We start from the raw sequence: 72,089 nt of genomic DNA on the forward strand, positions 1-72,089 counted from the left end.
CACATGGGAGGTTAGTTCAGAAGGTTCAGACACTTGGTATCCATGGTGGGGTTGTAAACTGGATTCGAAATTGGCTGTGTGGGAGAAGATAGAGAGTGGTAGAGTAGACTGGAGGTCTGTGACTAGTGATGTGCCTCAGGGATCTGTACTGGGACCATTGTTGTTTGTTGTCTATATCAATGATTTGGATGATAACGTGGTGAATTGGATCAGCAAGTTTGCTGATGACACTAAGATTGGAGGTGTTGTGGACAGCGAGGAAGGCTTTCAAAGCTTGCAGAGAGATCTAGACCAACTGGAAAAATGGGCCAGAAAATGGCCGATGGAATTTAATGCGGAAAAGTGTGAGGTGTTACATTTTGGAAGGTCAAACCAAGGTAGGACATACACAGTAAATGGTAGGGCACTGAGGAGTGCGGAGGAACAAAGGGATCTGGGAGTTCAGATACATAATTCCCTGAAAGTGGCGTCACAGGTAGACAAGGTTGTAAAGAAAGCTTTTGGCATACTGGCCTTCATAAATCGAAGTATTGAGTATAGGAGTTGGGATGTTATGGTGAGGTTGTATAAGACATTGGTGAGGCCAACTTTGGAGTATTGTGTGCAGTTCTGGTCGTCTAACTACAGGAAGGATATCAGTAAGATTGAGAGAGTGCAGAGAAGATTTACTAGGATGTTGCCGGGTCTTAAGGAGTTGAGTAACAGGGAAAGATTAAACAGGTTAGGACTTTATTCCTTGGAGCGTAGAAGAATGAGGGGAGATATGATAGAAGTTTACAAAATTATGAGGGGTATAGACAGAGTAAATGCGTGTAGGCTCTTTCCACTTAGATTAGGAGAAATAAACACAAGAGTACATGGCTTTAGGGTGAAAGGGGAAAGGCTTAAGGGGAACATTAGGGGGAACTTCTTCACTCAGAGAGTGGTGAGAGTGTGGAACGAGCTACCATGTGACGTGGTAAATGCGGGCTCACTCTTACGTTTTAAGAATAAATTAGATAGATACATGGATGGGAGAGGTCTGGAGGGTTATGGACTAGGTGCAGGTCAATGGGGCTAGCGGAATAATATTTTGGCACAGACTAGAAGGGCCGAATGGCCTGTTTTCTGTGCTGTAGTGTTCTATGGTTCTATGGTTCTAGAGGGTGGGGAAAAGGATGTTTTACCCACCGGCCGCAACAGTGGCTTTTCACACCGTATCGCCCAAATCCTGCTTCATTAATTATGCAGCCACAGGAAACACGCTGTCTCGCTGGAGGACCGCCTCTGAATCGCCCGCCACGACGTTATCTCACCGTTTCCTCACTCTGGGTGCCATATCTAAACTGCAGCCGTCCACATAGTTCTCAATTCTTGAAGCCCTGGACTGCTCCAGTGAAGACATGGCCCTGAAAGCCAAGAAGAGTTCAGTGACCCATCACCGGAATGCCTTTGTAGACCCGCTGGGATGTCCTCTACCCCTGCCGTGGCTGCAGGAGGTCCAGCAATCTCATCATTCCGGCTTGGGAGGCGGTGGCAGTGGTGATCAGTGCCAATGCTGCATGGAAGAGGTTGTCCATCCAGTTCAGAAAGAGGATGAATGATCTCTTCCATGCCGCCAGGGTAAGGCAACCATTTTACACACTCACAAGCCCATCACACATTCACTGCCAGCTCAAGGGACATCACCACTCACTCCCTCACACACACCCTCACATGTCCATCTGGCGTGATCTCTGTTGGAGACTGCATCCTCAGCCCTCACCATCTTGAGGCCACTTGCACAGATCAATATATGCCCCAACACACACCCTTGGATACCCCCACTTCCCCAGGATAGCCTCCACCTTGCACCCCCTTCCCTTGCCTGAGGCTACTTCTCCCCCTTCCCCAAGCAACCCTGCAGCTGTTGAAAAGCCACTCCCACCTTATGGCAGGATCATTGTGTACTAAAGTAAGGAAGTGATGTTACACTTGTATAGAACACTGGTTCAGCTAGTCATGGGTGCCACCCCTTAGGACGGATGCGAAGGTATTAGAGAAAGTGAAGAAAAGATTCACAAAAATGGTTCCAAGGATGAGGAACTTCATCTGTTTGGAGACATACCCATGTGATCCAGTGACCATGGGGAGAGAAACTCAAACAGAAATCCAATGAATTTTTGGGTGCCAGTTTCAGAATATTTCAATAAAGGTCAACTGCTGTTTAACAGCCAGGTAGGATGTTGGTGTGAATTCAGTTTCTGTTAAAAAGGAAGGGAACAGAACTGCTGGGACTCTTGGGGATTTAAGGAAGAGAGTCGCCAAGATGTGTCTGACTGGTGATGTTTGGATCTGAAAAGTTCGAGCTGAGTGGAAAGATTGTTGAAGTACACTGGAAGCTAATCTTGGTGTGGCAGGGAGGAGGGAGCCTGCAGGGGAGCTGGGATGGACTGTGCAATTGTTCTTGTAATGCTACATATCTGCCAGAAGCGAGGTATTGCATAGAAGTGTTTCAGAAGATGTATTTCAGTTGTGTTAATGCATAAGTATATATTTTTTAGTTTGATGGATTAGTTGCCTGTTAAGAAATGTTTGATCTAGGTTGATTTTCGTTTGTTTGTTAAAGTAGACATGTTAAATGTGAAATCTTGTCATTTGGTCCTTTCTGTCCGTTGCTGGGAAATTAATTTCTTTTTAAAAGTTATCAGTCTCTACAGGGATTGTAACAACATTAACATGCATAATATTAAGTATAATATAGGGGAGTAGAATTGTTGTAGTTTTAGTGAAGGGGAAACACTGAGATATTTATACAGTGGTATAGGGCCGTCTATGTTATTATTTTATAGCTGGAATGCAGTGAACTGGATTTCATTCCTCTCATTATAGATGAAGCTTAATTTCCTTTTGCCATCCTGACCCTGCTGAGCCCCTGACCCAGTTTCCACATTTGAGAGAGCATTACCTATGCAGGGTGGGCTCCACCACACAAATGGACCATGTTGCTTCTGATGAGGAGGAGGGGGCTGGTGTTGCATTCCAGTGGGATACCTGCTGCAGCACTGTGAAGAGGCGAGGCTGATCTTGATGGGAGCAGAAAAATTTTGCAGACCGGGGAAAATTTTTACTGAAAACCTTGCACGAGGCATTCAGGGGATGGAGATTGGGGCCTTTAATGAGGTAGAGACAGGCACTGGAAGGCTCTCTTGCTCCAGTAAATGAACTAGCCAGCCTGTTGCCATGGTGCCAGAGATTACCGCCACTTCTCTCCTAGTGGTTCCTTATTCAGAAACATCAATGTCAGAGAGCAGGTAATTGGATGGGACATTGGGCCCCATCTCTTTGGCATAATTTACATGCAGTGGCTGTGTTGAAGGAAATACCAGCAGTATTCTCTGCTGAGGTGGAAGAAGCATAATCTAGGTCAATTTTGCTTGTTTTTCCTCACAAGATCCACACTAGAGACTGTTAGCAAGCATGAAAGTGCTTAGGATTGACGTAAATCCAATGACATGATCAGGGGATTTGTTGCAAGATGGGGGACACAGACTGGTACACCAGGTATGCAGTGCAATGGGTGGGATATGACTATGGTGTCCTTAGGAATCTATAGGGACACCTCTGGGCAGAATTTTCCATGCCCGCTGGCATCGGGCATGTTTGGCAGTGTTTTGGACAATATGGCGAAAAGGCCAAAAATTGGTTTCAAGACGTCGTGAAAGCAGTTTGCAATCATCCACTCTGCCCATCAATGGCCGGCCACTTTTCCTACCATCAGACATCAGGAATCTCATTGTAACACATCTACATATCATTATAAGGACAGCATGCTGGAATCAAACCTCCGCGCTGGATCGGGAAAACATGTCAGTGCAGAACACGTCTTGACAAGTGTGATGTGCAGAAGTCGGGACTTACCGCCAGGGCCTTGCTCACATCGCGGACATCCAAGGGTCAGAAGATGCTGGAACTCGACACCAACAGGACCCTGGAGGAATGTCCATGGCATGCTGGGTAGATTCTCATGGACATGGCTCTGTCACAAAGTAGCTCACAGAAGTTGGAAAGGCACTGTTGATACTCACAACTGATGATGGTCGAGAGGGTGGGAGAGGCTATGATTGACTGGGAGAGGAAGATGTTTCGGGGGAGAGTGAGATTGGGGAGGGAGAGAAAGTATCGGTGGATGAGGTTGGGAGGGGTGAATTAAGGTGTTGGAGGGGTGAGGTGGGAATATTGAAGGTGTTGGGGAGTGAGGTTGGTGGGGGGGAATGAAGGTGACGGGGGAGGTGTGGTTGGGAAGGAGGAGGGAGTATGGGGGAGGGGGTAACGGGGGAGAAAATGGCAACTGGGGAGGTAGATGTAAGGGGGTGGAAGATGTAAGGCAAAGAGTTCTAAGCGAGGAAGTAGTGCGGAGAGGGGAAGGAGTCCGCAGGGGAGGAAGGAATGCGGAGAGGCGAGGGAGTAAGGGTGGAGGAAGAAGTAAGAGTGGAGGAAAGAGGTGGGAAGGGAGAAGGAATATAGCTGCAGGAAGAAGTGAGGGTGTCTGAGGGAATCAGGAAGGGGGAAGGAGTACGGCTGGTGTAAGAAGTAAGGCTGGAGGAAGGGGTAAGACTGGAGGAAGGAGTTGGGAGGGGGGAAGAACGAAGGGTGGCAGAAGAAGTAAGGGTGTCTCAGGGAGTCAGGAAAGTGGGGTGCTAAGTAGGAGGGGAGTCCAGTGGGGGGCTGGGTGGGAGGATTAAGTGGGGGAGGGGAAGGCATTCCAAGGGGGGAACAAGTTTGGCAGGGGGAGGAGGGGTCCAGAGCTGGGAAGGGGTCCAGAGAGGGGAAGAGATTCCGGGGGTAAGGGGAAGTGTTCGGGGCGGGTGGGAAAAGGGGTTGGAGGGGGGAAGGGGCTCAGAGGGGGGGAAGAGGTTCCCGGGGTGGGGGGAAGGGGCCTGGAGGTGAGGGTGTCCAGGTGAACATGCAAAGGAGGGGCCTGATAAGTCCATGTCTGCCTCCTGGGGAGCGAACTGAGGGTGGGCGTGGTATGGAGGAAGGGTGAGAATGACCAAGGGCAGAATGAGGCAGTAGGGTGGGAGGTGAGGGTTTGCCGGTAGTGATAAATGGTTCGGTGAGTGTGGTTGGTGGGGTCTCAGAAGCAGACATGGACCCTGAGGGTGGGAAGGAGCAGGTCAGGGAGATGAATGTGGATTGGGGTGGGATTTTCGGGAAGGAAGGGAACGTGCACATTCACCAGGACATCCCTGAAGGATAAGGGTTGTAGCTGGTAGGTCACAGAAAGGAGGTGAAAGGTGATGCCAGGGATGTCAACTGTGATGGGGGAAAGGGAATGGGTGACTGGGGGGATGTAAAGGACTGAGGAGCAAAAGTGAAACTGAAGGAGTACCATGCTGTCCAAATTGAAAGTGAAATGAGAGTCGTTGTGGGCGAGGTCAGGTGCTGCATGAGAGTGTGATCATTGGGTGAGCGGAGAGGCAGGTCAGCTCAGGTGGACAACTAAAAACAAGCCCCAGCAAGCAGTATTCAAAATACTCAGGATGTTGAGGTGAGTATGATAGATGAAGGATCCGCGTGCGTGGGAGAGTGCTTGCACAAGACTCCGAAGGCCCTGTCATACACACTTCTCGCTCCAGAATCACGAGTTGGCTAGCTGTCTCCTCTGCAGTGACAGAGGATGAGGTTGAGGGGCTCACAGGCAAAGGGGACTCGGAGGGAGAGGACAGCCTCTGAAATTCCTGAGAAGATGACCCAAGGGTGTCCAGCTGCTGCTCTCCCTCCCTTCGTGTGTCCAGGGGCCCAGCCTGACTCCTTAAGGGGAAGGAGCACCTGGAGGGACATCGAGGTGCAACATTTCCCTCTCGCGTTGCCTTGGCAGGAACACACCCATGGCTCCTATGATGGAGTGCAGGTCTACACACATCTCCATATTCTGCTGGACCAGGGTCTCCATGGCGCCTGCCATCCTCCCCATGGAGGGCTCCATACATGCACATGTGGGCACCACTTCATCAGAGAGCCCGCGGACGCACTCTTCCAACTCATATGTCACTCTGTTGAGGGCTTCCAACAGCTCTGTGTGATGTTCCCCCGCCTTCTGCTGACTCTCCAGGATGAGTTGGAAGGCCAAATCTCAAGGCTCATCATCTGTCTCAGACCTCACAGATGTCTCTTCTCCAGCAGTGCTGGGGAGCTCGCACAAACCTGCCTCCTGCTGCTGTGGACATGTGTCGGTGTGGTGACCACCAGATTGTGAACCCGAGCCTGCTCTAGATCTGGATCCCACTGAGGTGTGTGCCTCTGCGCTAGTGGAGGGTGCGGGTAAGCGCTGTGAGAGTTAGTGGTGATGTCCTTTGATGTATGAGATCCCTGTGGATGTGTGATGGGTTTGTGAGTGTGAGAATTGAGCGTGATGTGAAGAGTGAATTGCCCTGGTGGAATGGATGAGACCATTCATGCTGTAGTGGCATTGGGTGGCTGTCCTCTTTTTCAGGACATTGCCACTGACCACCGCTGCCACTGTCTCCCATGCTGGATTGGTGATGCCGCTGCACCTCCTGCGGCCAGAGCGGGGGTAGAGGACGTCATGGTGGGCCTCCATGGCGTCCAAAAGGTACTCGACGGATGCATCACTAACAGGGAGCTGCAGCCTTTTTGCCTTTCGGGGCCATGTCTTCCATGCAGCAGCCGTGGGCTGGAAACACTGAGAGGTGTGCACACGGCTGCACTTTAAATATGGCGCCTGCCAAGATGAAGCGGTGAGGTGAAGGTGCAGTGGGTGAGTGACAGCCTGCCCACCATGTAAACAGCATGTTTCTTGGGAATGCATAATTAACGCGGCAGGTTTGGAATGATGCAGTGTGAAAAGCCGTCATTGTGGCTGGCGGATAAAACACCATTTTACCTGCCCGGTCCTGCACTTAGTGCAAATCTGGGACGATTCCCCCCAATGGCCTGAATTGCAGAATCAGGACAATTCCTGGCTCCACAAACCCAACCTGGGAAAAAGTGCCCTGAAAGTTCGGGTTTTCGATCCCAGGTGTCGGGGGTGGGGGTGGGGGGGAGGTGGCCTGAAGGTGTTCGGAGGCAGTTGGGTGTAGAGGTCTTGGTACTTGTCAAAGCTTGAAAGAAAGACATAAAGCAAAAACACCCTTTCAGCCCTCACCCCTCCAAACTCTCCCCATGTACCATCCATGCCAACCCATGCCATATCTTGCCCCTCCAATCAGCCCCATGGCACCTCTACCATTCGTGCCTTCTACCCATCCTGCATGCCCCCTCATACTCTCCATGTCAACCTATGCCCCTCTACTGACACCCCATGACCCTCATACCCTCCATGTTAAACCATACCCCCTATTCATCCCCATAGTCCTATATAGCCCCTATGTCATCTCAGTGCCAACTCATGACAACCCATGCCTCCCACCCAACACCCTTTGCCCTTATACCTTCCATGCCAACTCACCCAGTATTCACAATGTGCAGACCTCAAAACCCATGCTGAGATTAAATAACTTTCTTAATGCCTATTGATAAATTCACTATTTTTTCAAAAAATCTCACCTTGATAAAAACCCATTCACTATATTTAACTTATTTTAATTCCTTATAAAAACAAGCATTTGTATTCATAGTCCCACTTCAAAGAATTTACCAGCACTTGGAGCTGTCAATCAAACTGTGAACTGACAGGCACCCCACTATGATAATTATAGGTTGTAACATTGGTCTTGAAGTACTAATCCTATAATAGTAACCCTCAGGCTTGTGTCAATAGATGGAGTGAAATAGTAAGCACTGAATTTCAACACTGCAAACAGTTTTTTTACAAATATTTCAAGGATGGCAGATTTAAATTCTTTGACAGCTTTCCTTTGACAACTTTCTTTGAAAGTTGCAATGAGCTTGACAGTTCCAATGAATGTATGCACTTTTTACACACATTCCTGTCCATTATTAACAATCCCAAAGCAGCTCATGGAAGGTGGAGGGTGATCATTGAGAGTCTGCCCACAACGGATGATCATCGAGGAGTGGAGAGGGAGGTTGAGTTGTGCTTGGGAGGGGAAGATGTATCAGGGGGCGGGAGAGAAAGGCCTAGGTTTGACTGGGAGAGGAAGACGTGTCAAGGGGTGAGGTAGGGAGGGGGGTGGGGTTAAAGGTGTGTAAGGGGGGTGTAAGGTAGGGAGGGGTAGAGTGAAGGTGTTTGAGGGAGGTTGGGTGGGGGAGGGACTATGGAGAAGGAGAGGGTAACTGGATGGTGGTCAAAAGGAGTTGCAAGGGGGGAAAGAGTTCTAAGGGGGCAAAGAGTTCCAAGGGAGGAAAGAATTCGGAAGGGGGTGGATGTCCAGGTGAATGTGCAAGAGAGGGGTCTGTTGAGTCCATGACCACCTCTTGGGGAGTGAACTGAGGGTGGGTGTGGCACGAGGGAATGGTGAGAATGACTGAGGGCAGAGTGAGATGGGAGGTTGGGAGGGTGAGAGTTCCACGCTATTGGCAGAAGGGATGGCGAAGATGGTTAGTGGGGATTTGGAGGCAGACACAGACCCTGGGGGGGTTGGGGAGGTTAATTTGGATGGGTGTGGGATTTACAGGAAGGACGGGAACATGCACCTTCACCTCGACATCCCCGAAAGAAAAGAGATGAGGCTGGTAGGTCACAGAGGGGAAGTGGAAGGTGATGGCAGGGGGGTCGACAATGATGGGGAAAAGGAAATGGGTGACTGGGAGAGGGGAAAAGACAGGGTAGTGAAAGACAAATTGTAGCACTACCATGCTGCTTAAATCAAAAGTGAAATGAGAGTCAGGGTGGGTGAGAACATGTGCTGCATGGGAGTGTGATCAGTGGGTGGGCGGAGATGCAGGTCAGCTCAGATGAACAACTGAAAGTGAATCCCAGCAGGCAGCATTGAAAATGTTCAGGATATTGAGATGAGTGTGACATGGGAAAGATCCGCATGCGTGGGAGAGTGCTTGCATAAGGCTCTGATGGGACCTGCCACACACACACACACACACACCCACCCACCCACACACACACACACACACACACACACACAAACCTCTCCCTACAGAATCACCCAAGGGCTGGCTAAGTGCAGCCGAACTGCTAGTGGGGGTGGGGGTTTGCAGGATGAGGACTCGCAAAGCCTGTCAATGAAGCTGAAAGACTACATTACACAGTATTCAGTGAAGGCAAATATATTTCCAGACAAAACATGTTCACCCGTGCAACTAACTGTGATCAGAATTTCTTAACCTTTGATCACCTTAGACTTCAGGTTGCTGCTCTGACATCCACAGCAGGGGTGGACACAGCCTATGCAATGGTTGGTCCTGTTGTCTCAGACGCGTACAGTATGGGTCCTCTGGACATCCGCGGCCTTGGGGCTTGCTCTCCTCTGGAAAGCCTTGGCTTGCTTTGGCTGTCCTCCTGTGGGCCAGCTGTTCCCTCTGCGGTGACAGAGGATGAGGTTGAGGGGGGTCACGGGTACAGGGGACTCAGAGGGAGAGGACAGCCTCTGAGATTCCTGAGCAGGTGACCCAGCGGTGTCCAGCTGCCGCTCCTCCTCCCTTTGGGTGACCAACGGTCCCGGCCTGACTCCTTGAGGGGAAGGAGCACCTGGAGGGACGTCGAGGTGCCCCGTTCCCCTCTCGTGTCACCACTGCAGATCTGCCCACATCTTCACGTTCTGGTGGACCAAGGTCTCCATGGTGACAACCATCCTCCCCATGGAGACCTCCATATGCGCACATGTGGGCACCACTTCATCGGAAAGCAAGGCGGGCGCACTCCTCCGACTTGTGTGCCACTCTGCTGAGGGCTTCCAACAGCTCTATGTGATGTTCCCCTGCCTTCTGCTGACTCTCCAGGGTGGGTTGGAAGGCCAAACCCATGGGCTTGTCATCTGGCTCGAACCTCACGGTTGCCTCTTCCCCAGCAGTCCTCTGAGTGCTGAGGAGCTCAGCTGAACCTGCCTCCTCCTGCTGCGGACACGTGTCCGTGTGGTGACCACCAGATTGTGAACCCGAGCCTGCTCTAGATCTCGGTCCCAATGAGGTGTGTGTCTCTGAGTTGGTGGAGGGTCTGGGTAAGTGCAGGTCTTCCAGGCTGCTTATTCCCAGCTCTTCAATTGAGGAGGTGTCTTCTTGGCTGGAGGTGAGGACGTGGATGGAGCTGAGGGACTGGCTGGCTGAGGGCATCAGTCACTTGGCAGAGTTCCCTGTGAACCAGATAATTAGTGCATGGCAACAGAGTCAAAAACAGCAGAAAGAACACTCACATTTGCATTGGCAGAGGGATGATGTGGTACAGGATCCTCACGAGGGTGTTCACCACCGACCTCATCATCGCCTCAGGCACGGTCCACGTCCTCACCAGTCAGCATGATGGCACGCTCCTCAGAGTGAGTGAGGGTCTAATGTGGGCCACTCCAACTCCAGTCTAGGACCTCTCCCTGCTGTTGTAAGCCAGCTTTTCCTGCATGAAAACAGATGGAGAGAGTGTGAGCAGGACACATGGCACTGTGTGGAATGTTTGTGTGGTGAGCGGAGCCATGGACGAGATGAGGGTGCAAGCTCCAGAGGATATGAGCCTGATGGAGAGGTGAAGGTGTGTGTGAGAGTTAATGATGTTGTCCTATAAGGTGTGAGAGCCCTGTGGATATGTGATGGGTTTGTGAGTGTGTGAGTTGAGAGGTGATGAGAAGAGTGACTTACCCTAACAGAATGGATGAAATCATTCATCAATCAATCATGTAGCAGCACTGGGTGGCTGTCCTCTTTTACAGGGCATGGGTGCTGACCACTGCTGCCACCACCTCCCATGTTGGGTTAGTGATGCTGTTACCCCTCCTGTGGCCAGAGTGGAGTAGAGGACATCACCGTGAGCCTCCACAGTGTCCAAAAGGTGCTTGAGGGATGAGTCATTAAACCGGGGGACTTCAGCCTTCTTACCTTTTGGAGCCATGTCTTCCGTACAGCAGTCATGGACTGGAAGCACTGAGAGGTGTGCGTGCAGCTGCACTTTAAATATGGTACCCACTGTGAGGAAGCGGTGAGATGATGGCGTGGTGAGCAAATGAGAGTCCACCTGCCATCAAAATGGTGTGTTTCCCTGGAATGCATAATTAATGTGGTGGGTTTGGGTCAATATGGTGTGCGAAGCTGCCCTTGTGGCCGATGGCCACCTGCTTTTTTTCCCACCTACTACTGCACTTAGTGCAAATCTGGGATGATTCCACCTTCAGTTCTTTTCTGTATTTATCAATGTCTTAGTTGAAGTAATAATTGTACATCCAAATTTACTGAAGACAATAAGTTATGTAATTATTATGGATGGGAATTGAAAGTTACAAGAGAACATTAATAGATTGTCAGCAGAGACTTTAGCAGTTGAAGTTCAGTGTGGGAAGGTGTGCGATCATCTACATAGGACCTAAGAAAGATAGATCAGTATATTTTCAAAGTGATGAGTTTGTGTGGTGTTGGATACTTTTCGGTAGGTTTTAATTAAGTCTTCATAGTCTTAAGTAGGTTAACTGTATGTATTTAGTGACTACAAGAACCATTGTAAGATTTTAAGGTGACATATAAAACCCTTCTAATTAAAATCTCCAAATTCCAAATTCTTAATTTCTAACACTAGGGTCCTAAGTGGCATCTGACCCAACAAGGTATGAATAACTAGTATTTATGAATCAAGTAGAATTTATTGGCCAGAATATTACGCTGGGTGTGTGGGCGCATGCCCAACATACCTGAACGTGAAATGATGCACGATGATGTCAGGCTTGTGCCCCAACATCATCACGCAGTCTCGTGATGTTTTGTTTGATGGGCGCGCGCCAGAGTCAGCTCCATGCCGGCCGATAATTGAAAGGCCTAATAAGGCCATTAACGAGGTAATTAACTTGAAATTTACGCTGCACGTCCAACCCAATGGTTGGTGGGCAGGCGAAAATGCCAAGCAGCCCCTTTACATTTTTTAGGAAACCTCATCCACGAGCAGGATGAGGTTTCCTAAAGCTAATACACATTAAATAAAAACTTTATTTTGGAATTAAAGACATGTCCCATCTCATGTCACAGAGTCACATGAGGGGAAGTGTTTTACTAAATTTTTACTGTCTTTATTAATTTTTTAAAAATGCGTTTTAATTTCCCTGAGGCAGCTCTGTGCCTCATGGAGATTGAAGCGCTCTTTCATGTGCATGTGTGAACTGCACACCAGGCCTGGCTTTCCCTCCTCCCCCCGCCCTCACAGGCAGCGCTGAGTGCTATCACTCGTGATGCATGCTGCACAGGCCTTAATTGGCCCGCCTGCATGATGTCGTGGTGCGGTATTGATCGTGGGCAGTGGTTGGCTTCCCGACCGCCCCTGCCCGCCCCCACTGAACCCGCCCGACGAGGGAAAAATTCTGCCCATTAAGCAAGAGTTTACTTAAACTTAACAAACAACAGCGAAGACAACTTACAAGTCCCTGATTCAAGTCAAGTTCCTAGGATTCCTTGAGCATTGCCAGCACAAGCAATGTCATTCTCTTCTTCTGTCTTTGAAGTTATGTTGAACTATATTCAGAAGAATCATACCCCAGAAGCCATGGTTAAACTGTGTCAACAAAGATTCCAATTTTCCAAATTTTATCTTCATTCCTCATTCTTCAGGAATCCCTGATTTGGAAATAGTCCAAATTCACCTCTTTCATTGACTTAGGGTGTGGGTCATCTGGTGTCACCCCACCTCTGTAACTAGAGTCATGCAGACTAAAGACAAATGCCCATCGCTTGTTTTCTGGGCCCCCAGAATTCATATTCTATTGTGAACAAATGATACATTTCTTTTAGATGCAGAGCCATTAAGAACAAATGTTCATAACACTTCCTACCATAACGTCAAAACAGAAGGAAAAGCTTCCCTGCAATACAGATATTCTACCTTAAATATAGTTAATCAATTAAATCAATGCATGAGTTTTGTTTAAAGATAGTGTCATCCTAAGTTCAAGTTACTTTTCAGACATTTCTTCAAACATAGAGCTGCTGAATCCAGACTCTTAGGCAACTTAAAAATCATAAAACCATTAAGATGTCAGGAAGCACTTCTTCACACAAAGGCAATAGAAATCTGGAATTCTCTGTTGCAAAAAAGCCGCTGAGGATCCGTCAATTGAAAATTTCAAAACTAAGATTTATATTAGCAGAGGGTAATAACAGATGGAATAAGATATGTCAAATGGAGTTGAGATGCAGGTCAGCCATGATCTTATTGAATGGCTGAACGCAGGAGATGGGGTTAAATGATTACTCCCTGTTCCTATGTTCCTTTTGGAAGATTAAGCTTAAATCTGGTTACATAGAGGAGGTACTTAGGAGGTGTTTGGTCAGTGGAACTGGACACAAACAAGTAGAGGAGAATTGGGAGACTGAGCAGCCACACTATCTGACGCTGTTTAGGATCTAGATATTAGCCATGTAGGTTTATTGGAGAATTGTTAACCCCAAAATTAAGGTGCTGGTGTTGTAAGTGACAGCTTCTATTCAGAAGTTCAGTGGTTTACACACTATGTTAATGCAGAATCTAATAGCTTCTATGCCAATTTGGGCTTTCTATAACGCAAAGCATGTCTGCCCTGTCACTCAAATTTCGCTTGAAAATCTCACTTACAGGAGCAGCTCAGCCCAATTTCACTATTCATGACTCTGTCTGAGGTTTCAGCAAATAAAGTGTGACACAATTCACATTGAGGATTTCACATTTCAGGTTTTTATTCCATTTTATAATAGAATGTTGTACAAGGTATGGGCAAAAGCATTTTGTTCCCTAAAGATCAACTCTGGGTTCTTTATTCTTTTAAATTTTTCTCATTAAAAGTAAAACAGAGCAGCGGTAGGCTCCTCAACATTCTCAGCAGCTGTCATATTGTAAGTTTGGACGCCAATTGTTTTCTGAATCCAGTCAAGGTATTTCTTCGATATGAGAGTGTAAACCCCAGGCTTTTTGGGATTTGCACATCCATGGCCGAATGACACAATCCCTTTGTACATATTTTTGCAAATTAAAGGACCACCTGAATCGCCCTGGAAGAAGAAATATTAAAAAAAAGAGAATCATTAAGTAGAATTGGCTAAATGTGAGCTTGTTCAGATTGAATATTGAACTGTGCTTAGTTTTAATGTACATGTTAAGACTTACAAAGATTTCAGAATGTTCATACTGGGAAAAGAAACATGGGCCAGGATTTCACAGCCCCACCGCAGCATGTCTCCCTGTGGCAGATTTGGTGAGCCATTTAAACCTCCATTCAGTTTGGCAGGACTGTAATATCCCACCAGGCTGGAGGGACTGTAATAGCCATTAAAATTAATCTGGCCGGTCCAGGAAATATAATTCATAATCCCTCACATATCCTGCTATTAAAAATGTTATCCAGGCCCTAATCAACCCATTCTTAAATTTGCTGCTACAATTACCACCCAACAGTCCATTCTACTCTTTGCTAATGTAGTTAAGCATAAATAATCTTTTGACCACCAAAAGAATGCTTCTAGATATAGGAAAAAAGTTTTTATTTACAAAATCAGAGCTCAGTGGAAGATCTTCCTCCATGATCTAGGCTATCCTGAATCCCTTCTTTCTATTCATATCCTAAACATGATTTGCTTCCACAATTACATGTCCCTGCATTGGGACTTGCTGGAGTATCAGGAGCTTCTGCCAGCCTATACTGTCATTTTCCCAATGGTTGTAAGAGGCTCAAGGATACTTGTCATTTTATCAAATCATAGAAACTTACAACATAGAAGAAAACCATTCGACCCAGCATCACTTTGGAAAAGTAATCACGCTTAGTCCCACATCTCCGATTTTTGTCGATAATCCTGTAACTTCCTCATCCTCACGTACCTGTCCAACTCCCTTTTCAAATTATTTATGGAATCAGCTTCCACTCCCTTTTCAGGTAAAGCATTCCAAATCCTGACAACCTTCTGAGTGAAAGCAATTTTCCTCAACTCTCCTCTAGATCTATCGGGCCTGATTTTAAATTTACGGCTATCGCCTATTGATCTACTTTCTCTACCTGAAGCATGAAACTCATCATCATCTTGAAAACCTGTCTTTGGCCACCTCTGAACCTTCTATATTCCAAGGAGAATAGTCTAATCTTTCCAGCCCCTTGGTATAACTGAAATCCTCCATGCCTGGTAACATTCAGATAAACTCCTATATCTCTTCTAGTGCCTTTGTATCTTCCCTGAAGTGTGATGCCTGGCATTGTCCACAATATTCAAGCTGAGGCCTAATCAGTGATTTATAAAGATTTCACATGATCTTTTCACTTGTATATTTGATTCCCCTGTTTAGAAAACAAGCCAATATGCTTTTTAAATTACCTTATCAACTTTCTGTACCACCTTTAAGGATCTGTGTATATGGACACAAAGGTCTCTCTGCGTATTTACATTTTTAAAAATCATATCTTTTAGAGTCAGTACACTATCTTTCCATATTAGCCCTCCCAATGTGGAATCAGAGGTTCAGAGAATGATTACAGCACAGAACGGGCCCATTTGTCCTATCATGTCTGTGCCAGCTCTTGGCATGTCCCACTCCTGTGCCTTTTCCATGTGGCCCTGCATTTTTTTTCTCCTGAGATAATTATCTAATTTCCTTCTGAAAACCACGATTGAATCTGCCTTCACTACACTCTCAAGCAGTGTATTCCAGACACTGACCACTGATCACTTCACATTACTCAGCATTGGACTCCATCTGCCATACTTCTGCTCATTTCACAAACCTGCCTATATCCTCCTGAAGTTTACAACTATCCTCATCAATACCTACAACATTGTGAAAGTTTGTATCTTTTGCAAACTTTATAATGCTGTTCTCTACACCTAAGCCTAGGTCGTTTAGAAAAATTTAAAAGAATAAAGAACCCAGAGTTGATCTTTAGGGAACAATACCGCAAGACACTTCTCAGTCTGAATAACATCCATCCTTTACTCCCTGTCACTGAATCAAGTCTTGCCCCTTATTACCACGGGCCTCAACTTCTTAACAAGCCTCCAGTGTTGAATGCCTTCTGAAAGAGAAGCCTTTCTCCTTGGCTTAGCTTGCTATGTTGCTTTTTAGTGGAAGGTGTCACTTAGTATTAGCTTGAATGCTGAGTCAGGACCATAGCAACCAGCCTAAAATCTGGGCTCTGTTATATAAGGTCACAAACATTTCCTCTGGCTCCCTCAGCAAAACATTAATAAATAATTTTTAAAGGACATTTTTGCTGTTTATCACTTACAGGCTTTTAATAAATTACTTTGAATGAAGTTACAAGCATTCTGGATCACTGGGCCTTCGTTACATTGCTCGGAACCCAATACTTTTACTTGTGGGCACTATTTATTGCACCCAAAACTTGGAGATTTGTGTTACTATAGTGATGGGAAGCCAATTTGATGCAGGGCATAGATATAAAGTTCAGGAAAAAACAAGAAATATAGGGAGGATGGTTCTTCCATGATCAGGGTGTCTTATGTTTCTAAGACTGTGGACCACCCATGAGGTATTGGTTTATCTTTTTTTCAATTCATTCTCGGGATGTGGGTGTTGCTTCCAAGGCTGGCATTTATTGCCCATGCCTAGTTGCCCTGAGAAGGTGGTGATGGTGGGCCACCTCCTTGAAGCACTTCTTTGGTACAACTGAGTGGCTTCCAGGCCACTTCAAGGGCAGTTAAGAGTTAACATTGATGATGTGAGATTGGAGTTGCATATAGTGCAGACTGGGTAAGGACAGCTGATTTCCTTCTGTAAAAGAAATCATTGAACCAGTTGGGATTTTAGAGACAATCCAAAAGCTTCCTTGTTATTTTCATTGATTTTAATGAACACAATACACTTACCAAGCATGTGTCTTTTCTGCCTTTGCTGTCACCAGCACAGATCATGTCCTCGGTTATGACAGGTTTACGATTGTAATAATCCTTACTGTTGCATGTTTTGCGATCTATGACATTTAGCTTCACTCCTTGAAGTGTGTCAGATGGAGATCTGGAACCTACAGTTGTTGCTCCCCATCCTGCCGCTTTGCAGGAAGTTCCGGGTTTCACATCCGCACCCTTATCCTTTGGTAGTTTGAGCAGTTTCACATATTTGTTGATCTTTGCTTCACTGAACAGCTGTGGTACAATAAGAATACATTAATATTTTTGCTCCTCAAAACATGAAGATCTTACAGTATTGATCTATTCCAAAGGAGGACTGTAATTTTCTCCTTGTAAGGAACCTGCCTCAAAAATTCCTCCCCTCTTGGATTGAATACTCTGACTTCGATCAGGCAACAGTTCCATGGGCACTGACCACCCTCTGCTATGGCTCTCCAGATGTTGTTCATCATGTATGGACCGTGATGGTGATTGTTGTTATCTGGGACAGAATCATTCCAGATTTGCACAAAGTGCGTTAGCTGGTGGTAAAAAGGATGCTTTACCCGTTGGGCGCAAAGATAGGTTTTCGGGGTGTATCATCCCATTCCTGGCGCATCCCGCCTCATTAATAATGCATTCACGGGAAACACGCTGGGTCGCTGGCGGGGCAAGCTCTGATTTGCCTGCCCTCCCATCAGCTCAGGCATTCAGTAATCCAGGCGCCATATTTAAACGACGCCCCTGCACAGAGCTAACACTCTCTAAGGGATCGGAAGCTGCTGCAAAGTCATGGCTGCCAAAGGGAGGAAACATGCTGCCCCCAAATTTAGTGATGCCTCCCTCGAGCGCCTACTGGATGCAGTGGAGACCTGCCAAAAAGATTTCTACCCCATCTCTGGGTGAAGGCCAGCAAGCAAAGTGACCAATCCAGCATGGGAGGCGGTGGCAGTGGTGGTCAGCGCCAATGCCCTGCAAAAGAGGACAGCCACCCAGTGCTGCAAGAGGATGAATGATCTCCTCCGTTCCACCAGGGTAAGTCACTCTTCTCATCACTCTTAACTCACACACACACAAACCCATCACACATCCACAGTGACCTTACTCACTGGACATCATCATTCCTTCTCTCATACAGACTTTCATCTGCCCTGCGGATCGTGTCCTCGTCCGGTCTATGGCACCACTCACCACCCACACATGCCAGGCATCCTTCTGATCTGGCCTGGCAGGCATCCCACTTATACTCTCTCCATCTGTCTTCATGCAGGACAAGCTGGCACACAACAAAAGGGAGAGGTCGCAGACTGGTGGAGGAATGCCTAATATCAAGGTCCTCACAGAATTTGAAAATAGAGTCATGCAGCTGGCCGGCGACGATCTGGACCATTTCTATGCTGATGGTGAGATTGGTGGTGCTCAACGAAGTATGGATCCAGCAGTGCCACATCCATCAGATAACCATGCTGTGAGCGAATTCCCCTGCCATCACTAATTATCACTTTTTGCTTTCGCAGGCACACCTGGGAGGCAGCCGAGGGGGGCCCAAGCCAGGTCCTTGACTCAAGCCCCTAAGACACCTCAAAAATAGAATCTGATGATACATTCATTGAAGACCCATCATAGCATTCAGCCACAACCCCGACCAGCGCAATGACACACACCTCAGTGGGACCTGGTTTTTCTAGAGGCATCTTGGGGTCACAACCTTGTAAGCATATTGCACTGTCTGATCCATAGCGTTCGATGGCAGGGACTTCCCAGGTGTCTGGCACTCGGAGGAATGCTGGAGACCAGAAATCTGCTGAGTTGGAGTCAGATGAGGAGCCTCTGGACTCGGTCATACCTCAGTTGCTGGAGCTGCAAAGGCAAGCTCGGGAACATCAGGAAGGGATGTCCGCTCCATTCCTCAGATTGCAGTATGAGGTGATAGCGCCGGCATGGCAACACACTGAGGTCAATACTGATATGATGGTGGCTGCCATGGGGACCTTGGTCCAGGACATTGGTCCTGCACTGCTGCTGAACTCCATCGCTGATGCCATAGTTGGCCTCCAGCAGTGTGGACGCAAGAGGGGTGCGGGGCAGCTTGATCTCACTCCAGCTTCCCCTTCTCCTCAATGAGTCAGCCAGGGGCCCTCAGGCACTCATAGGAGGAAGATCAGCAGGAGCACACCCTGGGGCCATCCACCCAGGGAGGTGTGTTCAGCCCATCCGAATCCCCTCTCCCTGTTACCCCAGCAGCTCCAGCCCCACAGACTGAGGAGGGTGCTGCTGCCCACACAGCAGGACCCTGAAAGCAGGCTGGGACCCTCCAGGTCTCAGCCCTCCAGAGGACACCCTGCCAAGGTCATCACAGACAGGGCGTAGCAGTCAGCAGGCTGCCTCCACCTCCACTGAAGATGTCAGGGGAGCACCACAATGCAGGGGCAGAATTAGGAAGGTTAAAAAGATGCAATTGCACAGCCTGGAGCACAGTTGTTACTCATTTGTGCTTTTAATGTTCACTCTTGTCAATAAACTCCCAAGGATGTCTCCCTGCCCATGGCTCCTTGTTCTGATGAGCAGTGTTCATGTCACTCAGATGTGAAACCTTGGTTCCTGCACAAGATAAAGGCAGGTGTCTCAGTCCAGGGCCTCTTCCCTGTGCAGTGTGTGACCTTCTGACCAAACTGATGGTCCAGATTCACATTCACTGGACACATTAGTGATGCCTGCACCTCAATGATGCTTGTCATTGCTGCCAGAATGTCGTGGGCAGGCGTCACCGAGTTCCATCATTCTCTCTGTGTGATCTCAGCACCTTTGAGGTGAGGCTGGCCCCCACCTCTTCAGCATCTGTGACCAGTGACAGGGGATGGATGCTGAAGACAGACAAAGCATCAGGTGCATTTAAAGTTTCACGGCTGCGTCTCCATGATATGACCCTGATCACAGAGCGCAAGTGAGCTGCCCTCAGCCAAACAGGAGTCAAACATTCACAGAGGAAATGTGAAGATCTATGGAGTGTCCTCACTGCATGTTGTCATCATCCTCCTGGGATCTAACGACTATTAGGGCCTCCGCTGCATCTCCATGACATGAGCCTGAGCACTGAGGGTATGTGTGCTGCCATCAGCCACACAGGAGTCAAACATTCACAGCTGCATGGTGAGGAAGTCAGGTTTGTACTCACTGCAACTTGACATCATCCTCCACGAATCTTGCAGATATGAGGGCCTCATATCTACCTCATCTGGCCAGTGCAATGGCCTCATCTCCAGCATCCTCACCTTCGAGGGCCTCAGCATCGTCATCTCCTTCGACATCCTCCTCATCAGAGGATATATGCAGCTCCTCCATCTCCTCCTCAGCCAGGTCATCCCCCCATTGCAGCGCCAGGTTGTGTGGTGCAGAGCAAGCGATGATGATGTGAGACACCCTCTGGGGACTGTATTGCAGTGCTCCACCAAACTTGCTGAGGCACTGAAACTTCATTTTCAAAATGCTTATTGTTTGCTCCACCAAAGTCTGGGTTACAGCATGAGCCCCATTATACCGTCGCTCTGCTGCATTCTGAGGCCACTATACAAGCAGCATCAGCCACATCCTCTGTGGGTAGCCCTTGTCCCCAAGGAGCCAACCCTTCAGCCTTCCTGGACCCTGGAAGATGTCAGGAATCTGAGACCTGCTAAGGATGTAGGAGTCATAGACACTCCCTGGGAATCATGCACAGACCTGTAGGATGTGTTTGTGGTGGTTGCACACCAACAGAACATTCAGCGAGTGTTGGCTCTTGGTGGTTGACATAGTTGACTGCTTGTTACCATGGAGATCTAAGCACCATGTGAGTACAGTTGATGGCACCCTGCACCTGTGGAAAACCAGAGATCTGCACAAACCCCAGTGCTCTTTCTTCCTGGCTTCCCTGATCCCGGGCAAAATACACAAAGTTCTGTGCCTTCGCGAAGATGGCATCTGTGACCTCCTGGATGCACTTGTATGTGAAAGCTTTCGAGATCCCACACATGTCACCTGTGGAGTCCTGGAAGGAGTTACTGGCGTAAAAATTGAGTATCACGGCCACTTTCATGGCCATAGGCAGTGGATGCCCTCCATGTCCCCGTGGTGCCAAACTCTGCAGCAGGTGACTGACCAGTTCCCTAGACATGCACAGTCTCTGGCGACACTGGTTCTCAGTCATCTGCAGGAATGACAGGTGCTGTCTATAGACCCTGGGTCTAGCGAGATATCTACAAGCGATGGCTCGCTATGGATCTTCAGCTGTGTGCACAGCAGGTCCTGCCGCCCCTTCATCTTGAGGGAGGTGTTCCTCCCTTTGCCGGGCCAGGCACCTCCACCTCACTCTTCTTTTTCTTCTCTGCTCCCTGAAAGCCATGAGACATAACCACTAAATCACCATGATCCTGATGTTCTCCTTCTGCAGGATCAAAGAGAAAGAGAGATGTGTGGGTTAGCATGGGTGTGCTAAGAACCTTTCTTGACTAAGTTTGAAAGCCCTTCATGCATGCAGGAGAGTGGTTGCCACCACTTGGATGGCCAGTGTGTAGTTTACTCATTGGCTGTCCAAAACCCCACCCACCTCCGCCTCACTCCATTTGACTGATTGGTGGCAGCTTCGGCCACTGGACTACATGTTGTGCTCTCAGCTCCGGCGCAGGCATTCTCCTAACCTGCACTGCAAGGCTGCACTGTTAGCTTGAACCATGGGGGAGATTGGTCCAAACCTTAATAAAGATATTGCAAGGGGCTGTGAGCACCTCCACCAGTGACTGCACCATGGCCACCTTTTGTAAGGGGATTATACAACTTGTCCAGTCGGCCAATTGCTCTGCTGCTCCCTAAAACACACATTAATTTGCAGTCAGCGTCCGAGGGGTGAAAAGTTCTGGAGTATTTGGTGGCACTTTCATGCTTTTGCGTTGCTTGAGTGGGCAGAAAAGCTTCAGAGGCCCGACTCCGAGCATGTTAATGGAGCTGCTGCTGAACAGTCTCAGCTGTGGAAGAATACTCAATTTTGACAAGTTTTTCCAAGTGCGTGGCCACTTCCTTCACCCCTCAAACCCCCAGCATGTGCTTGAGTATTTCCTTCAGTCTGTGCTGCCTTGCCCACCCACCTCCCACCTGACCCGCACTGGAGCCCTTACCCCAGCACCGCACTGAAAGCAGTCAGGAAAAGGCAACTAGCTTGTGCCTCCCGCGAATGCGCGGCATCTCTTCCTTGATTTCCTACAGACGATGCTCACGAGCGCTGCGCAAGGTTGTGCGCACTCACCTCCATGTTCCCCTCAAAGTTCAGGTCACCTGGTGCATGCCTTTTAAAGGCAGTCGTGAAGCACACTGTGCTGAAGTCACCCCGACATGCAGAGGACTGTAATGCAACAATTCATTCCAAGAGTTCATAGCAACAGTCACTAAGTTGCTATCTGATATGAGGGAAGACAAATATGAAGAAATACTTGACAAATTGGGAGTAAAAACAGAAAATGTTGGAAACACTCAGCAGGTCAGGCAGCAACGATGGAGAGAAAAAAATGGAGTTGACAGGCAGTATTTAATACAGGCATCTTGCGCATTGGCTGGAGAGCTGGAGAGAGTTCTTTGCCACCTTCCTTGGGGAAGGCCTGCTGGTATTCTGTGCCTCTCAGGTATTTATATGGCCAGCGGCAGGCCTTCCCAGGGATCAAGGACCCCGGTGAGAAAATCCCATCTGTCCCCGAGAGTTGCAGGTTAATCAAAGGCCAATAGGTGCCATTGCAGGCAGTGCTAGCAGGGGTGGTGGCAGCTGTTGGCAATGCGCCCAGGGAGAGGGTGCACCTAGGATCACTGAGGGACCCATGCTTCAGGTGAATGAGGGCTGGAAAGATCATGGAATTGGGGTCATGGGAGAATGGTGTGAGACACGGGTCAACAATAAAGGCAGGGTTTGGCTCTCAGTGGTCCACCCATTCTCAATGCCGTGTCCCTCAATCAGGTACTGAGTGCCTTTGAACATAGGACCCAACCCTGCCCTGGGGAGTGCGCAAGCAAACAGGACAGGGGTTGCTTTTCACGCTTCCCGCACGGCGATCGCCTTGCCTGCAACTAGTTCAATACCAGGGGCAGAGGAATGAGGTGCTTAAGTAGGCATTAATCGCCCTCTTAAGGGCTCAATAGGCAGAAGGCCTTCTGCCCCAGACTTAATTAAGGCTGAGGCAGGAAGGCAGCAGGGTCCCCATCTGCCACCCTCCCACCTGATTATGCCCCCTGCCTCCAAACTCACCTCGGGGAAGGGCACTAATTCCACCCAACATTTCAGGTTGATGATAACTCTTCATCAGAACTGAGGAAAGATAGAAATATAATAGGTTTTGAACAAGTGAAAGGGAAGGTCTGAGCTAGGGTGGAGGGCAGAAGAGATTAAATGACAAAAGTTGTTGTGGTGATGGGTGCAGGAAAGAAACACAAGAGGTATCCAGATGAGATGTGATTGACTTGATAGCAGCTGTCCAAATGCAAAGTGAAGAAGTGAAGAAAGTAACGAGAAAAACCGAACCAGCAAAAGAAAACATGAAACAAAATGAAGGCAGAGGTTGTTATCTAAAATTGTTGAAATTAATGTTGAGTCCAGAAGGCTAAAGAGTGTGGAGTTGAAAAAAGAGGTGCTGTTCTTCGAACTTGCATTGAGCTTCATTGGAGCGCAGTAGCAGGCCAAGGACAGGAAGGCCAGAGTAGCCGCAAGGTGGAGAATTGAAATGACAACTGACAGGAGGCTCAGGGCCATGGTTGTGAACTGAATAGAGGTGCTCTGCAAAGCGACCACCCAGTCTGCAATTAGTCTCTCCAATGAAGAGGAGGCCACATCATGAATAGAGTACACTAAATTGATGGAAGTACAAGTAAATCACTATTTCAACTGCAAGGCGTGACAAATTAGAACTTGTTGTTGGGACAGATTATGGGATAATATAAGTGTTTAGAAAGGTGTGTGGCTCAGACAGAATAGACAGAAGCAGCATCTTTCCAATAGTTGAAAAGGCTAAAATAAGTCTAAATAAAAAGAGATTTAGAAGGGGCAGCTGAAACCACTTTACAGAGAGAGTTGTGAGGCTGCAGAATTCACCTCCAGGCTTAATGGTTGAAGCAGAAATTATGGCCGGAATTTTATGGCCCTATCACATGCAGGGACGGGGCTGAAAAACACAATGAGCCACTCTAAGCTCCATTGACTTTGGCGCTGCCGTAAAATCCCACTGGTGCAAAATTGCGCCCGATGCCAGCATTCAAGATTAGATTGGACAGTTCGATAAAGAAAAAGTGAATGAAGGGACATAGGGAGGGGGTGCTTAAATATGATTAGGATTACTTGTTCGCATGGCCTGGAATTTGCTCAAATATCTCAGCCAACACATTGCACCAAAACTTATGCGTGTTTCTATGTCAATCATGTAGGTTGAAATTCACAGAGCTGCCTCAGGGAGCTGAAAATTTTCAGCGCTCAAAATAAAGAAATGAAAAATGATGAAAACATGTCCCCTCATGTGACTCTGTCGCATGAGCAGGGACATGTTAAATAGGAGTGCAAAAAGTTTTTTTAAAATTACTGATCAAAACCTTATCCCGCCCGTGGATGAGGTTTTGCCAAAAATGCAAACGCCGCTTGGCCTTTTGCCCGCCCGCAAACTGAGCAGTTGGACAGGCAGTGAAAATTTGTACTCAATTAATTGATTAAGGGCCTTAATAAGCTGCTTAATTGTCAGCGGGTGCGCTGCCAAATCCCACGCACGCCCACCGACTGAAATATTGTGCGAGTGCACGATGACTTCGGGACGCTCACCTGATGTCATTGCGTGTCTTTTTATGCTCGAGCGTGTTGGGCGCACGCCCACACGCCGAGTGAAAAATTCTGGCCTTTATGTATGAAAGTTAATATTATGAAACCATTCAACCATCATATATTCACATTAGGCAGAGAAAATCAATTGTGGAAGCTTTTCAAATTTTGTAGCATAGAAATGCCCGTCACATTGAGGAGAAATTAAAAAGCTTAAAATGTCATCATAAAACATCATAAATATTTTAGGCATAAATTTATATTTCAGAACAGCTGGAATTGCAGGAAGCTCACGTTCTCGGGTTTTTTGCGTGAGGGTGAAGCTATGTTAATGAGCAGCAGAGGGCTGTGATGGGAGTTTTTCAATTTCATTGTAAAAGCTGAAAGTAACAAGTCCAGTTTACAAACTGTAGCACATTTGCACAAATTTTCTCAATCTTTCACACTGAAAAATGATGTAATGCCATACTTACTGTTGATGCACTGAAAAATTTAAGGACATGCTGTCATGGACTGGTTAGGCTGAATGGCCTGTTTCCATGTTGTAACTTCCAAATATTTCTACAATCTAGCTAAGGGAGCCCTGATAGCAATCCTAGCAGCAGAGCAAGAGGTCTTGGAACTTTTTTATTCTTGCATTTTATTCTCTTCTATGCTTTAGCATTGTCTCTCCCTCCACAATTCTTCTCTCAGCAACAGAGTACCCTTCTCTCTCCCTGCTCAACAGCATTTTTCTCTCTCTTTTTGCCACTGTTTGCCTCTTTATTTTCCCCTAATCCCTAAAAAGCATTCACTCTTTCTTTCCATCATCTCTCAATTGTTTGCAACCAAAGGAACCTCAACCTGTCTTTTCCTCTTTCCCCCCCCCGATTTCCTTGGCTCATCATGGCAGAAATCCTGCTGCCAAGAGTGAGCCAAAGAATATTGGGAAGGGCTTCAGTGAGAATGAATGACAACCCAGAATGGCAACAAGAATCTTAAAGAGGCAAATTGCCTCTGCAAGGTTCTCTCATTTCATTTGTGAGCATGAACACTGTTACTGCCACCAAACAAGCTGGCAGAGTGACAGTAATGGGATGGAAAGCAGTGAAATGGAATAAAGTGTCTCCTTTTCCAGAAGTTATATGTGGTGGGCAGGGAAGCAACTGAGTAGCAGTGCTCTCGGAATGAGTGCTGGGAAAGCAACTTAGCTCAGGGTGGGAATGTGACAGAAAGCCACAGGGAGATCAAAATTATCATTCACCTCAATCACCTCAGGACCACTGTAATGCAGAAGTGGGGATACAGCCAAACAAATTCTGTTGACTGTGACTGTTGAGAGGCTTTCCAAATGGTGAAAGACCTCTGAGAATTCCCTCTACTATCAGTACCATGCAGCCATGCTTCAACTCTCAAGCCAGAACCTGTGTGGAATAGTGTTGAGGGAAGGTGCAATGACACAACAAGAAGCAGATTGTTAAATGTTTAGAGAGATCATGTTATTGTAGAATCTTTTGGTGGAATGTCATTAGGAACATGGCTAAATTACTTCAAAGATTTTTAGCATATGATTGTAAAAGAAGTAATTGCCATTATTTTATGCATTAAGTTTAAAATGTATTTATCATTCCTCAATGTTTACGCTTTTGCTTTCCTCCAGTTTGGTATGACCTAATTGTCTGAGAATTCATATCCCAGGATCACTGGTGGGAAAATGACAGTATGGATTGGCCATTCATGTTGCACTGCTTCTGATTTGATTCTCTAGTGACTTCAGTGGAGATTAAAATCAGGCAGGGTGTAAAACAGGTGGTATCCCAATCCCCCCAAGCTGTCTTAGACTAAAATGATCTTATATCTCTGCTACAGTGCTGCTGAGGCAGAACTCAAGTTGCCTGCTGAGAGCTACATGATGTGTTGAGAATGGGATTGGATCTTGTGGGGATAATCATTGTTGAGATGATCCAGTGCCATACAGAACTTCTTGCTATCTTGACTCCATTCTCTTTCCCCTTATCCAGTCCCTTCCCATCTACATCCGTGATTCCTCTGACACCCTACATCATATCAACAATTTTCAGTTCCCTGGCCCCAACTGCCTCCTCTTCACCATGGATGTCCAATCCCTCTACACCTCCATCCCCCACCGGGATGGTCTGATGGCTCTCCGCTTCTTCCTCGAACAGAGGCCCGAACAATCACCATCCACCACTACTCTCCTCCGTCTGGCTGAACTTGTTCTCACACTGAACAATTTCTCCTTGAACTCCTCTCACTTCCTCCAAATAAAAGGTGTGGCTATGGGTACCCGCATGGGCCCCAGTTGCGCCTGTCTCTTTATGGGGTATGTGGAACATTCCTTGTTCCAGTCCTACTCCGCCCCCTCCCACAAGTCTTTCTCCGGTACATCGATGATTGCTTCAGTGCTGCTTCATGCTCTTGTCTGGACCTGGAAAAATTTATTAATTTTGCTTCCAATTTCCACCCCTCCATCATTTTCACATGGTTCATCTCTGACACTTCTCTTCCCTTCCTTGACCTCTCTGTCTCAATTTCTGGTGATAGACTGTCTACCAATATCCATTACAAGCCTACTGACTCCCACAGCTACCTCGACTACAGCTCCTCACACCCCGCTTCCTGTAAGGACTCCATCCCATTCTCTCAGTTCCTTCGCCTCTGTCGCATCTGTTCTGATGATGCCACTTTCAAAAACAGTTCCTCTGACATGTCTCCCTTCTTCCTTAACCGAGATTTTCCACCCATGGTGGTTGACAGGGACCTCAACCGTGTCCGGCCCATCTCCCGTGCATCCGCCCTCACGCCTTCTCCTCCCTCCCAGAAACATGATAGGGTCCCCCTTGTCCTCACTTATCACCCCACCAGCCTCCGCATTAAAAGGATCATCCTCCACCATTTCCGTCAACTCCAGCATGATTCCACCACCAAACACATCTTCCCTTCACACCCCCCGGCGGCATTCCACAGGGATCGTTCCCTCCGGGACACCCTGGTCCACTCCTCCATCACTCCCTACACCTCAACCCTCTCCCACGCCACCTTCCCATGCAACCGCAGAAGGTGCAACACCTGCCCCTTTACTTCCCCTCTCCTCACCGTCCAAGGGCCCAAACACTCCTTTCAAGTGAAGCAGCGTTTCACTTGCACTTCCCTCAATTTAGTCTACTGCATTTGTTGCTCCCTATGCTGTTTCCTCTACATTGGAGAGACCAAACGCAGACTGGGTGACCGCTTTGCAGAACACCTTCAGTCTGTCCGCAAGCATTACCCAGACCTCCCTGTCGCTTGCCATTTCAACACTCCATTCTGCTCTCATGCCCACATGTCCGTCCTTGGCCTGCTGCATTGTTCCAGTGAAGCTCAACGCAAACTGGAGGAACAGCACCTCATCTTCCGATTAGGCACTTTACAGCCTTTTGGACTGAATATTGAGTTCAACAATTTTAGATCATGAACTCTCTCCTCCATCCCCACCCCCTTTCCGATCCCCCCCTTTTTTTTCCCAATAATTTGTATAGATGTTTGTTTTCCCACCTATTTCCATTATTTTTAAATGTATTTCCATCCATTGTTTTATCTCTACCTTTTAGCCTATTTAGATTCCTTCACCCCACCCCACCCCCACTAGGGCTATCTGTACCTTGCTTGTCCTGCTTTCTACCCTTAATTAGCACATTCCTTAGATAATATCACCACCTTCAACACCTCTTTGTTCCTTTTGTCTGTGACATCTTTTGGTTATCTCCACCTATCACTGGCCCTCTCTCCAGCTCTACCTGTCCCACCCCCACCCCCACCCCCTTAAACCAGCTGATATTTCACCTCTCTTCTATTTTTACTTAGTTCTGTTGAAGAGTCATACAAACTCGAAACGTTAACTGTGTTCCTCTCCGCAGATGCTGCCAGACCTGCTGAGTTTTTCCAGGTATTTTTATTTTTGTTTTGGATTTCCAGCATCCACAGTTTTTTGCTTTTACCATACAGAACATGTTGGATCCTCTGCTGCGAGTTGGAATGTTTTTGACAGGTTTAATGGAGATGGGAGGAAGGATCAATATCTTAGAAAATAGCTTGATTGCTTTTAGAGAGCAGACAATGCTTATGCAGAATTTTCCTTTGGGAAATTAAACGAGATTAAATGTTTAACCTTAAATTTTAAACTTCATTAATGAATAAGGGAAATCTTCCCCAAAGGTTTGATGGGTAAGTGCATCATGTTACCAAGAAGACCACAGCTGACATTAGCTGGGCAGCAGTCAGATAGCTAAAATTGGCCAGAGTTCCCTAGGCTAAAGAGGTGATAGAAAAGGACATCTGGTCACTACCTGATAACCCTTACTGAAAACTCCCCTCGTGGAAAAGTGATTGCAAGAGTCGAATTCAACTGTGATGCTGCTGCCCCCCTCCCCCACCCCACCCACGGTTAAGCAGCTAATTAAAAGCAAAAAACTGCAGATGCTAGAAATCCAAAACAAAAACAAAAATACCTGGAAAAACTCAGCAGGTCTGACAGCATCTGCGGAGAGGAATACAGTTAACGTTTTGAGTCCGAATGACTCTTCATCGGAACAAAGGAAAAATAGAAAAGAGGTGAAATATAAGCTGGTTTAAGGGGGGGCGGTGGGACAGATAGAGCTGGATAGAGGGCCAGTGTTAGGTGGAGATAGCCAAAAGATGTCAGACAAAAGGACATAGAGGTGTTGACGGTGGTGGCATTAGCTAAGATATGTGCTAATGGTGACATTAAGGGTAGAAAGACTGTATTCCTCTCCGCAGATGCTGTCAGACCTGCTGAGTTTTTCCAGGTATTTTTGTTTTTATTTAAGCAGCTTATTGATACTCATTGTCAACACTCACAAGTGAACAATATTCTTGGCAAGAACTGTAATCTTGTGTGTGCCTGAGTCTCAATCTTTGGCAGTATGTTAGCTGACAAGACTATTGGTGGATCTCACTAAATGTTTCCATAAATTTTTTTCAAAGAGATTGAAGAGGTAAAGCTGTTCTTTTTCTGTGACATTAAAAACCTTTGTATTTCCAAATTACAAGTTTCAAACACCACGAATAAATCAGAATGAAAGAAATAAAATTCATACTTCAAGTAGCATGATGTCATTTTCTTTAGTTTTCTTGTTAAACTGTGGATGGGGGTGTTGCTCCTTGACCTGAAGTTTTTGTTGACTCTTCTCATTCCGTGAAAGAGAATGTGCTCCAAGAACTACTCGAATAGACCCTTTCCTGCATTTCATCAGAGAGATAATTATCCTTTGCTTCCATTAAAGACAGCAATTTTCAGAAATTTGTCAATCAAAGAACAACCAAGATCACAAACAGTGTTAAAAATATCAAGCTGAGCGAAATTAACCAAGTCCCTTACTATTTACTATTGTTTACATTCCCAATCAAACATTAGTCGACAATTCAGGAAAAGGCCACTCAATTCAACTGGTCTATGCCAGTGATAATGCTCCACATGAACTTGCTCCCACTCTTTCTCTCCTCTCCCTGTTTCCATATACTCCCTATAGCCTTCTCCTCCATGAATGCAAAGCTTCTGTATTTCATGCCAACATAAAATAATGCAGATTAGCATATTAAGAAAAGCACAAATTGTGGGAAATCAGCAGCAGCTCAGTCAATATCTGTAAAGTTGGCATTTTAGTGGAATATGCTGACTGATCTGTTCATCTATTCATTTTTTCTGCATTTTCAGAATTTTACCCCAGATTTCCAGTCATTGCATTTTTTTCATTTGATCTCTAGTAGTTTTGATATTTGTAAAGAAAAGTGCAGGCAGACGGAGGTGCGGCTTTTAACTGATGAATGAAAATAAAATTCAAAACGTTTGAAAAATATTCATTCTAGAAAATCTAAGGGAGTTCTATGGTAGTGGGGGAGGTAGTAGCACATCCTGGCCAATAATTTAGTAAAGTTTCTGAGGTCAGATGGTCATTCCTTAGTGTCTGTGCCACCGGTGCTCTGCTACACCACTTGGGGCACATATAAATACCAACCATGCCCCAGAGGCTACATACCGCAGAAGAGTGGCTAACAAGAGCATTACTTGGGCATAGGGCAGGTCCAGGAACTCTTCCTGATGAAAGATAGCACCATTGTTCCAATGCTGCTTTTGAAAGGGGTTTCATCTAAATAACTTTGACAAATATCGTTTTTCCTTCTGTGACCTGGACCCTCAGATGGGATGCGCATGCCACATGGCAGATGGTCAGGTCACTGTCAATGATGTTCACATTGATGGGTCTCAGAAACCCCCATTGTTGGGGATCCCGATCCTAGTCCACATCCTTCCACTTCACACGCCCTGCAATAGGGAGATAGAGTTTCTACTCATTACAAGGCCCCTCAGTATCCCTAAAATAAAACCCAATATATCTAGCTCCCAAGTTCATTTCTGGCCCCTCCCACTGAACTCCCAGCTGGAGAGTTGCAGAACTTTTGCCGTCTCATGTGCAGTTCTGTCCTGGCCAATTTTCTAACTGTGTGCTACTGTCAGAGAGCTTTACTTATGATTTTGTGATACCTGCAGCTCCCCACTATTGGACATATTCAGAAAACACAATAAAGTCAACTACAGAACTATATAAGTTTAGTGCAATGCTCTGTGTAACAATAATGATTTAGCTATAGTGTTTGAAAGTAATTGCTTTATGTGGGTTAAGTGAAGGAGCTAAGCACTTTATAAATTTGAGTTAATAATCATTGGATAACTTCATTTAAACATGTACATGCCATAACTCACAATTTACAGTGCGCTGCAGTCAGTATCCATCTACTTCTGATCAAAGCCCCTCCACAACTATGTACATAGCTGTTCTTTCCACTGTTATAGATTTGGATAGATGCCATATAAGGTTTTGAATGGGGTTTAACTTCACGGCCTCCGATAATTTCCATACCATGATCTGCATTAAAAATATATAGAAGATGTTGAAAGGCTATTTCATCAGTTATTATATCTTTACATGCGTGAATATGAGAGTTACCATATGTTTAAATTTTATATCATTTGATATAATTTGTAATGTAAGTAAAACATTCTAATGAGGGTGAGGTGAGAGTGACTGCCCTTGACATCAAGGCAGCAATTGACCAGGTATTGAAATCAATTGGGAATCAGGAGAAAATCTCTTCACTGGTTGGTGTCAAACCTAACTCAAAGGAAAATGGTTGTAGTTGTTGGATGCCAATCGTTTTAGCCTCAGACCATCGCTGCTGGAGTTCCTCAAGGTAGTGTCCTAGGCCTAAACATCTTCAGCTGCTTCAATGACCTTCCCTCATCATAAGAAGTGGGGATGTTTGCTGATGATTGCACAATGTTCAGTTCTACTCCAATTCCCTAAGTAATAAAGCAATCTGTGCCCACATACAGCAAGGCCTGTATTTTCTGTTTCTAGATTCCTGTTATACAGCTACAAAACCAGCTATGAAAAGAGGCAAAAAAGCAACCAATTGTCATTCACTTACTGGTGACACATAGGAAAGGTCCCTGGCTGTCTGATAAGTGGTGCGGGAAGAGGACTGTGGTCAGGGTGGGTGGGTGGGTGGTGAGTTTGTGGTGATCACAACAGGAGGAGGTGGGGACTCCTAATCCTCAGGATCCACTAGGACCCCTGAAAAAAACTTAGTTGCCAGGGTTTTTCCTGTCCTGGGATCCACTTTTCATGTAGTTTGGCCTGGCGAGGAAACTATCGCTGCTCCCGGGCTCTGGCTTCAGACTAAAATTGCAGTCAGGCACAATGATGAGGCTCAATGTAATGGTTAATGAGATGAGGTTTAAAATGGACTGCTAGTTCGACATCACTTGTTTTGCACTATCCCCCAAAGCTGAATTTCCCTCCAGGAGAATGAAATCTGTTGTCTTTATCAGACCATCAAACACATCTTATTTCTGGTGTTGAATATTGTCAAGCAGAGTAATCAGACAGTTTGGTAAGAAAACATATTTCTTATCTCTACAAAATTCTCTTAGGTTTGTAATGGTGGGTGAAAAATATTTCCGTACATCCTAAAATGTCAAGGGATAAAATTGCATCAAAATTCAGGGAAATAGATGTCTGTTACAATAAATACAGAAAGGGATAAAATTAATATATTAATATATAAAACATTGAGAACTTAGGTTAATTATGATAAAATATTTAAGATACACTGATTATTACTTAAATATTCTTTATAATAAATGTTAATATAAATGCACAAAGTATAAAAGTTGCTTATTTTGTTACTTACAGGTTGGAGTTAGGGAAACCACAATCAAAGAAATGAACAGAGTAGGTAGCAATGATTTCATTGTAGCTTCTCTTCTGATTATAAGCGAAGATCTCATGTAATTTATAATAAACTCAAAGGGATGTGGTTTGTTCCCTTTGATGTCATCTCTAAGAAGTTACATCCTTTCTATTGTGAATCTATTTCATTTACAGCAAGCCACATGGCAACACCCAAAGCTGACCAGAGTATCATAACCAATATTAAGGCATCAGTAAGAGGAAACTGGGGTTTCACTGAGGTTTCTTTTAAATTTGGGAAACTATCATTTTATATATAATTTGAATATTTCAGTAAAATGTCCTGATGACACATATGTCATATATATTAGGATTCCATAGCTTATGCAAACTAACTAATGGGCGCTGACTAAATCTGGGAAAATATTAACAGAATGTGCTACTTTGATGTGGTTTACTTTCAAGAGATAGCTCTAACAGAAAGAATGTCACAGAACCTAATAGTTATAGTTGTAGTCTTCTGCACGTTTGCGTCATTGAGGTAGAAGATAAAAGTGTTGAGAATCTTGCCAGGGAACAAATGACAAAACCTATAGCCAAATAAGTGCCAAGTCATGCTGTGGTCTGTAATGAATTAGCTGGAATGGATTTAGAACCAATGAATAATGAAAGGAGGATGGATTCTGTCTCAGGGTTCTCTTTCTGATTTTTATCCAATAACTCTTCTTGGAATTTACACATGTATGGGTGGAAAATGAGGGCAGAATCAGGTCCAGTTATGATGCTGTGAACTAGTGAACGTTGATGTATGTTGACTTAAATATCAGCATAGGCTCAATGGTAGCCTTAATCTGAAAGAGTTCTGCATTGTTGAAAGTGCCCTCTTTTGGATGTGTCTTTAAACTAAGCCTTTGCCTCGCCTTTCAGGTTGCCACGAAAGATCAAAGAAGAGCAGTTGAGTTCTTTGGGTGTCCTGGCCAATATTATGAAGCAATTTGGAATGGCTTGAAATAGTGAAAGGTGCTTTCTCATGAAGAGGTGACACTTAACAGCAAAATGAGTTAACAAGGTTGATAGGTGGCAAAAATATCAGGGAATGGGATTTTCAATTACCCATTGGTCCAAAGAAAGGGAGTGGGATGTGCTTTGACAGTGTCCTAACAGTTTTCATCTGAGCTCGGGTGCAGTACCTTTTGGTTGGTCACTTCTCTGTGCCGTGAGGCTGCTGGCCCTCTTGTGTGCTCTATATGTGCTGCCTTTTTTATTCTGCAAGTCATCGACAGACCTCCTCATGGCTGCCACCTGCCTTTGGCGATCATGCTCAGCAGGCAGCTCCCAAGTCCTGGCAGAGCTTGACTCCACTAATTGAGCACTGAGCTTGTCACCAGCCCAGTTAGGGCATCTGCACATGAAGATTGCGTTGTGTGAGTGATGCAGACATGTTGCAGGATCAAGACCCAGAAATTATCTGGCCATTGAGTTCCTGACCCTGGGTTGAAAATCTAGCTCTGAGATTTAATATGGCAGATACAGAAAAACTATTTCCTGTGGTGAAAGAATTCAGAGCAAGAAGAGATAACCTCAAAATTGGAGCTAGGAAATTTAGGTGTGAATTTATGAAGCACTTTGTTCACTTAAAAATTAATGGCAATCCTGGAGCTCTCTCCCACATAAAGCTGGATCAATTGAAATTTTCCAAGAATGTAGTTGATATATTTTTATTGGGCGAGGGTATTGAGGGATATGGATCAAAGGTGGGTTAACGGAGATGAGGTACAGATCAGACATGATCTGACTAAATAGTGGGAGAGATTCAAGCCCAACATCCATGTACTTGGTATATTTTTGGATAACGGAAGGCAGGATTTTCCAGCCCTGCCTGCCGCCATGATCGTTCGGTCCCGCTGGAATTCAATGGAGTTTTTGCAGGGCTGCTGCATCTCCTGCGGTGGGCCCTGCCATGACAGGGCCAGAAAATCCTAGCCTCAGTTACAGGAGATAATTTCAAACAATTGTTACATTGTTTATAATGGCTGACAGATAAAGAGAAGTTGATGAATGATAAACCTAAAATATATGAAAATGTTTTGATTACTACCTAACTCAAGGTTTATTGGTTTATTTCACACGGTTCAGTCCTCTGGCATTTGCTATTATGCTCATGGGTCATCTCTGCACCCTTTCCAGAGCTTGGATTTTTCTTTGTTGTTTCATTATCAGAACTGAATGCAGCATTCAGGGTTCAGTATTCAAGCAGGATACAGCTTCAGCTTAACTGTCTCTCAGTTACTCTGCTGGCAATGCAAGTCACCATGCTTATTTAAAAGCAAAATACTGCAGGTGCTGGAAATTTGAATTAACGCAGAAAATGCTGGAAATATTCAGCAGGTCTGATAGCATCTGTGGAGACAGAAACAGAGCTAAGATTTCAGATCGTGACCTTTCATCAGAACCATTCCTATTTAGCTTTGCCCAAATTGATAAAGGCTGATAATTTTTTCTGAAAGCTGATGGTTTGCTCAGTATTTGCTTGAAAGATTGACATTGTCTTCTACAGATAAATAAGCAAAGAGAGAGGATGAGAAAAGACTGGCAGCTTACATAAAAAGGAACCCAAAATTCTTCTGTAAGCATATAAATGGTATAAGGGTGTTTAAAGGAGAAGTGGAGCTGATAAGGGACCTAAAAAGGGATTTACACATGGAGGCAGGGACATGGCTGAGGTACTAAATGAACCTTTTGCATCTGTCTTTACCAAGGAAAGAAATGCTGCCCAACTCATAGTGAAAGAGGAGGAAATTGAAACTATTGGGCTATAAATGAATAAACTGGAGGTGTTACATAGGCAGTCTGTACATAAAATTGATAAATCACCAGGATTAGTTGCATCCAAGGTTACTGAGTGAAGTAAGAGTGGAAATTGCAGAGGCTCTGACCATAATCTTCTAATCCTCCTTACATAAAGGGACAGTGCCAGTGTACTGGAGCATTGCAAATGTTACAAAAAAAGGGTGCAAGGATTATTCCAGTAACAACAGGTCAGTTAGTTTAACTGCGGTGGTGGGAAAGCTTTTAGAAATGATAATTAAGTTAACAGTTATTTGGACGAATGTGGATTAATTAAGGAAAACCAGTACAGATTTGCTAAGGGCAAATCATGTTTAACTAACTTGCTTTAGCTTTTTGATGAGGTAACAAGAAGAATTGACGGTAATATGGTCGATGTGGTTTTCAGGAACTTCCAGTGGTATTCAGGGACTTCCAAAAGAGATTAGATAAAATGCTACACAACAGGCTTGTCAGTAAAATTAGAGCTCATGCAATGAAAGCATCAAAGGGACATTAGCGGTATGGATATGAAACTGAGTGTGTGGCAGGATGCATAGAATAATAGTGAATGCTTTTCAGACCCATGCTTTTCCTGTTATATATTAATGATGCAGACTTGGGTGTGAAAGCACAATTTCAAAATTTGCAGATGACAAAATTTGGAAGTATAGTGAACTGTGAGGAGGATAGAACATTTCTATAAGGGCAATAAAAGTGCCTTGAGTATACATTTCAAGAGGACTTAGACAGGCTGGTGGCATGGACAGACAAGTGGCAGATGAAATTGAATGCAGAGGAGTCTGAAGTGACACATTTGGTAGATATAAAGAGGAGAAACGATGTAAGATAAAGGATACAATTCTAAAGAGGTGCAAGAACAGGCAGAACTGGGTGTAAATGTGCACAAATCATTGAAGGTGCCAGGTCAGTTTGAGAAAGTGGTTAATAAAGCTTATGGGTAGAATCTTACCTATGGCGGGCGGGCTGTGCGGGGGCAGGCGCGGAGCCGATCACCGCCCACGATCGGCTGCACGCTGCCATTTTGCGCAGACGGGCCAATTAAGGCCCGCCCAGTGTTACGTGTGGCTGGTAGCACTTACCTGTGCGGGCAGGGGCAGTAGGGAGAGTCAGGGCCTGTGGTCTGAAGAGGGTACTCCCTCCAATCCTGGAACTACCACATAGGCCAGTTGAAAAGGAAAAGTTACAATCCCCGATCACACAGCGACCAGAGACTCAGGCTTCCTTTAACCGGTTTTATTCAAGTATATGCAAGGGGGCCGCAATCATTCCTAAGAATGAAGACCCAGCTCCCAGATTGATTACATTTCATTACTTTTGTACCTTTTCTTATCATAAAACATTTGAGTACGTTTGAATACATCCAATCGGTAACCGACACACAGGTACCATGTTAAAACTATCCTACTGAGTACATAAACATGTAATTTTGAAAACCAATTATTCGAAAGGAGGTATACATAATTATATTATCCAATCAAAATTAAAACACGTACACAAAGACCTTGGTTCTCACAGCTCAAGACTGTTTGTGTTTCATCAAAGCCCCCTCAGACATTGTACGTCTTCCCATATCTAAGCTAAAACAACCTGCCCCTTCCCTATGTGAGAGGGGAGTACACCTAATCTAATTTGTGTCCTTTCTTGTGTCTCCAGTCTGACTCTCAAGGCTGTGCAATGTTCATCTGGTAATCTTCTTAATATATTTAGCAGCCATGTCTGCCTGGAAATTTTAAGTGTTATTCAGTAAATTCTTACTGTATTCTCTTTTAGCATTTTTAATTTCCCCCTAACAGCTCCTCCATGCATGCACGCGAAAGAGCACAGCAATCTCCCTGCCTCAGGGAGATTAAGTGCATAATAACAGTTTTTAAAAAATAAAGTAAAAAATTATTTAAACATGCCCCCTCATGTGGCAGTGTCACATGAGCTGGGACATGTTTGTGAAGTTGACAAAATTTATTTATTAATTTTATAAAACCTTCAGGAAACCTCATCCTGCCCGTGGATGAGGTTTCCTGGAAAATGCGAAGGCATCTTGGGCTCTTCGCCTGCCTTAAGATTGGATAGGTAGCATTGGTAAATTGCTTTCTTAATGGCCTTAATTGGCCGTTGACAGTTCGGCAAGCGTGCAGCTGCCTCCGCTGTGCGCCCACCGAACGCAATATCAAAACTACGTGCAATGATGTTGGGGCGCACGCCTGACATCATCTCGTGTCATTTTACATGTCAGCGTGTCAGGCCTGCCCCCGCACGCTGACGGCAATATTCTGGCCAATAGGATCCTGGGCTTCATATATAGCCCCATTGAGTACAAAAGGAAAGAAGTTATGATAAACCTGAAAAAAATGGTTTGTTTTCAACTGGAGTATTCCAGCTTTGGGCATCACACATTAGGAAGGATGTGAAAACATTAGAGAGGGTGCAGAAAAAAAGAATGGTTCCAGGCATGAGGAGCTTTGGTTAAGTGGATAGATTGAAGAAGCTTGGGCTTTGTTCGCATTGGAGAAGAGAAGATTAAGAGGAGATTTGATAGCGGTAAAATGATGAGGGGTTCAGACAGAGTAGATAGAGAGAAACTGTTCACATTGTATGTGAGAATCATTGCAAGGAGAACCAGAGGACACTGATATAATGTGAATAGCAAAAGAACAAACAGCGATATGAGGAGAAATCTTTTTAGGCAGCGAGTGGTGAGAATCTGGTATGTACTGCCTGAGACTGTGGTGGACGTAGATTCAAGTAAGGCCTTCAAATAAGAATTAGATAATTTTCTGAAGACAAAATATTTTCAGAGCTATCGGCTAAAACAGGTGAGCAAGACTAAGTGAGTTGCTGTTGCAGAGAACTAGCACGCACATGACAAGCTGAATGGCCTCCTTAGGTGCTGCAACCATTCTATGATTCTATAATACTCAATTGAAATGCTCATGTTCTGAATCCTAAGGTATAGAGTCAGTTAGGGACAAGCCTAAGGTAACTTGAGGCGTTCTCTGAAAAAAGGAAATGACAGCACAAAGCTGCAGAATACTATAGCATATATTTTTTGCTGCTCGAGATTGATCTGTGAGCATCAGTCACCAAGGTTGCAGAGTTAAACTACAGTTATATTTACAACATGCTTGAAGTCAAGCAGTGAGATGTATCACCAAAACAATAATAGATCTCACTAATTTCAAAGCTACTTGTTTTAGATAGGTGCTTAACCTACAGAACTAACCTCCTAACACTGAGCAAGCTGCGCAGGGTGACATGAATTGTGATGAGTGAAGTTAAGTATTTTAAAAGCTTAGTTGAGAATTTTAAGTAGTTGCATTTAATTATATTTATGTTTCTGCAACAGAAAAGCAGATATGCTCGTTTTTCCGATGAATGAAACATTTTCAAAGCTAATGTTTCTCTAGTAATACATGGCTTAAGGACATCTGTTTGGGAGGAATGATTCTGCAAATCATTGACTAAAACCATAGTCATTAATCATAGTCAATGAGAATAATTTGTTGCACCAAAGCTGGTGAACAACTGTTAAATACTCATTAAATAACCACCCTTTTTTCACCCAAGAAAACCACATGGAGCTTTGGGGCAGTTGTTTATTCTAGGAGTCATTAGCCTAGGGTTTACCATTTGCAGTAAGCCGTGACAATATGAGTCATTTTGCTACCTAAGTTTTGACACACTTTGGATGAATTCCACAAGCATACATTTCCATTTTATTTTATTCAGCAATTTATACAGTTGTTATACATAAATGTTTTTCAGTTACTTGGGTGTCATCCAGCAAAATAAAACAATAAAGGGACCATTACACTACAGGGTGTATTGTATAGGCCACCAAATAGACAGAAAGATATGAGACACAATCTTGTAAGGAAATTACAGAGAGGTGCAAAAACTAAAGAGTACTTTTAATGGGGGACTTTAATTATCCTATTATACACTGGGATAGTAAGAGTGTAAACAGTAGAGAGAGGGAAGAGTTTTCAAAATTTGTTCAGCAGTTTTCTTGATCAGTGCATTTCTGGCCTAAGGAAGGAGATATTGTTAGATCTGGTTCTAGGAAATGAAATAAGAACACAACAACATAAGAAATAGGAGCAGAAGTAGGCCTTCAGTGTTTGAGTCTGCTCCCTCATTCAATGAAATCATGGCTGATCTTCTACTTCAACACAATTTTCCTACACAATCCCCATATCCCTTGATGTTTTTAATATATAGAAATCTATCAATCTCAGTTTTGAACATACTCAATGACTGAGCTCCCACAGCCCTCTGGGCTAGAGAATTCCAAAGATTCACCACCCTCTGAGTGAAGAAATTCCTCCTCATCTCAGTCCTAAATGGCCTGCCACTCATTCTCTCAGATCCAACCCTGACTTTGTTATCAAAACTGCTGACAAGAGTGGTGCTGTTGTTGTCTGGTGTACTGACCTCTCTCTTACAGAAGCTGAGTGCCAACTCTCAGACACATTTTCCTACCTCCCCTTGGATCATGACCCCACCACTGAACATCAAGCCATTGTTTCCAGGATTGTCACTGACCCTCATCTCCTCTGGAAATCTTCCCTCCACAGCTTCCAACCTCATAGTCTCCCAACCCCGTACAGCCCTCTTCTACCTCCTTCCCAAAATCCTCAAACAAGACTGTCCGGTAGACCGATCATGTCAGCCTGTTCCTGCCCCGGAACTCATTCCTTCTTATTTTGACTCCATTCTCTCTCCCCTTGTCCAGTCTCTTCCCACCTACATTCATGATTTCTCTAATGCCCTACATCACATCAACAATTTCCAGTTCCCTGGCCCTAACTGCCTCCTTTTCACCATGAACGTCCAAACCCTCTACACCTCCATCCCCCACCAGGATGGTCTGAGGGCTCTCCGCTTCTTCATCGAACAGAGGCCCGAACAATCCCCATCCACCGCTACTCTCCTCCATCTGGCTGAACATGTTTTCACACTGAACAATTTCTCCTTAAACTCATCTCACTTCCTCCAAATAAAAGGTGTGGCTATGGTACCCACATGGGCCCCAGTTATACCTGTCTCTTTATGGGGTATGTGAAGCATTCCTTGTACCATTCCTACTCAGGCCCCTTCCCACAACTCTTTTTCTGATGACTGTATTGATGCTACTTCATGCTTTCATTTTATTTATTGATTTGGCTTACAATTTCCACCCCTTCTCACCTTCACATGGTCCATCTCTGACACTTCTCTTCCCTTCCTTGACCTTTCTGTCTCCATTTCTAGTGATGGACCATTTACCAATATTCAATACAAGCCCACCGACTCCCACAGCTACCTCGACTACAGGTCCTCACACCCTGCTTCCTGTAAGGACTCCATCCCATTTTCCCAGTTCCTCCACCTTTGTCGCACCTGTTCAGGTGATGCTATCTTCCAAAATGGCGCTTCTGACATGTCTTCCTTCTTCCTGAATTAAGGGTTCCCCCACACTGTGGTTGACAGGGCCCTCAGCGATGTCCTACCCATCTCCCGCACCTCTGCCCTCACCGCTTCCCCTCCCTCCCTCCCAGAACCATGATAGGGTCCCCCTTGCCCTCACTTTTCTCCCCACCAGCTTCCACATTCAAAGGATCATCCTCCAACATTTCCGTCAACTCCAGCATGATGCCACCACCAAACACATCTTCCCCTCACTCCCCGCTGTCGGCATTCCGTAGGGACCATTCCCTCCATGACACCCTGGTCAACTCCTCTATCACCCCCAATTCCTCATCCCCTTCCCATGGTACCTTCCCATGCAATCACAGAAAGTGCAACACCTGCCTCTTTACTTCCCCCCTCCTCACTGTCCAAGGGCCCGAACACTCCTTTCAGGTGGAGCAGCGCTTCACTTGTACTTCCCTCAATTTGGTCTACTGCACTCACAGCTGCCAATTCAGTCTCTACATTGGGGAGACTAAATGCAGACAGTGTGATCGCTTTGCAGAACACCTTCTCTCAGTCCACAAGCATGACCCAGACCTTCCTGTCGCTTGCCATTTCAACACACCACCCTGCTCTCATGCCCACATGTCTGTCCTTGGCCTGCTGCAATGTTTCAGTGAAGCTCAACGCAAACTGGAGGAACAGCACCTCATCTTCCGATTAGGCACTTTACAGCCTTCTGGACTGATCATTGAGTTCAACAACTTCAGACCACGAACTCCCTCCCCCATCCTGACCCTCTTTAAAACCATTTTTTCTCCAAGCCTCATGACCCTCTCTTAAACTGTATAAAATCCATCACATTTCTACATCTCTTTATCCCTGAAGAAGTGTCATGCAGACATAAAGCATTAACTCTGTTTCTTTCCCCACAGATGCTACCAGACCTGCTGAGTTTTCCTGGCATTTTATGTTATTATTCCATGCGCTCTAATTTTGTTTACTAATCTCTTGTGTGGGACTCTATCAAAAGCCTTCTGAAAATCTAAATGTATCACATCCACCGGTTCCCCTTTATCTATTCTGCTAGTTGCATCCTCAAAAAGCTCCAACAGGTTGGTTAAACATGATTCCCTTTGGCCGAACATGCCAAATTGTGGACATGCGGCTTCTGATTTTCAGGCCCTGCCATGAGCTCACCGCTTCCTCACTCTGGCCGCCAGCTTTTATAATGTCTACAGCCCAGGACTGCTCCATAGAAAACATGGCTCCCAAAGGCAGGAAACAGGCTACTCCAAAATTCAGTGATGCCTCACTGGAACACCTGCTGGACACAGTCGAGGTCCGCCGCGATGTCCTGAACCCTCGTGATGGCCAGAGGAGATTCACCAACCTCACCTTTCTGGCTTGGCAGATGGTGACAATGGCGGTCAGTGCCAAGGCAGCACAGAAGAGGTCAGCCACCCAGTGCAGAAAGAGGATGAATTATCTCATCCATGCCACCATAGTATCAACCATTTCACCATTCTGCACTCACACACTCACAAGCCCATCACACATTCACTGGCATCTCGCATGCTGTCATGTCAAGGGGCATCATCACTCACTCACACACACCTTCACACCTCCATCTAGCCTCATCTTCTCTGAAACTTGTGCCCTAATCCCGCACATGGCTCCACTCACCACCCACACATGCAAGGCATCCTTATCATCTGCCATGGCATGCATCCAGCTCACACTCTCCATCTGTCTTTATGCAGAATAAGCTCACACACAATCGCAGGGAGAGGTCCCAGACCAGCAGTGCAAAGCTGGAACTCAAGGTCCTCACTGCCTTTGAGAACTGAGCCATCGAGCTGGCCAGAGAGGAAGTCAACCGTACCTGTGGTGACAGTGAGTTGGGCAGCGCACCCCCATGTGAGGATCTTGTATGAGCTCATCTCTCAGACAACCATACTGGGAGTGCATTGTCCTGTTTTAGAGTCCCCTGCCATGCACTAATTTTCTCTACTTTCTTTCATAGGCACTTCTTCCAAGCACCCGAGGCCCTTAACCAGCCCGGCCCTTAACTCGAGCCCCGGTGACACTTCAGGTGAGGAACCTGAGGACAGCACTGGTGGAGACCTGTCACAATGCTCACACGGACCCTCCAGCAGCACAGAGACGCACACCTCGGTGGGATCTAGTTCTAAAGCAGCCTCGGGGTCACAATCTGGTGAGCACAGCAGGCGGCAGCAGGGATATCCGAGGTTGTCGGCACTCAGAGGACTGCTGGAGGCCGAGTCAGATGACGAGCCTCTGGACTCAGTCCTAAATCAGTTGGTGGATCTGCAGCGACAATTATGGGAACATCAGAATTGATGCATCTTCTCAAGGGAAATTAGGGATAGGCAATAACGATGGCCTAGTCAGCGACACACTCATCCCAGGAACGAATAAAGAAAAATCAGGAGGGGATGTCAGTTGCATTCCTCAGATTGCAACGTACGATGGAGGAATCCTTCTGTCTTCAGTCAGAGGTGACCGTACCCACATGCCAATGCACAGAGGTCAATGCTGGTAGGTTGACAGTCACCATGGAAACCTTGGTCCAGGACATTAGTCCTGCACTGCTGCAGGAGCAGCACTCCATCGCTGTAGCCATTGGTGGCATCCACCAGTAGCTGTGCAAGATGGGGCAAGCCCTAGATCTCACCTCTGCTGCCCCTTCTCCTTAAGGAGTCAGCCAGGGGCACTCAGGCACCCATAGGGAGGAGGACCAGCAGCTGGACACCCTGGGGCCGATCCCAATCCTTATTATCTCCAGCTCCAGAGGCTGAGGAGGGTCCAACTTCCCCACAGCAGGACAGACAAAGCAGGCTGGGGCCCTCCATGTTTTGGACCTCCAGAGGGCGCCCACCAAAGAGATCTCAGACCACAGCGCATAGCAGTCAGTAGGCTGCCTCCACCTCTACTGCAGATGTCGGGGATGCACCCAGACATAGCAGTAGGTTCAGGAAAGTTTTAAAAAATTAGGAGCTCAACAGTGGCACGGGTGTTCACAGTATGTATATAATGTTCACAGATATAAATGGAATCACACCCATTTCACACCTCCTCTTGTGTATGCCTCTTTTTTGTGGTGAGCTAAGTTGTTGCGATGTAGTGTGATACCATGGTCCCTCCCCCAACTTAGCGCAGATGTCGCTATCATGGGCCTCTCACCTATGTAGTGTGCTTCATATCACCACAGTGTGTGGTCTTTTTCAGATCATTCTCGACATCAGTGATGCTTTGTCCTTAATGTTAAGTGTGCTTGTGGAAGAAAGCTCATTCAGTTGCTTTGCAGGGTCATGTCATGTTTATTCTTGGCTGGGTAAGATTGAGGTAGAGGTGCTGTCCTATCTCATCTGCATTCTTGAAAGGTGAAGGTGTAGTGTACAAGGAGAGATGTGTTAACGCATGGAGAAGGGTTATATATCGTGCAACTCCGTGTGCTCTCTGTCATCAGGCAGGGTTTTCATGCTATGAGCCCATACTCAGAGCTCGTGCGCACACCTGTCTGTCAACCGCATTTCCGACTTTCCGAGTGTACATCTGTTATGCTCACCAATAAGTGGGTGCACCTTGCCACCTCAAGGTGCTGAAGCTCTGCCCCTCTCAGCCATCTTATTGTTCTTGCGCTTGAACCTACAACCTTGAGCGTTTCTTAGCCTGTAATTATCTGAATTGCGGCCACAAGGCTCTCATCACAATGTCGAGATGAAACGTCCCATCACCGAAATACTCGCCGAGATGTGTGATGCTAATTGCAAATGGTGATATTTGGTGATCAATAGAGCCTTTGAGCAAGCTCTGTAAGTGCATATCATAACTTTAGACAATGTTGAAGGGAATATGGGATAGGAGCGAGGATGTACTGAAGTTGAAGCCTGCTCTTTATTAGCAATGACTCATGATCTCAAGAACTTCATGGTGCCTGAGCATTTTGGAGTTTGCAAGGGCCAGGGCTGGCCATGAGGACACAACATGTGTTTTAAAGAGGAGACATTTTAACGCCTGGCACGCAAGTAGATGAGTGTTCTCACCTTCAAGTGGCCCATATCCATAGTAAGGTGAGGATAAAAGCAGGCCAGCATCCCTAACTGAGAGTGCTGGATCTAAATGTGATAGAGAAGGTGACAGGGGGGATTGAGTAATCTCTGAATAGGTGCACATTCCCGGCTGCCTTGGCCCAATTGTCACATTTCAGTTTCACCATTGACGTCACACAGAATGCGTTTTCCCATTGCTGGAGATGGATTTCCTTGAGGAACTTTGTCATATTGAAGGCATACAGCTAAGAGACCACTGAAGATAATGGAATGGCCACTGACTCTTGTAGGCTGCCACTGCAACTGGGATGTTGGAGAGATGCTTGAAGAGGCAGCAACTTCTGACGCCTGTTGCCGGGGCTCCTTCCTCCAGTTAGCACCTCATCGACAACAAGGACACATGTTCCCAAGGCTTCATCATCCTTCAAAAGATCAGGACAATGTGAGCCTGATGTAGCATCAAGGAGCCCGAGCAAAACTGGAATCAATTGGAATCAGGGGGAAAACTCCACTGGTTGGAGTCATGCCTAGCACAAAGAAAGATGGTTGTGGTTATTGGAGGTCAGTCATCTCAGCTCCAGGACATCACTGCAGGAGTTCCTCAGGGAAGTGTCTTAGGCCCAACCATCTTTAGCTGCTTCATCAATGACCTTCCTTCCATCATAAGGTCAGAAGTGGGGATGTTCGCTGATGATTGTACAATGTTCAGCACCATTCGCGACTCCTCAGATACTGAAGCAAATGCAGCAAGACCTAGACAATATGCAGGCTTAGGCTGACAAGTGGCAAGTAACATTCACGCCACACAAGTGCCAGGCAATGATTATTTCCAACAAGAGAGAATCTTACCATCGCCTCTTGACGTTCAATGGCATTATCATCACTGAATCGTCCACCATCAACATGCTAGAGGTTACGACTGACCAGAAACTGAACTGGACTAGCCAAATAAATACTGTGGCTGCAAGAGCAGGTCAGAGGTTGGGAATCCTGCAACTAGTAACTCACCTCCCTGCAATCTCCAATACACTGGCCAGAATTTTGCCCTTGACGGGTGGGCGGGCCTGATCAACTCGGGAGCGGGCAGGCAGCTGATTGCTGCCGCCGAAATGGGCTGCGCCGCTATTTTCCATGGGTGGGTCAATTAAGGCCCACCCAGCGGGTTAACGACTCCCGTGGAGAACGGGGAAATAGTCGCAGGCGGCGGGTGTGTTCAGACCGCCGGTTCCAATGGGAAACCGGCAGCTTGCATAAAGAGTGGCCAGGCAGCCTGCTTGAGGCAGTGCATCATGGCCACTCGGGGAGAGAGAGAGGCAGCTGTGGTTGGACAGCAGCATGAGCAGGAGGAGGGGGGCAGGCTGCAGGAGAGGCCAGCGGGGGGGCCACTGTGCTCTTCACTTCTCTGATGCATCCCTGTCCTCCTGCAAGAGGTGTCCAGCCGTCGGGATATATTGTATCCGGATGATGAGAGGAGGAGGGCCCCCCATGTCACCAGGCAGGCGTGGGAGGAGGTTGGTGATGCTGTAAGCGCCCATGATGATGTGCGGCGCATAGGAACCCAATGCCGCAAGAGATTCAATGATTTGCAGCGCTCTGGAAGGGTGAGTACCATGTCGGCCTTGGCCATTTGACCCAGCAGACAGCCTTAGCCTTTGAGCACTCCCCGCCCCCACCTCTTGCTGTCATTACTACATTGGGCACTTGGCGCACGCTGGGTGGGCAAATGGGTACTGACCATGCTTACATCAGCCTTAGTGGTTGAGGAGTAGATGGATTCTCCCCGCAGCATATGTTGGTGTTTGTCGCATTTGAGTCGTCTGAGGGCTGCTAGACACATACTCAGAACTCCAACACATGTCATATTGATGATGATGAGATGGTACAAGGGGTGCCTCAAGATGTTGTGGCCAAGTGCCATCTGCTGGCATTGGCGCCGCACCTAGTTGCGCCTCCTTGCCATGAGCGCTAATACCCGTGTGTTATTCAAAGTGATGGACGCCGAATGTGTCCAAGGTAGCCATTGGGGGAGGGGGTTGGGACCAGCTGTACTATCTTCTGGGGACTGATCACCAGTAGTGTGGACAGGAGCCGCTGGAGGCCTCAGATGAGCCACTGTGGTTGGGGTGTGGTGTGCGCGTACTGAGTACATGAGCGATCAGCCCCAATAAATCCTCTTCTCCGTTCCGCAGGCAAAAAGTCAACACAATCAGCGTGAGCACCAGAGGACTGGAGGTGGGCACGCCCTGCTCCAGTGCCTCACGACATTTGAGGAGCAGGCCATGGAGCTGGGGAGGAGGCAGGAGGCCAGGGCAGCAGATGGCGGCGAGGCTGGGGTCCAGCGGCCAGGTATTTGAGGTCCACAGTCCCATCCACTCTGTCTGCCCACCATCCAAACCACTGATGGTTGCTGCAATCGTTAATGCTGTAACACTGCTCATTCACAGACTGAGACACTCTGACGTGTGAGTCATACACAAAGGTCCCTCGTCCCCTTGAGGATTCGCGTCTCCACCATCTTCCAAAGTCACCTTATCTCATTTGTAACACTATCCCCATGGCCTAACATGCCTTGGCATCACTGCTGCACAGCCAAAGACTTATTGCATCTTAGGGGGTTTGTACCTCCACCACCCTTTCAACCAGTGCACCCCACGTTACTCTGTCCAAAAGGTCCTCAGCACCTCACCTGTGAACCTCATGGAACTCAACTTAAATAAATGCCACCACATTACTCATCCCTGCACCAAGAGGAAATGTTGCCTTCTGCCCACCTGGTCTATGCCCTTCCTAACGGTATGAAGGTCAATAAAGTGACCTCTCAATCTCCTGTGATCCACGGCAAATGTCGCAAGTGTTTGCGATATTTCCTCAGCCCCGCAACTCTCCAGGCCAGCATGCATCCAGGTCAGGTACCTCTGCACTCTCCCCACTCCAATGGTACATAACATGCCATGTGGCATTCCTGAGGCCATCTGACCAGCCTGTCTGTATGCACATTTAATGTTTGGGCCTCCTCTTGACTCTTTTCCACCCCACCGATGTTCGTCTCCTTAGGGTCTTGAAGGGCGAGCGACTTATGAGGCTCTGGGGGAAAGGGATGAAAGGTTTAACTGACTGTACGTTAACTGATGCACTGTCCTTGTTGTTAATTTCAGCATCACCACCGCATTGCCACGCCCAAAGAAACCGGAGCCCCCCCTCCACACCTGAGGCCCAAGATGTGCAACTGTGGAACATCATTTCAGCCAGCCAGGCACCAGCGCACAGACACACCTCGGTGGGGACTTTAGCGTCAGCTAGTGTCCTGGGACACAGTGGGGAGGGCACCTCACAATCCCTGGAGGAGATGGTAGGGACAGAGAGTGCCGATGGCATCAGCAGCGGAGGGCTGCAGGGGACGACGCACATGCTGAGTTGGACAGTGATGATGTGCCTCTGGAGTTGTCACCAATGAAACAGCTTCAGGACAAGCGGCAGGATTTGCGGAGCATCTGGCAGGGTTGCATGAGGGAAGGTTTCAGTTGATCTCTGTGGTGGAGGAGTCCAGGCAGAGTGCACATGAAGGCATGAAACTCAGGGCAGAGCTTCAGGCTTCCTCCACTGAGAGATTGGCGACTCTCATAGAGAGGGGGTTCGATCAGACAGAGAATCTTCTGATTGGGTTACGCTCTGACCTGCAAGCCCTCACAGCGGTACTGGCCATGGGTGGTCATTCCCAATATGGGAGATGTTGTGGGCACCAAGCATTGGCGCTCGGTGCCCATGCATCTGCGGTGAGCAGGGAGGTCCAATGTGACCTCACGTCGGCGCAGCAGCTGCCTGTCGTCGCTGCGAGCTCCTCTCAGGGAGCTCCGGATGAGGGCAGCAGCTCCTCCACCCCTCTTCCAGTCAACGTTGCTTCCGTTAAGGCTGCGACAACTGGGGAGGTGCCAGTTCAGGAACTGGCCACTCCCTCCAAGACGGGGCCATCACAGGCTCCATGGGCCAGAGGACGGCCACCAAGATCATCGAGGCCAACAGGACAGCAGAGTCAGCAGGCTGTCTCACAAGCCACTCCGAGCGATGGGGTGGCACCTAGACATAGCACCTGCAAACGTAAGCATAAGGCACATTAGGCACTCAACGGGTTTGTCACTGGTGATTTTGTGTTGGCCTTAAAATAGGGAACAATATACTTATGTTTGCAATGGAGAAGTTTCTGTTATATTTTGGACATAATAAAGTCCACTTTTCTGACCATGGCTGAGGGTGTTTCCTTTGTGGTGCATTTTTCTTTTTCACAGACATCTCACGGGTGTTTGAGTGGACATTGATGTTTCCGCACAAAGCCCTTAGTTGCAGTTGATGAGGTGGAAGATGTAGCACCTAAGCACCATGTGTGGAAGCGCCAGGCAATGTTGGTCCTGCTGATCCATGTGTGTAGAGCTAGCTGGAGGTTCATTGGATTAAATTGTCCCGGGTGTCCCTGCCTCCTTGGTGTAAATGCGGGTCAGCGTGCTGCCCCTCATCATTGCCCCGTGCTTCCTCATCCTCTGAGCCACTGCTGGATTCATCATGTGCAGCCTCATCCAGGGGGTCAAGGTCTTCATCGTCAACTGCACCCCCCCTTTCCAGCGCAAGATTGTGCAGAGCGCAGCATGCTACCACTATCAGAGAGACACGATCTGGGGGGGGTACTGGAGTGCGCCCCCTGAGCGGTCCAGGCAATGGAAGCACATCTTGAGAAGACCGATGGCTTTCTCCACCACAGCCCTTGTGGAGGCGTGGCTCCTATTGTAGCGCTGCTCAGCTTCTGTTCTTGGATGGCGGAGAGGCTTCATGAGCCACCTTTGCAGGGGATAGCCCTTGTCACCCAGCAGCCAACCATCCAGCCGAGCTGGAACACTGAAGAGCCCCGGCACCTGGGAGTGTCTGATGATGTAGGTGTCGTGGGAGCTGCCTGGTTACCTTGCACAGACTTGTAGAATCAGCATCCTGTGATCACACACTATCTGCACGTTCATGGAGTGGAAGCCCTTCCTGTTGATGAAGGCACCGGACTCACCTGCTGGTGCCTTGATGGCCATATGTGTGGAGTCTATTGCACCCTGGACACGGGGGAAGCCAGCAATGGCCGTGAAGCCTCTGGTTCGCTGTGCGTGACTTGCCTGGCCGCAGCGGAAGTGGATGAAGGTCAATACCCGTCTGAACAGAGCGTCTGTAACCTGCTTGACACAAGTGTGGACAGCTGATTGGGAGACACCGCAAAGAACAGCCACCGAGCCCTGGAAGGAGCCAGAGGCATAGAAGTGGAGGGCAACTGTGAGCTTCAGAGCTGCTGGCATGGGGTGTCCACCCACACAGTTAGGAGAGATCTCAGGGCCAATCATCTGACAGATATAGGTGACTGTCTCCCTTGAGAGTTGGAGCCTCCTTTGGCACTGCACCTCAGTCATATTGAGGTAGCTGCTTCTCCGCCTGTATATCCTGGCAGCAGGATAGTGGCGTCTTCTGCGGTCCCTTGCACCTTGGACAACCTCTTGGCCCTGCGCCCCTTGTGCCTGTGCCTGGCCTCTCAAAGGTGGCTCCCCTAGAGGCTGACTGTCCAGCCCTGGCCTCCTCCTTATTCTATCCCTCCCTTCCTCCTCAGAGGAGCTGCCTCCAGTGGAGAGGTCAGAACCCATACCCCCAAACTAAATGGAGGCCTCCGGAAAGCTGCAGGCCCGAGAAGGATTATTGTCTGCAGATTGGTTTCAAAGTACACAAGAAGCTCTTGGAGATCAATGTGAACTGGACAATTGGCAAGTTAAGGGCCTTAACGAGGTCTTTAATTAATGGCGGGCGCACATCCTGCTGCTGTGCACGCCCATCAACCCAAATATCGCGATGCCGCACTCTGACGTCGGGACGCTCGCGCGACGCCAGCGCGCGACATTTTATACGTTGACCTGCGGGCTCTGCCACCCGCACATCAGCCAGAATATTCTGCCCACTGGCTTTGTATGCCCCACTCCTACCTTCAGCACCTTCCTTTTTATTCTGAGAACAAACTTCTTGGGACCTTCCAGCTACTCCTCTTCCCTGACTACCTGCCTTCCTTTCACCTTCCCACTTATTATCCTTTTCTATTTTGAAAGGATGATGGAAAAAAGGTTTAACGAATGAACTCATAATCATCAGCTGTTTCTGCTGCTTATCTTACAGAATCAACCCTCTGTTCCTCTACATGAGTTCTCATTACCGAAGGGATTGAATCTTTAAATTCTTCCAAAAGAATTATTTCCCTAACAGCTGCATAGGAGTGGACCAGGCTCTCTGGAGGGAACGGTCCCTATAGAATGCCGACAATGCGGGGTGAAGGGAAGATGTATTTGGTGGTGGCATCATGCTGGAGTTGGTGGAAATGGAGGAGGATGATCGTTTGAATGTGGAGGCTGGTGGGGTGAAAAGTGAGGACAAGGGGGACCCTATCATGCTTCTGGGAGAGAGAGGAAGGTGTGAGGCAGAGGCGCGGGAGATGGGTCAGACACAGCTGAGGGCCCTGTCAACCACCGTGTGTGGGAAACCTTGGTTAAGGTAGAAAATACATCAACAATCACCTTTATCACCACACCAGCCCCCGCACACCATCCTGCTCTCATGCTTACATGACCGTCCTTGGCCTGCTGCAATGTTCTAGTGAAGCTCAACGCAAACTGGAAGAACAGCACCTCATCTTCCAATTAGACACTTTATAGCCTTCCGGACTTTACATTGAGTTCAACAACTTCAGACCATGAACTCTCTCCTCCATCCTCACCCCTTTTTTTATCTCCTTTTTTCAATATTCTTTTTTTTTATACACTTATTTTTATTTTTATTTATTTTCATTTTTATTCGTTGTTTTACCCCCAACTTTTATCCTATTTTCGATCTTTTTTCCCACCACCGTCCCCTCCCCCCACCCCGCCCCACCCCCATTAGGGCCATCTGTCACTTGTTCATGTTGTTCTTTCTAGAGTGCTTACCCTGGTCCTGCTATTACCACATTCTGCTTTCTGACCTTCATGCCACCATCAGCACATCCTTTAGCCAGCACCACTACCATTAACACCCTTTGTCCTTTTGTTCATGACATCTTTGTCAATCTCTCCTTTGCCTCCACCTATTGTGGCCTTCTATCCAGCTTCACCTGCTCCACCCCTTCAAACAGTATAAATTTCTACACATTTTTACTCTTATTTAGCTCTAAAGAAGAGTCATACGGACTCGAAATGTTAACACTGTCTTTCTCTCCACAGGACTCCTTACTTTTATGTTCAATTTCTCTCATAATAAAAGATAACATTGCATTAGTCTTCTTAATTACATGCTGCACCTGCATAATAACTTTTTGTGACTCATGTACTAGAACACCAAGGTCCCTCTCGGAATTCTGCAGTCATTCTCTGTTTAAGTAACACTCTGCTTTTTTATTCTTTCTGTCAAAGTGTGCACTGAGCAAGTGGAACCCTTTCCTGTTAATGTATTGGAGTGCCTGTTGCCAGGGAGCTTTTATAGCCTCATGGGTGCAGTTGATGGCTCCCTGCACCTGCGAGAATCCAGATGTCTCAGCAAAGCCCAGTGCTCTGGCATTCTGGCTTGCTTGATCTCTGTCGAAGTTGATGTAATTGTGGGCCTTGGCAAAAGAGGTGTCTATGACCCCATGTTTGCATTTCTGCATGGTTACTTGAGAAATCCTGCAGAGGTCCCCTGGAAGGTGCCGCTCATGTAGAAGTTCAGAGCGGCCGTCACTTTCAGAGCCACGGGCAATGGATGCCCTCCCAGCCCCGGTGGCGCCAATTCCTGGAGAATGTGGCATATGTGAGTCACCAGGTCCCTGGACATGCAGAGCCGTCAGTGACACTGTCTCTCACTCATCTGCAGATAAGACATGTGAGTTCTGTACCCCCTCAATCTTGCGAGCTGCTTACACACAACATTTCTGTGAGCCTCATTCTCTGCCTCTGGAGGGGGGCCCTGCTGGCCCTTCGTCTTGAGAGTTTTGCTCCCCCCTTTGGTGAGCCTGGCGCTTCTGTCGCAATCTTCTCCTTCTTCTCTCCTGCCTGTATGCGATTATGCAGACAGCAATAAATCCAGGCTCCATCTTCCTGATGGTCTCCTCTCTGCAACAACAAAGAGAAACAGACAAGTGTCAGCATTAGCCTCCAAAGGTCCTCTTTCTGTCAATAACTCATCAGTGACTGTGGGCTCAAGGACTTTGTTGCAATGTTGGCAACTATTTGCCCCTGAAATATTGGCCAGTGCGGGGTGCATTTCTAGGTGCTTTTCCCCCCAACCCCCACCTTTACATGACCGACTGTTGCGACATTGCTTTGGCCAGGCTCTTGGATGTGCAGCTTTCAGCCCAGGCACTGGGATCCTCATCCACTGCACTCTAATGCTACCCTCTTTGGAATAAACATGGGGGAAAATGTTTGGTCAAGAAATGAGATTATTTGAGGGGGCCTGATGCTTCTCTTCTATGAGGCTGCCAGCACCACGATTCTAGCATCTGAAGCTTGTCCAGTCGCCCAATTGCTCTGGAGTTTGTTATCACTCTGGGGAATTTCCACATTGCGAACAAGGGGTTAGTACAAGGAGATTGATGAGTGCCACTATGCAGGATTGCTTTTGCAAGAATGCGCATCATTGCTTCACACAGATATTTGTTTTTATTCATTCGTGGGATATGGCTTTGCAGACTGGGCCAGCATTTATTACCCATCCCTAGTTGCCCTTGAGAAGATGGTGGTGAGCTGCCTTCTTGAACCACTGCAGCCCATGTGGTGTAGGTATATCCACAGTGTTGTTAGGGAGGGAGTTCCAGGATTTTGACCCAGCGACAGTGAAGGAATTGCGACTTATTTCCATGTCAGGATGCTGAGTAACATGGATGAGAACTTTCAGGCGGTGGTGTTCCTGTCTATCTGCTGCCCTTGTCCTTCTAGATGGTAGCAGTCGTGGGTTTGGAAGGCGCTGTCTGAGGAGCCTTGGTGAATTCCTGCAGTGCACCTCGTAGATGGTACACACTGCTACTACTGTGCGCTGGTGGTGGAGGGATTGAATATTTGTGGATGTGGTGCCAGTCAAGCGGGCTGCTTTGCCCTGGATGGTGTCAAGCTTCTTGAGTGTTGTGGGACTCATCCAGAGAAGTGGGGAGTATTCCATCACATTCCTGACTTGTGCCTTTGTAGATGGTGGACAGGCTTTGGGGAATCAGGAGGTGAGTTACTCATCGCAGGATTCCTAGCCTCTGACCTGCTCTTGTAACCATAATATTTACATGGCTAGTCCAGTTCAGTTTCTGGTCACTGGTAATTCCAACAATGTTGATAGTGGGGGATTCAGTGATGCTAATGCCATTGAACGTCAAGGGGCGATGGTTGGATTCTCTCTAGTTGGAGATGATCTTTGCCTGACACTTGTGTGGTGTGAATGTTACTTGCCACTTGTCAGCCCAAGCCTGGATATTGTCCAGGTCTTGCTGCATTTGGACATGGACTGCTTCAGTATCTGAGGAGTCACGAATGGTGCTGAACATTGTGCAATCATTAGCGAACATCCCCGCTTCTGACCTTATAGTGGAAGGAAGGTCATTGATGAAGCATCTGAAGATGGTTGGCCTGAGGACACTACCCTGGGGAACTCCTACAATGATGTCCTGGAGCTGAGATGACTGACCTCCAACAACCAGAACATCTTCATCTGTGCCAGGTATGAATCCAATCAGCGAAGAATTTTCCCCCTCATTCCTGTTGACTCCAGTTTTGCTAAGGCTCCTTGATGCCACACTCGGTCAAATGCTGCCTTGACGTCAAGGGCAGTCACTCTCACCTCACCTTGGGAGTTCAGCTCTTCTGTCCATGTTTCAACTAAGGCCATAATGAGGTCAGGAGCTGAGTGGCCCTGGTGGAACCCAAACTGGGCGTCAGTGAGCAGGTTATTGCTAAGCAAATGTCACTTGATAGACCCCTTATATTACTTTACTGATGATCAGGAGTAGACTGATGGGGCGGTAATTGGTCGGGTTGGATTTGTCCTGCTTTTTGTGTACATGGAGCAAGAGTAGGCCACTCAGCTCCTCAAGCCTGCTCTGCCATGCAATAAGATCATGGTTGATCTGATTGTAACCTCCCGCCTACCTACAATAAACTTTCACCCCCTTGTTAATTAATGAGAGGCAGCATGGTTTTGTGAAGGGGAGGTCGTGTCTCACTAACTTGATCGAGTTTTCAAGGAAGTGACAAAGATGATCGACGATGGAAGGGCAGTGGATGTTATATACATGGATTTCAGTAAGGCCTTTGACAAGGTCCCTCGTGGCAGACTGGTACAGAAGGTAAAGTTGCACGGGATCAGAGGTGACAGCTGTTCTAATAGCCAATTATGTAGCCCATTTTCAAATTTTGTTTGATAAGGCTCCTGTGAAGTGCCTTAGAAACATTTACTACATTAAGGGTGCTGTATAAATGCAAGCTGTTGTGGTAAATGAAACAACATTTAAATGTCTGTCCTCAAATTGCAAAGCTTACAGGTTGAATAAACTTGGTGAGAAACAAGAGCTAAACATAATGTCATTACAGCATGAGAATTGCAAGTTTATTACCGCTCTCAACTGTAGGCAGAGAATACAAGATCTCAAATGTGAAAGTTCAAGCATTTTTGAGGGCTGAGACAAGGCAGTGACAGATTTTGCTAATCTCTTAGGAACTGCATTTATACTTACCTACTTCAGTAACCTTGCAGTGTCGGGAAAACTGCTGTATAATAGTTTAGTTTAATTTGCATTGCATCTACACTACACTGCACAATGAACAATAACATCAGCAACTTATTTAAATTTGACAAATTTGCCCTGTGAAATCCAGATAGACGTAAACTGATTTAGATTACAACATATCTTCACATCTAGTCGCTGCATTACAGAACAGAGTGAGGCTGCAAAATTCACCATTAGTGGGGGTGAAATCACATTGTAAAATATTAGTAAGCAACAAGGCATACAAGATCCCAACAAAGGACAGAGAATTTACAAGGAAACACATTTAACACATTTGCTATTAATATTACATATTTTGACTTCAACTCAAATGACGACGTTTGCATTCTTTCCAATTCTCAGTAATATTATTGTCTAATTCCGTCTTTCCTCCTGCAGTACTATCTGAACTACAGAAAATGTAAATGAAAGTAAGTTACTCATTTTCTTCATGTCTTTTACAAAGGAGTACAAAAAGCATTCAAGTAGTTCTTGGAGCTCACTCACTTTCAAAAGGAGGGGAGGAACAACAAATATTTACCGTTAAAAGGATGATCCCACATAGTTTGTACAACTCAAAATTGATCTCAAATGATATTATGCTTCTTCAGGTAAGAATGTTAAAGCTTTATATTTCTAATTATAATGTCCAGAGAGTCATCTGCTTCAGCCTGTAGGCACAGACTGGGTGCAGGGAATGATCCCTGGACCTGAACAGCTCTGCTCAAGCTGCATCCAATATTAGATCTCAAGCCTCAAGTGAGACCATGACCTGCTGGACATTCCTACACAGCTCGCCAGTGAGGAGGTATAGAATTTAGTCTGGCTATGCCACAGGGAGGTCATTAAAAAGGAAAGAGATGCATTTGTGAGGGGTAACTGGGAAAAGAGTACAGGGCAGTTGATGGGAGGTGGGGAAACAAGATAGAGTTCAGGAATTGGGGAATGGGGCAGTGAGCAGTTGCCGACAGTGGCTCATGCGATTCTGGGAGAAGTATTCCTGCTGCTCATGGCTTCACAATCAGTAAAGTATTTTTAATAAACTTATATTTTTGATAGAAATCTGCTGCAATCTCTTTAAGGACCACCTGTCAGGCTGCATGTGGACTTGGCTTTCCTGAAGCCAGGCTGGCTTTCACTGCATTCAGGGTTTTGTGTGTTGGTTCTCAAAGAGGTGTTGGACCCATAATTTGTTTCAGGAGCAGGGCCTGGATGCCTATTTGTTTGCTTCTTGGCTGGTATTGAGTGCTTGACTGATAATGCCTGCCTGCCTGCCACATTGGACACCTAAGGCACCCACTTTGAAAAATACCTGACACAAAGCAATCATGCAAAACATTTGCAAGGATCATTTTCTGTAAAAACAAGATAACAAAATAAACTTTCCAATAACAAACACAATGAATGATATTCACTGTTTAAAAGCTTTTTCTTCATTTGAACTATTCTCATAGGGAGTGTGTAAACTAAATGAGCCCAATAACTGACAAAGTATTGTGCTAATATAGCAAAAATTAAAAGGCAGAAGTAACTTAATTGCGTGATGTTTAATTTGTTTCCTTGGAATAAATTGGTCTAGAAATAGAAAAGTAGAGATACTTGAACAAAATGACAGGATACAGTCAGTGCAGTCAGTGGCTGCTCAAACCTGACTCAATAACCAGTCCTGTGTATTGAACACAAAAATACTTCACAAAATCTATAGCACACCCGGTAATTGAAAATAGAATTGTTTTCGAGAAAGTTCAAATCACTACACACGTAGAAATGATTCATGTGCTTTTTTACATGTAATTCCAGCTCGAAGGCACAGCGACTCTGAACAAGTTTGTGAATGTCCTGAGCCTGCCCTGTGGAGAGGATGTCAAAGATGGAGTCATTTGTAATGTTGCAGGTTGGGGGCGAACCAGAATTCAAGTTGCAGAAGGTTCAGACAAATTGCAGCAAGTGAATGTGACCATCATAGACAGGGAATTGTGTTCTCAATATTATGCCTACCACCCTGCAATAACAACTGATGTGCTTTGTGCTGGTGACAAAAAAATAGCAAAAGATTCTTGCTCAGTAAGTATCTGTGAGGTAACAATGACTCCAAAATTCTAGAGTAATAGGTAACTGAATGCAAGCAGAGAACTTCTGCAAAATAAATTGTTGCTGTGTTCAGCCCGCTTGATTGGCACCACATCCACAAACATTCACTCACTCCACCACCAACCGCACAGTAGCAGCAGTCTGTACAATCTACAAGATGCACCGCAGGAATTCACCAAAGCTCTTTAGAAGGCGCCTTCCAAAGCCACAACCATTGCCATTTAGGAAGACAAGGGCAGCAGATACATGGGAACACCACCACCTGGAAGTTCCCCTCCAAGCCACACACCATCCTGACTTGGAAATATATCACCGTTACTTCACTGTTGCTGGGTAAAAATCTTGGAATTCCCTCCCTAACAGTGCTGTGGGTGTACATACAGGATTGTGTACATACTGGATTGCAGCGATTCAAGAGATGAAAAAGCTGGAATCAGATGTAACGGTATTACAGTTGAATAAAGGCAACTACAGAGGCATGAGGGAAGAGCTGGCCAGAATTGACTGGGAGATGAGCCTAGCAGGAAAGACAGTGGAACAGCAATGGCAGGAGTTTCTGGGAGTAATTTGGGAGACACAGCAAAAATTCATCCCTAGGAAGAAGAAGCATACTAAAGGGAGGACGAGGCAACCATGGCTGACAAAGGAAGTCAGGGACAGCATAATAGGTAAAGAGAAAGCATACAATGCAGCGAAGAGCAGTGGAAAACCAGGGGATTGGGAAGCCTACAAAGACCAGCAGAGGACAACTAAAAAAGAAATAAGGAGGGAGAAGATTAAATATGAGGGTAAACTAGCCAGTAATATAAAAGAAGATTGCAAGAGGTTTTTTAGATATATAAAAAGTAAGAGAGAGGCAAAAGTGGACATTGGGCCGCTGGAAAATGACGCTGGAGAAGTAGTAATGGGGAACAAAGAAATGGCAGCGGAACTGAATAGGTGCCTTGCGTCAGTCTTCACAGTGGAAGACACGAGTGACAGCCCCAAAGTTCAAGAGAGTCGGGAGGCAGAGGTGAGTATGGTGGCCATTACCAAGGAGAAGGTGCTAGGAAAGCTGAAAGGTCTGAAGGTGGATAAATCACCTGGGCCAGATGGATTACACCCCAGAGTTCTGAAGGAGATAGCTGAAGAGATAGTGGAGGCGTTAGTGGTGATCTTTCAGGAATCACTGGAGTCAGGGAGGATCCCAGAGGACTGGAAAATCGCTAATGTAACCCCCCCTGTTTAAGAAGGGAGTGAGGCAAAAGACGGGAAATTACAGGCCAATTAGCCTGACCTCGGTCGTTGGGTAAGAGTTTAAAGTTCATTCTTAAGGATGAGATTTCAGAATAGTTGGAAGTGCATGGTAAAATCAGGCAAAGTCAGCATGGTTTCATCAAGGGGAGGTCATGCCTGACAAATCTGTTAGAATTATTTGAGGAGGTAACGAGTAGGTTAGACAAAGGAGAGCCAATGGATGTTATCTACTTGGACTTCCAGAAGGCCTTTGACAAGGTGCCGCACAGGAGGCTGCTCAGTAAGATAAGAGCCCATGGTGTTAGAGGCAAGGTACTAGTATGGATAGAAGATTGGCTGTCTGGCAGGAGGCAGAGAGTGGGAATAAGGGGGTCCTTCTCAGGATGGCAGCCGATGACTAGTGGAATTCCACAGGGGTCAGTGTTGGGACCACAACTTTTCACTTTATACATTAATGATCTAGATGAAGGAACTGAGGGCATCCTGGCTAAGTTTGCAGATGATACATTGATAGGTGGAGGGACAGGTAGTATTGAGGAGGCAGGGAGGCTGCAGAAGGATTTGGACAGGTTAGGAGAATGGGCAAAGAAGTGGCAGATGGAATACAATGTGGGGAAGTGTGAGGTCATGCACTTTGGTAGGGAGAATAGAGGCATGGACTATTTTCTAAATGGGGAGAGAATTCAGAAATCTGGAGTGCAAAGAGACTTATGAGTCCTAGTCCAGGATTCTCTTAAGGTTAACTTGCAAGTTGAGTTGGTAGTTAGGAAGACAAATGCAATGTTGGCATTTATTTCGAGAGGACTAGAATATAAAAGCAGGGATGAGCTGCTGAGGCTTTATAATGCTCTGGTCAGACCACATTCAGAATATTGTGAGCAATTTTGGGCCCCGTATCTCAGGAAGGATGTGCTAGCCCTGGGGAGGGTCCAGAGGAGGTTCACGAGAATGATCCCAGGAATGAAAGGCTTAACATATGAGGAACGTTTGAGGACAGTGGGTCTATACTCGATGGAGTTTAGAAGGATGAGGGGGGGATCTGATTGAAACTTACAGAATACTGAAAGGCCTGGATAGAGTGGACGTGGGGAAGATGTTTACATTAGTAGGAGAGACTAGGACCCGAGGGCATAGCCTCAGAGTAAAGGGAAGACCTTTTAGAACAGAGATGAAGAGAAACTTCTTTAGCCAGAGAGTGGTGAATCTATGGAATTCATTGCCACAGAAGGCTGTGGAGGCCAGGTCATTGAGTGTATTTAAGACCGAGATAGATAGGTTCTTGATTGGTAAGGGGATCAAAGGTTACAGGGAGAAGGCGGGAGAATGGGGTCGAGAAACTTATCAGCCATGATTGAATGGCGGAGCAGACTCGATGGACCGAATGGCCTAATTTCTGCTCCTATGTCTTATGGTCTTATGGTCTAAGAAGGCAGCTCACCACCACCTTCTCAAGGGCAACTAGGGATGGGCAATAAATGCTGGCCCAGCCAGCGAAACCCACAACCCGTGAATGAATAAAAAAAAACCAAGTGCTGTATTGTGCAGCCGTGGAAGAGGGTTTGATAGCCCTCACCATCCACCCAGTAGGGTGAATTTACTGATCTCACAATTCCCATGGGGAGCCAAATTCAGAGAGAGTGCAGCTCAGAGATTGACCTACAATCTGTGATGCTGATTTTCAAGTCCATGCTCCATTCAAGCCCACCTTCCTGCTGGGAGCACAGGCCACTGAATTTATGCTGGCAAGTACTCCAGCCTTTGTTTTGTGGCATATGCTGGATGGAGGTCAGACACATGGGGAAAGGAGAGAGAACTTGAAAGGGCAGCTGCCCAGTGAAACTGTTGTTGCCAGCTTCTAATGGGTAGGTTTTGATACCATGTGCCAAAAAGAAAATTTATAAAGATAAAATGCAAAACAATCTGACAGCTTCACGAGGCTGAATTTAATGGGAAGCTGTGGTCCTGCCCCCATCAGCTAAAAGGTCGGGGAAGCCCACCAACAATCTTGAAGGGCCCACACTGCAAGTTAATACTGGAAGCAAATTTAATTATTTTAAGGCATAACTTCCGCCCTGATCTCAGGAGGATGTCCCGCATGAGAGCACTGCTGGTCAATCGGATGGCCAGCAGCCCTATAGTCCTCGCAGCACCAGATGAGTGCAAAGGTCACTGCTGGGACTACAGGCAGTCCCCCAAAGTAGTTTAAGCCTTTGTATTCCTTTTGTTAATAAAGAGTTATTATTGTTTTCCAAAATAGTTCATCTCCTACTGTGGTGGCTGGCAATGCACTTTAGGAAGAAAGCAGCGTTGCATTATAAATTGTCAAGGCATTTGCACATGGATCACTGCAACAAAAAAAAACATCTTTATTCTTCTGTCTGTTCCCCCTTCCCTCTTCTGAATGTATTGACTTCTCACCAGGTTATAGTTCTGTGGATGCCCTCAAGGTGCCTTGTCCAAATGGCCATTCTTTGTATGTCAACCTATACAAAGTGTGTTGGCAGGCTATTCAACCAATCAAGCCCAATATTGATCTTAACCAATGCACATAATGTACATTTGCAGCAGGGCCTGTAAGATAGGGATCAGAAGCAGGAACTCCAGTCAATTTACACCTGGCAAATCGAAGGACAGCAAGGGCTGGATATTAGCTTGGAGGTGGGGAGGGAGCAGGGGCTGGTTTGAGGTCAGGAAACATGGAAGAATTAGCTTTCCTCAGAACCAACAAATAATGGCAGAAACTGATTAGCACCTTTTGTTTCTATTTCCTGGTCACAGCCAGCCAGATTGAGAGACTGTATGTTGAATGGGTCGGCCTGCAGCCGGAAAGGCCAGGGGGGGTGTGGGAGATCAGAAGAGACAATGGACGAAATTCAAAGGGCCTCAGAATTAGAAGGGCCTCAGGAGGGAAATTGGAGAGCTGGTAATGTAGGAGGAAAATGATGATTAATTCTAAGGCAGGTAGCCTCATTATAATTTTAAAGAAACTTTCCCATCTTGCCTTCATTAAAACCAAAAGTAGCTTTGTTCTAGCTTCAGATTTTGTACATTTTTACATGCCACCAGGCCAAAACCAACCTTTTTTTCAGGGTTAAAATTCTCCTCATCAATTCTAAAAGTCCTGACTGAAATCAGCTCTCTCAACATAGACTGGGGAATCACAGCCGGGACCTTCCTGGTTCGCATATTGATAATAGCATTATATTAATAAGGCAGAATCATAGAATCATAAGGGCACAGAAGAGGCCATTCAGCCCATTGAGTCCTTGCTGGCTCTCTGTAGAGTAATCTAGTCAGTAACATTCCCACGCTCTATTTTCATATCCCTGCAAGTTTATTTCTCTCAAGTGCCCATCTAATTTATTTTTGAAATCATTCATTGCCTCCACTTCCACCACCCCAAAGGCTGCGAGTTCCAGGTCATTACCATTTGCTCCATAGAATAGTTCTTCCTCATATCTCCTCTTTTTCTGTTGCCCAAAACCTTACATCTCGGTTCCCCTAGTCCTTGCACAATCAGCTGATGGGAACAGCTTTTCTTTGTTTATCTTATCTAAGCTCCTCATAATCTATTGCACCCTCTATCAAATGTCCCCTCAGTATCCTTTGCTCCATGGCAAATAACACTGGTTTCTCCAAACTAACTTTATAGCTAAAATCGCTCATCCCTGGAAACATTATTGTAAACCTCCTCTGGATCCTCTCAAAGACCCACGGATCCTTCATGAAGTGTGGTGACCAGAAATGGCCGCAGCACTCTATAGTTGTGGCCGAACCAGAGCTTTATAAAGTCCAGCATATCTTCCCTTCTCTTGTATTCAATACCTCAAAACCTCGGGGTTAATTTTGACTCAGTGTACTTATTTCACTTATCTTTACATGATTGCACAGCCCTACCAGAGCAAACGGTGAAGTCAAACACAATAGATTTAATAACTAATGGGCTAGCATCAGAAAATTGATCATGCTGGATTGTAGGAAGAATCCAATTTCCCATCATTGCCTAGTCTGGATTACAGGGGAGGCTTTTTCCACACAATTTGGTTCACTCTTTCTGGCGGTTCAAGAAGGCCCATCATCCACTTCTCAGGATAACCATAGGTAGGTAATTATGCAACCTACCCACGTCCTTCGAACAATTAAAAACAATTGTCTTAATCAGCTGACGAAGAAAACTATTGAAGCAAAACTTATGTCGATCAGGTCCGTCCTTTTCTTGCCTCCTGGTAAACTCTGACTGATGTCTAAGTGCAATAACCATTAACTTGAATGTGCAACATGCTATTTAATGAAAATGAAACATTCATGTTGTCTTCACACTTAATAAGAAGAGCCAGATTGATCTTGTTATATCTTGTTGTTAAGTGTGTGATTAGTCACACTGGAGCTGTACTGAAAATGTTAAATAGAATTACCTGGAAGTTTACAGCACAGAAGCAGGCTGTTTGGGCCAACAGTTCTATGTATGTTTATGCTTCACATGAGCCTCATCCCATCATATTTCATATTCTTTTCTCCCTCTTGTACTTATTTGGCTTCCCCTTAAATGCATCTATTAATTCACCTCACCGATTCAATCTGGCAACAAGTTCCGCATCAATACCGCCTTTTGATCAAAGAAGCTACTCAGTTTGAGTCCTCATTGGAAAATGTGGTGGGGAGATGGAATGGGGGAAGTGATGCTGCATGCAAAAGAGAAATTAATATCTAGCAAGAGCCTGCCACAACACAACTAACACAATGGAAACCCTGTGTGAATGACATTCGTATGATGCACCCTGCATCTAACTCAAATCATTTAGATAGTTCAAAAATAGTGGTGACACTTCATTTAGGCTTCCTGTGCATTGGTTACATTTTCCAGTGGTTGTCAATTTTTCTTGACAAATATTGGTGATATAGACAATCAAATTTTGCAGATATCTTTGTGGCAAATACAGCTTTGATGACAATTTTAATACTTTTATTTTATTGAGCTCATAATTTGAACTCAAGATTAACACACCCAACCATTAAGAGGTTCGGAGTAAGTTGATCCACCAGTAGAGTGGCCAAAGCCAAAGGTCACAAATACCAGACACCATTGCAAATCATGTTTGGAGATACAGTGTCAATCAAGAGACAACAGAGGCAGGGTAAAGGGCGGGGGAGGGGTGGTGATGATTGGCAAAGTGTGAAAAAGAAAATCTGTTTGTTGCATTCCCATCACGTCAAGTTTGCTGCATAGGGGGAAAAGGAACGAGCACAGGCCCCTGCCAGTGCTTTACTGAGGTAAGTAGACTAAGGGTCAAAATGATGGATGCAAAACCATCCGGTACCTGACAGTGGCCAGGCCAGCTAAAAACCAGACTGTCCGGTACAAGACCAGGCATCTGGCCATCCTGCTACTATGACAGATTCAATCATCTGATATCGTACACAGGTAAGTTGACAATAATCCACACTGCTTCTAATAATTGACTAGCCATCATGGTCTAGTTCTGGACCAAGACAGATAGACTTGCCACTCTTGAACACACATAGCCTTACAACCGAACATATTAATACAAAGGATGCAATGATTAGTCAATAACTGTGTTATTGTTGTATCATGTGACAACTAGGATGGTGGATAGTAAATAGAAGGACCTTGATTTTTTTTAATCAGCAATTTCTTTGTTCCTAATTTAGTTCAGTGTATCTTAAGCAGAGCTGTACCCACAGTGACAGACACACAAACTGGGAAAAATAATCTAATCACTGGAAATCATTCTGTATTACTTCTGTTTCAGGGAGACTCAGGAGGTCCATTATTATGCAATGGAAACCTCAATGGAATTGTTTCTTTTGGATGCGGTTGTGGAAAACCCAACAAGCCTGGTGTTTACACACGACTTTCAAAGAAATATCTTCACTGGATTAAGAACACAATTCAAAACTGAAACTTTCATGATGGTTTAAGTTTTGCTTGGCATATTATTTGTCCTGTATTAATTGTCGTAGCTCAAATAATGCAATATAGAAATGGGTTAGATCCAGATAATAGATAAATGTTTGCCAAAAAGCTATTTCCTACTCAATAATTACATTTTTAAAAATTTTTTGTACAACATTTCTTAATTGGGGCAGAAAAGTTTGAAGGATGTCCTGTCAAGATGATGAAGGGTTTTGATAAAATAAGTATTGTTAGCTTGCTTCCATTCATCAGTAGGATGCTAATGAAAAACCACAAACTTAAGATGACCATAGAAAGAATATAAGAGGTTAAGATTAATGCCTTCACACAGATAAGTCCTGAATACCATCCAAATTGCACTCATCTGACCCCACAGAGTTTGTGCCTAATTTACTTGGAATCGTTACAAGTGTGTCTCAGGCACCCATCTGCTCCCTGCAACCAAAAAACATGGCACCGAGGTCACTTCCCTGACCTGGACAACTCTTTTCCCTCTTCAATGGGCTCCGCTTACACACAAGGGAATCCATTGTGCCTCAATTCTTCCAGCATGTTGCCATCCAGTAATCCAGCAGATCACTAATGAGTCAAGGAAGCAGAAATTCTTGGTGTAGGAAGATCCCACCCCAACTCTGTCCCCTTGGCATTATAGATCTTAAAAGTGGCAGACAGAGGTTTCATCTTTTTCAGTCAACCACAAGATCCCGGATTTGGCAGGGACTGTGTGTGACTATGTTCCTGCCTTTTACCAGTGAGTTTTGCAATGGGAATCCAGCAGACCTCTTGAGCAAATACAGGGCCATTGCTTTTAGAATTCTCTGCCGCAAACAGTTTTGATGCAGGATTGACCCTGTTTCAATATCTGCTGTTAGTAAGCTTTAAGGTGCTGCATTTGAACTCTGATTTATATTGCTTGAAGTTTCCAAAATTTCATTTTACGCAAAATAAAAATGTAATCTTATGACTTAAAATGTTTCCTTTGCATTTCGTACACTACTGAAATGCAGCACCACAGAACACTGACATCAGCTTAGTACATCATGAGCTACTGACCAAAGTTAATGAAATCATAACTGACTATGGAGTCCATTTTATTGAGGGACTGATTACCCGTTACCCCAGACCTAAAAGTCAGTTGGCACCTCGTCAACATGAAATCTGGATGACCTGCAACGATATTATGCTGGGGGCAGCCTTAATTAGTTGAGTGGGACTTCCATCCCTCAGCCCAATCTGATTGGCCAGCAGATCTATAGTCCTAGCAGTGCCAGTAGAGAGCAGTGGACACTTCTGGGATTATAATCAGTCCCCACAAAAAATGATAAAAACAAAAAACTACTACGGATGCTGGAAATCCAAAACAAAAACAGAATTAAAACAGAATTACCTGGAAAAACTCAGCAGGTCTGGCAGCATCGGCGGAGAAGAAAAGAGTTGATGTTTCGAGTCCTCATGACCCTTCAGCAGAACTGAGTAAAGTTAGGAGTGGGGTGAAATATAAACTGGTTTAAGGTAGGGCGGGGGGGCGGGTGGGTGGTGGTTGTAGGGACAAGCAAGCAGTGATAGGAGCAGATAATCAAAAGATGTCACAGACAAAAGGATCAAAGAGGTGTTGAAGGTGGTGATATTATCTAAGAAAATGTGCTAATTAGGAATGGATGGCAGGATACTCAAGGTACAGCTCTAGTGGGGGTGGGGGGGAAAGACTGACAGGGTATTACAGTTATAGATTTAAAAATAATGGAAATAGGTGGGAAAAGAAAAATCTATATAAATTATTGGAAAAAAAAAGGGAGGGGGAAGAAACGGAAAGGGGGTGGGGATGGGGGGAGGGAGTTTAAGATCTAAAGTTGTTGAATTCAATATTCAGCCCGGAAGGCTGTAAAGTGCCTAGTCGGAAGATGAGGTGCTGTTCCTCCAGTTTGCGTTGGGCTTCACTGGAACAATGCAGCAAGCCAAGGACAGACATGTGGGCAAGAGAGCAGGGTGGAGTGTTAAAATGGCAAGCGACAGGGAGGTTTGGGTCTTTCTTGCGGACACCGCAGGTGTTCTGCAAAGCAGTCGCCCAGTTTGCGTTTGGTCTCTCCAGTGTAGAGGAGACCGCATTGGGAGCAACGAATGCAGTAGACTAAGTTAGGGGAAATGCAAGTGAAATGCTGCTTCACTTTAAAGGGGTGTTTGGGCCCTTGGACGGTGAGGAGAGAGGAAGTGAAGGGGCAGGTGTTGCATCTTCTGCGTGGGCATGGGGAGGTGCCATAGGTGGGGGTTGAGGAGTAGGGGGTGATGGAGGAGTGGACCAGAGTGTCCCGGAGGGAACAATCCCTACGGAATGCTGCCGGGGGGGGTGAGGGAAGATGTGTTTGGTGGTGGCATCATGCTGGAGTTGGCGGAAATGGCGGAGGATGATCCTTTGAATGCGGAGGCTGGCGGGGTGATAAGTGAGGACAAGGGGGACCCTATCATGTTTCTGGGAGGGAGGAGAAGGCGTGAGGGCGGATGCGCAGGTGATGGGCCTGACATGGTTGAGGGCCCTGTCAACGAACGTGGGTGGAAAACCTCGGTTAAGGAAGAAGGAGGACATGTCAGAGGAACTGTTTTTGAAGGTAGCATCATCAGAACAGATGTGACGGAGGCGAAGGAACTGAGAGAATGGGATGGAGTCCTTACAGGAAGCGGGGTGTGAGGAGCTGTAGTCGAGGTAGCTGTGGGAGTTGGTAGGCTTGTAATGGATATTGGTGGACAGTCTATCATCAGAAATTGAGACAGAGAGGTCAAGGAAGGGAAGGGAAGTGTCAGAGATGGACCATGTGAAAATGATGGAGGGGTGGAAATTGGAAGCAAAATTAATAAATTTTTCCAGGTCCCCATGAGAGCATGAAGCCGCACCGAAGTAATCATCAATGTACCGGAGAAAGAGTTGTGGGAGGGGGCCGGAGTAGGACTGGAACAAGGAATGTTCCACATACCCCATAAAGAGACAGGCATAGTTGGGGCCCATGTGGGTACCCATAGCCACACCTTATATTTGGAGGAAGTGAGAGGAGTTAAAGGAGAAATTGTTCAGTGTGAGAACAAGTTCAGCCAGACGGAGGAGAGTAGTGGTGGATGGGGATTGTTCGGGCCTCTGTTCAAGGAAGAAGCTAAGGGCCCTCAGACCATCCTGGTGGGGGATGGAGATGTAGAGGGATTGGACGTCCATGGTGAAGAGGAAGCGGTTGGGGCCAGGGAACTGGAAATTGTTGACGTGACGTAAGGTGTCAGAGGAATCGCGGATGTAGGTGGGAAGGGACTGGACAAGGGGAGAGAGAAGGGAGTCAAGATAACGAGAAATGAGTTCCGTGGGGCAGCAACAGGCTGACACGATCGGTCTGCTGGGACAGTTCTGTTTGTGGATTTTGGGTAGGAGGTAGAAGCGGGCCGTCCAAGGTTGGGCGACTATCAGGTTGGAAGCTGTGGGAGGAAGATCTCCTGAGGAGATCTGTTTTTGTTTTGGATTTCCAGCATCCGCAGTAGTTTTTTGTTTTTAACAAAAACAGAATTACCTGGAAAAACTCAGCAGGTCTGGCAGCATCGGCGGAGAAGAAAAGAGTTGACGTTTCGAGTCCTCATGACCCTTCAACAGAACATGAAGTTGTCTCCCAGACTTGAAGTAAGTCTGGGGATTTTGGGCAGACATGGCTAGGAGACCCTAACAATTGGGGTGGGAGTGGAAGGTGATGGTTAACAGGCTGGGGGGCTGAGGGACAAAGCGGGGGGATCCATTTTGGGGGGTGGATCCTGCTGGGCAGAGGGACACCCCCCAAAGGAGGTACCAGCCTTCCTGCCCGACAGAAGCCTGCATTGTCAAAGCTTCCACCTTCCCCCACCAACTGAAAAGTTGCAGCAGAGGCGGAATAAGGCCCTTAAGTGGCAGTTAACTGGCTACTTATGAGTCTCAATAGGCTTATGTGTGGGCTGCCTGATGCCTTACTCATCCTCCGTAATATGTGCAGCAGGCCAGGGGTGGGCGAGTTGGTGGCAGGCTGGCCACCCGCTTTATTTTACGTGCCACCCTGCCTTCCAATACACCAGTGGGGCAGGGGTGTAAAATTCACCCCTATAATTTCAAATAATGATCAAAATTTTAATGGCATAGGTTGTCCATTCTATGGGCTTAATCTTTCTGCTGATCTGGAAGTCCCATGCTGGGGCTGAAAGCAGGAGGTGATCCTGCTTTGGTGGGCAGTGGGACATGGGATGGCAGATTGTTAATCAATTAAGAGGCCACTACTGACTGCAGCCCTCCAAGAGCTGACAGCCCTTCTTTAGCGGTGACCAGTGCTGAAGCTGCAGCTCCAGGTGGGCCGTCCTCAAAGTGATGTAAATTTGCTTGGAGGAAAGCCAGGGCCAGAAAGGCAGGCCCCATTGATCTGATGGGGTGGAGGTGGGAGGGGTGTGTGGATCATGGTGCTCCAGTGTCACCTTCGTTGCCTAAATGATCAATGTGCGAGGGCGGGCACCTCTGTGGGCCATGAGAACACATGGTGGATCCCTCCATCTCCTGAACCCACTGAGAGGCTGCAAGGGTGTACCTGCCAGTCTCCACAAGCAACAGAAGACCCTCCCAACATGACTAAACTGCCTGTGGAGGCAGCAAGTGGCCCCCTAATTGGGCAATTAAGCAAGGTCTGAGGAACTGCAGTCAAGGTAGCTGTGGGAGTCAGTGGGCTTGTAATGAATATTGGTGAACAGCCTATCACTAGATATGGAGACAGAGAGGTCAAAGAATGGGAGGGAAGTGTCGGAGATGGACCATGTGAAGGTAAGAGGGGGTGGAAATTGGAATCGATAGATTTTTCCAGGTCCAGGCGAGAGACGGGGCTCAGTAACATTGTGGGAGGGGTGACGGGGCTCGGTAACATTGTGGGAGGGGTGACGGGGTTTAGTAACATTGTGGGAGGGGTGACGGGGTTTAGTAACATTGTGGAAGCGGCACTGAAACATTCATCAATGTACTGGGAAAAGAGTTGTGGGAGGGAGCCTGAGTAGGATTAGAACAAGGAATGTTCCACATACACATAAAGAGACAGGCATAACTGGGGCCCATGTGGTACCCATAGCCGCACCTTTTATTTGGAGGAAGTGAGACAAGTTAAAGGAGAAATTGTTCAGTGAGAGAACAAGTTCAGCCAGACGGAGGAGAGTGGTGGTGGATGGGGATTGTTCGGGTCTCTGTTATGTCACATCTGTTCCGATGCTGCTACTTTCCAAAATGGTGCTTCTGACATGCCTTTCTTTTTCCTTAACCGAGGAATCCACGCCCCCCCACCCATCCCCGACTGTGGTTAACAGGGCCCTCAACCATGTCTGACTCATCTCCTGCACCTCTGCCCTCACCTTCCCCTCCCTCCCAGAACCATGATAGGGTCCCTCTCGTCCTCACTTTTCACCCCACCAGCCTCCTCATTCAAAGGATCATCCTCCGCCAGTTCCGCCAACTCCAGCATGATGCCACCACCAAACACACCTTCCCCTCAGCCCCAGTCAGCATTCCATAGGGACCATTCTCTCTGTGACACCCTGGTCCACTCTTCCATTATCCCTAACTCCTCAACCCCTCACCATGGCACCTTCCTATGCAATCGCAGGCAACACCTGCCCTTTTACCTCCTCCCTCCTCACCGCCCAAGGCCTCAGACACTCCTTTCAGGTGAAGCAGTGCTTCACTTGCACTTCCTTCAATTTGGTCTATTGTATTCGCCACTCTTAATGCGGCCTCCAAAAGCCCAAGCTAATGGTTTAAACACCATGATGGCAGCTGGTGGAATTTAAGTTAAATTAATAAATCTGGAATTGAAAGCTAGAATCAGTAATGGTGACCATGAAACTATCTATTAGTTTATTAGGAACTATTAGGAAAGGAAATCTTCCATCCTTGTCTGGTCTACGTGTGACTCCAGTTTAATAACATACGGACTCAAAACATTAACTCTGTTTTTCTCCTCACAGCTGCTGCCAGACCTGCTGAGTTTTTCCATCATTTTTTGTTTTTATTTCAGATTTCCAGCATCCGCAGTATTTTGCTTTTATCCCAGTTATTAAATTTAGGCTATGTTCATCCATTGCATGCACTGTTGCCGCACCAGGCTGATTTTTTTCTACCTCTCTGTCCATCATCCCAGTTTCTGGTTCCCTCTTCCTCATCTCCTGTCTTCCTCCCCCTTGTTCCTGGACTCATTCTTACTCAGCCCCATCTGCATGTTCCCTCCTTCGTATCCATACCCCATTGATTAAATGATCTGATGAAGCTGAACCATTCTAAGGTAAACCACTTCTAACTTGTACATTTTGTTTATCTTTGAACAATTCAACCCAATTTTTCAGGCTGACCTTATCAGTTCAAAGTCCTACACCACATGGACTGCAGCGGTTTAAGAAAGCGGCTCACCACCACCTTCTCAAGAGCATTTAGAAATGAGCAGTAAATGCTGGCCTAGCCAATGACACCCACATCCCATGAATGAATGTAAAATAGTCTTGGCTACCTTCATCTAGCAGATTTTAAAATTTGTTTATTTGTATTTAATACTCAGACTATAGTTCCTAAATGTCAAACTTTAAAGATACAGTGAACATAAGTAAAATGATTTAACTCTCTGCATATTTTATATATTAAATTCAGTGATTGCTTATTTTATGTCACTGTGACTTCATTTATTAATCTCTGAACTAATGAAAGAAGTTTGCATTTGTCCTTGTTTTGTGTTTTTGATGTTGGCAGTTGTAGCAACACTACTGCTGCCCTTGTCAAGACTACCGGAATATC

The 72,089-nt window shown here is 46.3% G+C and overlaps 2 protein-coding genes across 2 annotated transcripts; one reads left to right on the forward strand and one right to left on the reverse strand.

Moving 5' to 3' along the window:
• Positions 1-13,706: 13,706 nt before the first annotated feature.
• LOC144685374 (granzyme K-like) lies at positions 13,707-33,046 on the reverse strand. The gene is made up of 5 exons (XM_078549776.1): positions 32,951-33,046; positions 31,461-31,623; positions 29,797-29,938; positions 16,867-17,142; positions 13,707-14,043 (listed from the first exon to the last, which is right to left on the reverse strand). Exons 1-5 carry the CDS (start codon positions 33,009-33,011, stop codon positions 13,831-13,833), a joined length of 855 nt encoding a protein of 284 aa, XP_078405902.1. The 5' UTR covers positions 33,012-33,046; the 3' UTR covers positions 13,707-13,830.
• Positions 33,047-42,451: 9,405 nt separating this feature from the next.
• On the forward strand, positions 42,452-66,238 carry LOC144671056 (granzyme K-like). The gene is made up of 4 exons (XM_078533311.1): positions 42,452-42,642; positions 56,489-56,633; positions 57,823-58,086; positions 65,121-66,238. Exons 1-4 carry the CDS (start codon positions 42,452-42,454, stop codon positions 65,268-65,270), a joined length of 750 nt encoding a protein of 249 aa, XP_078389437.1. The 3' UTR covers positions 65,271-66,238.
• The last annotated feature ends 5,851 nt before the right edge of the window (positions 66,239-72,089 follow it).

Source organism: Cetorhinus maximus, chromosome 1 (assembly GCF_964194155.1).
Source record: "Cetorhinus maximus chromosome 1, sCetMax3.hap1.1, whole genome shotgun sequence".
Classification (NCBI taxonomy): Eukaryota; Metazoa; Chordata; class Chondrichthyes; order Lamniformes; family Cetorhinidae; genus Cetorhinus; species Cetorhinus maximus.

Coding starts and splice junctions, on each gene's coding strand:
- LOC144685374 (XM_078549776.1), bottom strand. CDS start 33,011: ATGAAATCATTGCTACCTACTCTGTTCATTTCTTTGATTGTGGTTTCC. Junction 31,624..32,950: donor GGTTTCCCTAACTCCAACCT/GTAAGTAACAAA, acceptor TTTTTAATGCAG/ATCATGGTATGGAAATTATC. Junction 17,143..29,796: donor ATGACATCATGCTACTTGAA/GTATGAATTTTA, acceptor ATTGTACCACAG/CTGTTCAGTGAAGCAAAGAT.
- LOC144671056 (XM_078533311.1), top strand. CDS start 42,452: ATGGCTCCCAAAGGCAGGAAACAGGCTACTCCAAAATTCAGTGATGCC. Junction 42,643..56,488: donor GCCAAGGCAGCACAGAAGAG/GTCAGCCACCCA, acceptor TCTTTTACAAAG/GAGTACAAAAAGCATTCAAG. Junction 58,087..65,120: donor TAGCAAAAGATTCTTGCTCA/GTAAGTATCTGT, acceptor CTTCTGTTTCAG/GGAGACTCAGGAGGTCCATT.